Source organism: Triticum urartu, chromosome 5A (assembly GCF_056163025.1).
Source record: "Triticum urartu cultivar PI428250 chromosome 5A, HENAU_Tu73, whole genome shotgun sequence".
Classification (NCBI taxonomy): Eukaryota; Viridiplantae; Streptophyta; class Magnoliopsida; order Poales; family Poaceae; genus Triticum; species Triticum urartu.
Window position 1 is genome coordinate 142734376 of NC_141877.1, and position 72089 is coordinate 142806464.

At 43.3% G+C, this 72089-nt stretch overlaps 1 long non-coding RNA gene across 1 annotated transcript; it reads right to left on the reverse strand.

Annotated features, from left to right (window-relative positions):
- Positions 1-19862: 19862 nt before the first annotated feature.
- Positions 19863-20745, reverse strand: LOC125509278 (uncharacterized). The gene is made up of 3 exons (XR_015603248.1): positions 20502-20745; positions 20282-20409; positions 19863-20183 (listed from the first exon to the last, which is right to left on the reverse strand). It is a non-coding gene; the product is annotated as an uncharacterized LOC125509278 (long non-coding RNA).
- Between the last annotated feature and the right edge of the window lie 51344 nt (positions 20746-72089).

Sequence of the window (72089 nt, forward strand, 5' to 3'; positions counted from 1 at the left end):
ATATTTTTTTAACAGAGATTCTGTCGATTGTCATCACTGACCACACGTAGCTGAGTGCCTGAGTCAAAGAATAAAAGCGTCTGAAACCATGCAATATCAAAATGTCCGTTCATGCCCATGTAGCCACATCACACAACAACAAAAGTTCATCCGAATAAAGCTCAGCAAGAAAGGGGAAAATATGGAAACATGAAACAGAAGTACATGACTATAGAATCTATCAAAGAAAAGAAAAGAAAATACAACCCTGATGGGGAAACCAGTTCATACTGTTGCACTCCAAAAAACTATTGAAGAAAACACAGAAGGTCATCTATAGCCTCTAGCAAACTTTTGAAGATAAATCAGACTAAAGACTTATCGCTTAGACTCTATCCAAACGGGAGATAAAAAGATGTAGTGAACAGTAAGGAAATTATGTGGTGTGTGAGATTAGACATGCCTAACTTTAAGCTTAAATTAGAATTCATGCATGCGAAATAACATCTCTGTGCAACATGCACGTACTATTTCTGATACCGTGCTCTAACGTGTACATTATTAAATTAGCAATGGACAATGCCTACACATGTATTGGTTAGGGGGCATCACGGATTGGATGGAAGTCTACAATAGTACCTTGCTCTGAAGTGTATTTGCTAGGATTTGAATTTGGATAGCTACAAGATCAAGGAGGTCCTTACAGGGGCAGTGGAAAGGTGGGTGAATACCTGCGCAGGGCCGCAAGGCCGAGCTGGGTAGCCAGCATGGTGAGTGGAGTGGGGCCAGAGCAGCGCGCCCTCCGGGATCCGGGTCCTCTCCTCCGACTTAACCTCTTCATGAAAAAAAGAAAGAAAGAAAATACCTTGGAACCAAAGAAGTTGAGTATGCACGGCAAGATAGCAACCCCTGAGAAGATGCAAAACCTCACCCAATCTCCTGCCAATCAGACGTACAAACAGAGTACACGGGACCAGCATAGACATACACTCTTCATAGCATAATAAATCGGAAGTACCAAACCATTCCAAGAAAATCTTGTAGTACAGTCTATCAGGACACAACATATACACGCATGTACACCATGATCCATGGTCGTCACTGAAAACAGGCCAATCCTGCTGGCAAAGAAGTGGCAGCAAAGCGCACACTTGTCCACGTCAGGTTTCTATACTTAACATGTAGACCTCATAGTCATTCACTTATCCTCAAGATACGGTCTCTTGCGATCGTCATCTGCGCCTCCAGAGTAGCTATTTTGCTGATAGGGGATCCCCTATCATTTAGGGTAGGACGCAAGAAGACATCTACCTCTATCATGATATCTTTTTCTTCGTCGTCATTCACCAGAGCTTGGCCGAAAGACTGCAGTGCAGCGATGAGGACAGAGGAAGCTTCTTCTGTGTCCAAGGGATCATCATCTTCAGTTTCTGACTCATCCTGTGACAAAGAGGGATTTCAGTGCAAGCAAGAAATTGAAGTGTATGTATAGACAAAAAAACTGTGTAGGGCTACAGATTCTGATGATACAACATCAATTTACTTAAGCTCTTACACGGGCAGTGAAGGTCATGGTGAACCTGAGGAAATATCATAGTCAGCAAAAAAAAGTTGAAAGGAGACGATCAAATTAAAACCATGTAACTAAATACATAGAAGAATCTTCTTATAAATAAATCAAGCAACCAATATTTTGTCTGATATTCAAAGAGCTATGTTTGATTGACTCTTCTATATTATACAATGCTCTATGGCAACAGATAAATGAGAGCCAAAAGAGTATTATTAAAATTGAATGCATGCCTTATATATACCAAGGGTCATTCTTGAGAAAATTTGTGGCTCATGCCTCTTGACATTTAGAAGAAAATGTTGGATAATATGTAGGTGCTAGCACTTTGCAGAAGGTACAAACCTTACAGGTTCACTCAAGAAAATACCACAAATCATATTTTCGCACAGTAATGGTTCACAGAATTACAGAGAAATTGAGAGGGAGAGAGAGTGGTTAACAGAATTACAGAAAAATTGAGAGAGAGAGAGAGAGAGGCAACAAGTTGGAGTTCAGAGGAGAACTGCAGCAACGGGTTTGAGAAGAGCTTCAGAAGAAGTGCAGCAGCAACATCGCTAAGAGAGATGGGACAACCACGGGCAACAAGGAGCAGAGAGGAGAGGCAGCGGCAAGGCAAGACTACTACAAAACCTATGACTAAGTCGAACTATATATTTTTACGATTGATGGGCATACTCGTGACTTCACCCATAATATTTCAAAAAAAGTTGAATCCTTCATTTTTCAAATTTGAGCATTGGCACATATCCACTGTATGGATTAGTCATATTATCAGGCTTGGTCAGTATATTTGTAAATTTGTCACATAAATAGTTTGTGGAATCAATTCCAGTAATAATCAATAGACATGCATATCTCTGGAAAAAAAGGAACACACATGCATACAGTGGAAGTGTCTCAAGGGCCAAACTATTCTGGAAACTATCATAGCAGAAATCATATTTTTCTAAATCTGGACTAAAAGGGGATGTACGCACACTTATCTTGGCCCGTGCACTTCCTCGAGTCCACTCGCAACATCATGGTATTCTTTCCACTCGCAATGCACGGCCAAAGTGTTCTTTCCACTCGCAATCCCACCTTGAGTCCTCGACCTGCACTTCCAAACACGTGACTATTGCAATTTGGTTATATTTCAAACCTATCTTCCGTTTGCACCATTGCTAGTGTTTTGTCCTGCAATTAACATTGTAGAGCAGAACACCAAATTAATTTAGGTGAACAGATGCAACACATTCAATATTATTCGAATGTGATGTGTTATTTGCTCACGCACTCCTATAGGCTTCTCCCAAAATATATGTGCAGATATTATATCAGTGTGCTCTATATAAGTGCAACAGTCAGTAATTGGATTTTTTGTCCAAAAAAACCACCTGCCCAATAAAATTGCCAGAGAAGACCGCATTCGAATAAAATTGACAAAAAAGACCCCCTGGACTGTGGCGGCAGGCGCGCCAGGCGACACGTGGCTCCTGCCGTGTAACACCCCGGATGTAAATTTCCCAATTTGTACTCCAACTCTTGCCGTTTCGGTGTTAAGTTATTTTATTTTTTCGGGTTTGGGTCTTTGTCTTCGTGTGTTGTTATCGTTGTCATGCATTTCATATCATGTCATCATGTGCATTGCATTTGCATACGTCTTCATCTCATGCATCCGAGCATTTTCCCCATTGTCCGTTTTGCATTCCGGCGCTTCGTTCTCCTCCGGTGGTCACTAGCTTTCTTTCGTATGTGGGGATTAAACATTTCCGGATTGGACCGAGACTTGCCAAGCGGCCTTGGTTTACTACCGGTAGACCGCCTGTCAAGTTTCGTACCATTTGGACTTCGTTTGATACTCCAACGGTTAACCGAGGGACCGAAAAGGCCTCGTGTGTGTTGCAGCCCAACACCCCTCCAATTTGGCCCAAAACCCACCTAAACCTTCTCCATCATCTAGAGCGTTCGATCACGATCGCGTGGCCGAAAACCGCACCTCATTTGGACTCTCCTAGATCCCTCTATGCATATATATATCTCCCCCCATTCAAATCACGGACGAAACCCTAGTTCCCCTCCCCCTCCAGCCGCCGGACAAAATCCGGACGGCCGGACATGTCCGGATTCGCCGTCGCCGCCACGTGTCATGCCTCCATTGGATCCGCGCCGCCGCCCTACTTCGTCGCGCGCCGCCGGCCCGGGATGCCCAGGTCGGGCCCCCGAGGCCCACGACCATCCGCCGCCGCGCAGCCCGCTCGCGCGCCGCCCATCGCGCAGCCGCCCGCTCACCGTCCCCGCCGCCTTTTGCCCGCGCCGCCGTTCGCCGCCATCGCCGGCCGCCACACCGCCGCTAGTGCCCCGCCACGCCGCCGCAAGCGCCTCGTCGCACCGCCGCCTCCCGCGGGCACCCACTCCCGCGCGTGCTCCGGCCGCCACCCGGCGCCTCCGTGCCGCCCTCCCCGCCGACGTCGCCGCCGGCCACCGGCGTCGCCTCCCCTCTGGTGAGATTCGGGCCGAAGCTGGATCAGATCCACCAAGACGGTGAACCAAACGCCCTTGCCCCGCTCGGATCCCTCCGTCCCGGGTCGAGCCCGTCCCGTGTTGACTTTTCGCGGAGGTTGTTTTTCTTCTAAGTCCTCGAAATCCCAGATCCAAGTGCCCATGTTCATAGCATCGTATCTTTGCATCTGTAACTCCGATTTAGGCATATAGCATATCAAAATTTTTCATCTCAGAGAGTACATCATTTCATTCCATTGCATCATTTTCATTTGAGTTCATCTTGATGCTCGAAATGCTGTTAGAAGAGGGATACTTGGATAATTGTCAGATCTGCTCCTCCATTTAGCTTTTTGTCATTTTTGCCATGATTATTGTGCGCATGCTATGCCCTGATGCTCTACATATGTTTTGTTAAGGGTTTTGTCATCTTTCCAGAGGTGCAACCCATGTATTTTTGTGATGTGTGTGGTGACTTGCACAAGCTTGCAAAGTGGTGCACTTGTTAATTCTGATTTCAGGGACTTAGCAATTCCACTAAGTCCTTAATCTGTTTATCTCATATGGCCATATGTTCATGCTGTTTCCTAGTGATCCGTGCCTCTTTTGAGGATGATCAGTAAGGATGTTTTGTTAATCTTGTAGTGCTCTATCCATCCATGTCTTTGTTTGCAATTACGGAGCACACTAGCTTGAGTCAATCGAGCTCTACTTTTGCTACTTTGTGAATCTAGGCAGATTGTCAACTTGTTTGCAATTTTGCCGATGATGTTGTAGTTGATCCGTGCATGCTATGCTATTGTTCTTGTCATGTCTAGCTTGCATTTGTGTATTCTTGATGGGTGTATGCTTAGATTGCCATGACTTGCACCGTAGTGAGTGCATCGAGCTCGTAAACATGCCTACTTGATATCTGTTTTTCAGCATGCTCCAATTTTCACTAAGTCTGAAAAACTGATTATGTTTTTGCTATGTTCACATGCTTGCAATTGTATTTTCTGATCCCTTTTGGCTCAAGGTCACTAAGGGACTTTTGTTAAGCTCTTTGAGTAGCTCCATGCCATGCTTTACTTTGACATGTTCAGGTCCTGTAGCATATAGTTTTGTTGCTCCGAAGAGTGCTACCTGATCTGAAATTCCAGACAAGTGTTAATTTCACTAAGTCTGAAACCTGTTTGCCATATGCATTTTTGCCAGGCTTGTTTGAACCTGTTAATGGATGAATTGGCCGTAGCTCAATGCTATACTTTTGTTAAGCATCTTGTATGCATCCCTGCCATGTATTTTGTTGTCATGTTTGGGTGCTGTAGCTTGTTCATTTCGTTGCATTTAGATGGCTACTTGCTGTAAATCACAGACCAGTGTCATATTTGATTTGCTATTGTCATATCAAGTGTTGTCGAAACCGTTGGCTATTGTCTCTCCGTCCCGTCAAATGACATCTCGAGTATGCGTTCCGGATGTTACAATCACTTTGGGTGACTATAAGTTCTTGTCCTCTCCAAATGTTCTTGGTGACTTGGATATTGATCTTATTCTCGGAATGGATTGGCTTACTAAGCACAAGGCTCAGCTTGATTGTGTAGCCAAGCAGATTCAATTGACTCATTCGTCTGAGGATGTAATTGTCTTTGCCGCACGTGATGATACTATCTGTCTGTTTTCTCTCAATGAGAAGGGTGAATTGGATGCTATCTCGCAAATTCCAGTCGTTTGCGAATATCAAGACATCTTTCCAGAAGAGCTTTCAGGAATGCCTCCGCACCGGCCAGCTGAATTCGTTATTGATCTTGAGCCCGGCCCGGAACCTGTGTGCAAACGTCCTTACAAGCTCGGACCTGAAGAGTTGAAGGAGCTGAAGAAGCAACTCGATATTCAAGAGAAAATGGGTCTCATCCGGCCTAGTTCTTCTCCGTGGGGTTGTGGTGTTCTTTTTGTGAAGAAGAAGGATGGAACGGACCGACTTCGTGTTGATTACCGCCATTGAACAAGAAGACCATCAAGAACAAATACCCACTTCCCAATATCAACGAGATGTTCGAACAACTCAAAGGTGCCCAAGTATTCTCCAAGCTTGATCTCCGTATGGGTTATCATCAGATTTGAATCCGTGAGCAAGATATTCCCAAGACGGCTTTCAGGAAAAGCTATGGTTCATATGAATACACCGTCATGTCTTTTGGCCTCGTCAACGCTCCTCCGACGTTCTCTCGCATGATGAACTTCATCTTCAACGCCTACACCAATGACTTCGTTTTGGTCTATCTCGACGACATTCTGGTTTTCTCCAAGAACAACGAAGATCATGCCAAGCACTTGCGTTTGGTTCTTGATAAGCTCAGAGAACACAAGTTCTACGCCAAGTTCTCCAAGTGTGAATTTTGGCTCGATGAGGTTCTTTATCTTGTTCATATCATCTCTGCCAAGGGCATTGCCGTGAATCCTGAGAAGGTGTCTGCAATGGTGAATTGGGAACCTCCTCAGAACGTGAAGCAACTCCGTAGCTTCCTCGGTCTCGCAAGCTATTGCCGAAGATTTGTTGAAAACTTTTCTAAGATCGCGAAGCCTCTCTCAAATCTTCTCCAGAAGCACGTCAAGTACGTTTGGTCTCCGGAGTGTGACATTGCTTTCAACACTTTGAAAGAGAAATTGATCACTGCTCCAGTTCTGACTCCGACTGATGAATCCAAGCCGTACGAGGTCTTTTGTGATGCCTCTCTCCAAGGTCTTGGCGCAGTGTTGATGCAAGAGAATAAAGCTGTTGCTTATACCTCTCGCCAGTTGAAGCCTAATGAGAAGAACTACCCCACTCATGATCTTGAGTTGGCGGCAGTTGTGCATGCTCTTTTGACTTTGAGACATCTTCTACTGGGAAGAAAAGTGGACATTTTCACCGATCACAAGAGTCTCAAGTACATCATCACTCAGCCTAATCTCAACCTCAGGCAAACTCGATGGGTCGAAATGATTCAAGAGTATAATCCAAGTATCGAGTATACTCCAGGCAAGGCCAATGTGATTGCTGACGCATTGAGCAGAAAGGCTTACTGCAATAGTCTCATTCTTAAGCCTTATAAACCCGAGCTTTGTGAAGCTTTTCGCAAACTTAATCTGCAAGTTGTTCCTCAAGGTTTCCTCGCCAACCTTCTAGTCTCTCCTACCTTGGAAGACCAGATTCGCCAAGCCCAGCTTCTTGATGCTATGGTGAAAAAGGTGAAGATTGGGATTGCCAAGAGTCAACCCAAGTACAAGTGCTACCGCCTTGATGAGAAGGACACTCTCTTCTTCGAGGATCGTATTGTTGTGCCCAAAGGTGACCTCCGTAAAGTGATCATGAACGAGGCTCACAATTCTCTCCTCTCCATCCACCCTGGGAGCACGAAGATGTATCAGGACCTTAAGCAGGCTTATTGGTGGACTCGAATGAAGCGCGAGATTGCTCAATTCGTGAATGAATGTGATGTCTGCAGAAGAGTGAAGGCAGAACATCAAAGGCCAGCGGGTCTCCTCCAACCTCTTGCCATTCCAGAATGGAAGTTTGACCACATTGAGATGGACTTCGTGACTGGGTTTCCAAAGTCCAAGCGTGGCAATGATGCTATATTCGTTGTCATCGACAAACTCACCAAAGTGGCTCACTTTCTGCCTATCAAAGAGTCAATCACTGCAGCTCAATTGGCGGAACTCTATACCTCTCGGATTGTCACTCTGCACGGTATTCCACAAGTGATCTCTTCAGACCGTGGCAGCATCTTTACATCCAAGTTTTAGGATTCTTTTCAGAAGGCCATGGGCACCAACATCCGCTTCAGCACAGCTATCCATCCTCAAACTAGCGGTCAAGTCGAGCGTGTCAACCAGATTCTTGAAGATATGCTCAGGGCTTGTGTGATCTCCTTCGGCATGAAGTGGGAGGATTGTCTTCCTTATGCTGAGTTCTCCTACAACAACAGTTTCCAAGCAAGTTCGGGCAAGGCCCCATTTGAAATTCTGTATGGCAGGAAGTGCCGTATCCCTCTCAACTGGTCTGAAACCGGTGAACATCAGCTTTTGGGTAATGACTTAATCACAGAGGCAGAAGAAATGTGCAAAGTCATTCGAGATAACCTCAAAGCAGCCCAATCCCGTCAGAAGAGCTACTATGATAGTAAGCACCGTGATTTGGCTTTCGAGATCGGAGATCATGTTTACCTCCGCGTCTCTCCTATGAAAGGTACTTGTCGCTTCGGTATCAAAGGGAAGCTTGCCCCCAGATACGTGGGACCTTTCAAGATTGTCAGCAAGAGAGGCGACCTCGCCTATCAACTCGAGCTTCCTGCAAACTTTGCAAATGTTCATGACGTGTTCCATGTCTCTCAGCTCCGAAAGTGCTTCAAGACGCCTGACCGCACCGTCAACTTCGAGGACATTGAGCTCCAAGAAGATCTCTCTTATCGTGAGCACCCAGTTGCTATTCTTGAAGAGACTGAACGCAAGACTCGCAACAAGTCAATCAAATTTCTCAAAGTCAAGTGGTCACACCATTCCGACCATGAAGCTACCTGGGAACGCGAGGATCACCTCCGTTCTGAGTACCCGGCGTTCTTTCAGTCCTAGATCTCAGGACGAGATCCTTTCGTAGTGGTGGAGTGTTGTAACACCCCGGATGTAACTTTCCCAATTTGTACTCCAACTCTTGTCGTTTCGATGCTAAGTTATTTTATTTTTTCGGGTTCGGGTCTTTGTCTCCGTGTGTTGTTATCGTTGTCATGCATTTCATATCATGTCATCATGTGCATTGCATTTGCATACGCGTTCATCTCATGCATCCGAGCATTTTCCCCGTTGTCTGTTTTGCATTCCGGCGCTTTGTTCTCCTCCGGTGGTCATTTCTAGCTTTCTTTCGTGTGTGGGGATTAAACATTTCCGGATTGGACCGAGACTTGCCAAGCGGCCTTGGTTTACTACCGGTAGACCGCCTGTCAAGTTTCGTACCATTTGGACTTCGTTTGATACTCCAACAGTTAACCGAGGGACCGAAAAGGCCTCGTGTGTGTTGCAGACCAACACCCCTCCAATTTGGCCCAAAACCCACCTAAACCTTCTCCATCATCTAGAGCGTTCGATCACGATCACGTGGCCGAAAACCGCACCTCATTTGGACTCTCCTAGCTCCCTCTATGCCTATATATATCTCCCCCCATTCGAATCACGGACGAAACCCTAGTTCCCCTCCTCCTCGAGCCGCCGGACAAAATCCGGACGGCCGGACGTGTCCAGATCCGCCGCCGCCGCCACGTGTCACGCCTCCATTGGATCCGCGCCGCCGCCCCACTTCGTCGCGCGCCGCCGGCCTGGGAGGCCCAGGTCGGGCCCCCGAGGCCCACGACCATCCGCCGCCGCGCAGCCCGCTCGCGCGCCGCCCATCGCGCTGCCGCCCGCTCACCGTCCCGCCGCCTTTTGCCCGCGCCGCCGTTCGCCGCCATCGCCCGCGCCGCACCGCCGCTAGTGCCTCGCCACGCCGCCGCAAGCGCCTCGTCGCACCACTGCCTCCCGCGGGCTCCCGCTCCCGCGCGTGCTCCGGCCACCGCCCGGCGCCTCCGTGCCGCCCTCCCCGCCGACGTCGCCGCCGGCCACCGGCGTCGCCTCCCCTCCGGTGAGATTCGGGCCGAAGCTGGATCAGATCCACCAAGACGGTGAACCAAACGCCCTTGCCCCGCTCGGAACCCTCCGTCCCGGGTCGAGCCCGTCCCGTGTTGACTTTTCGCGGAGGTTGTTTTTCTTCTAAGTCCTCGAAATCCCAGATCCAAGTGCCCATGTTCATAGCATCGTATCTTTGCATCAGTGACTCCAATTTAGGCATATAGCATATCAAAATTTTTCATCTCAGAGAGTACATCATTTCATTCCATTGCATCATTTTCATTTGAGTTCAGCTTGATGCCCGAAATGCTGTTAGAAGAGGGCTACTTGAGATAATTGTCAGATCTGCTGCTCTATTTAGCTTTTTGTCATTTTTGCCATGATTATTGTGCGCATGCTATGCCCTGATGCTCTACATATGTTTTGTTAAGTGTTTTGTCATCTTTCTAGAGGTGCAACCCATGTATTTTTGTGATGTGTGTGGTGACTTGCACAAGCTTGCAAAGTGGTGCACTTGTTAATTCTGATTTCAAGGACTTAGCAATTCCACCAAGTCCTTGATCTGTTTATCTCATATGGCCATATGTTCATGTTGTTTCCTAGTGATCCGTGCCTCTTTTGAGGATGATCAGTAAGGATGTTTTGTTAATCTTGTAGTGCTCTATCCATCCATGTCTTTGTTTGCAATTATGGAGCACCCTAGCTTGAGTCAATCAAGCTCTACTTTTGCTACTTTGTGAATCTAGGCAGATTGTCAACTTGTTTGCAATTTTGCCGATGATGTTGTAGTTGATCCGTGCATGCTATGCTATTGTTCTTGTCATGTCTAGCTTGCATTTTGTGTATTCTTGATGGGTGTATGCTTAGATTGCCATGACTTGCACCGTAGTGAGTGCATCGAGCTCGTAAACATGCCTACTTGATATCTGTTTACAGCATGCTCCAGTTTTCACTAAGTCCGAAAAACTGATTATGTTTTTGCTATGTTCACATGCTTGCAATTGTATTTTCTGATCCCGTTTGGCTGAAGGTCACTAAGGGACTTTTGTTAAGCTCTTTGAGTAGCTCCATGCCATGCTTTACTTTGACATGTTCAGGTCCTGTAGCATATAGTTTTGTTGCTCCGAAGAGTGCTACCTAATCTGAAATTCCAGACAAGTGTTAATTTCACTAAGTCTGAAACCTGTTTGCCATATGCATTTTTGCCAGGCTTGTTTGAACCTGTTAAGGGATGAATTGGCCGTAGCTCAGTGCTAGACTTTTGTTAAGCATCTTCTATGCATCCCTGCCATGTATTTTGTTGTCATGTTTGGGTGCTGTAGCTTGTTCATTTCGTTGCATTTAGATGGCTACTTGCTGTAAATCGCAGACCGGTGTCATATTTGATTTGCTATTGTCATATCAAGTGTTGTCGAAACCGTTGGCTATTGTCTCTCCGGCCCATCAAATGACATCTTGAGTATGCGTTCCGGATGTTACAATCACTTTGGGTGACTATAAGTTCTTGTCCTCTCCAAATGTTCTTGGTGACTTGGATATTGATCTTATTCTCGGAATGGATTGGCTTACTAAGCACAAGGCTCATCTTGATTGTGTAGCCAGGCAGATTCAATTGACTCATTCGTCTGAGGATGTAATTGTCTTTGCCGCACATGATGATACTATCCGTCTGTTTTCTCTCAATGAGAAGGGTGAATTGGATGCTATCTCGCAAATTCCAGTCGTTTGCGAATATCAAGACATCTTTCCAGAAGAGCTTCCAGGAATGCCTCCGCACCGGCCAGTTGAATTCGTTATTGATCTTGAGCCCGGCACGGAACCTGTGTGCAAACGTCCTTACAAGCTCGGACCTGAAGAGTTGAAGGAGCTGAAGAAGCAACTCGATATTCAAGGGAAAATGGGTCTCATCCGGCCTAGTTCTTCTCCGTGGGGTTGTGGTGTTCTTTTTGTGAAGAAGAAGGATGGAACGGACCGACTTTGTGTTGATTACCTTCCATTGAACAAGAAGACCATCAAGAACAAATACCCACTTCCCAATATCAACGAGCTGTTCGAACAACTCAAAGGTGCCCAAGTATTCTCCAAGCTTGATCTCCGTATGGGTTATCATCAGATTCGAATCCGTGAGCAAGATATTCCCAAGACGGCTTTCAGGACAAGCTATGGTTCATATGAATACACTGTCATGTCTTTTGGCCTCGTCAACGCTCCTCCGACGTTCTCTCGCATGATGAACTTCATCTTCAACGCCTACACCAATGACTTTGTTTTGGTCTATCTCGACGACATTCTGGTTTTCTCCAAGAACAAGGAAGATCATGCCAAGCACTTGTGTTTGGTTCTTGATAAGCTCAGAGAACACAAGTTCTACGCCATGTTCTCCAAGTGTGAATTTTGGCTCGATGAGGTTCTTTATCTTGGTCATATCATCTCTGCCAAGGGCATTGCCGTGACTCCTGAGAAGGTGTCTGGAATTGTGAATTGGGAACCTACTCAGAATGTGAAGCAACTCCGTAGCTTCCTCGGTCTCGCAAGCTATTGCCGAAGATTTGTTGAAAACTTTTCTAAGATCGCGAAGCCTCTCTCAAATCTTCTCCAGAAGCACGTCAAGTACGTTTGGTCTCCGGAGTGTGACATTGCTTTCAACACTTTGAAAGAGAAATTGATCACTGCTCCAGTTCTGACTCCGCCTGATGAATCCAAGCCGTACGAGGTCTTTTGTGATGCCTCTCTCCAAGGTCTTGGCGCAGTGTTGATGCAAGAGAATAAAGTTGTTGCTTATACCTCTCGCCAGTTGAAGCCTAATGAGAAGAACTACCCCACTCATGATCTCGAGTTGGCGGCAGTTGTGCATGCTCTTTTGACTTGGAGACATCTTCTATTGGGAAGAAAAGTTGACATTTTCACTGATCACAAGAGTCTCAAGTACATCTTCAATCAGCCTAATCTCAACCTCAGGCAAACTCGATGGGTCGAAATGATTCAAGAGTATAATCCGAGTATCGAGTATACTCCAGGCAAGGCCAATGTGATTGCTGAAGCATTGCGCAGAAAGGCTTACTGCAACCATCTCATTCTTAAGCCTTATAAACCCGAGCTTTGTGAAGCTTTTCGCAAACTTAATCTGCAAGATGTTCCTCAAGGTTTCCTCGCCAACCTTCTAGTCTCTCCTACCTTGGAAGACCAGATTCGCCAAGACCAGGTTCTTGATGGTATGGTGAAAAAGGTGAAGATTGGGATTGCCAAGAGTCAACCCAAGTACAAGTGCTACCGCCTTGATGACAAGGACACTCTCTTCTTCGAGGATCGTATTGTTGTGCCCAAAGGTGACCTCCGTAAAGTGATCATGAACGAGGCTCACAATTCTCTCCTCTCCATCCACCCTGGGAGCACGAAGATGTATCAGCACCTTAAGCAGGCTTATTGGTGGACTCGAATGAAGCGCGAGATTGCTCAATTCGTGAATGAATGTGATGTCTGCAGAAGAGTGAAGGCAGAACACCAAAGGCCAGCGGGTCTCCTCCAACCTCTTGCCATTCCAGAATGGAAGTTTGACCACATTGAGATGGACTTCGTGACTGGGTTTCCAAAGTCCAAGCGTGGCAATGATGCTATATTCGTTGTCATCGACAAACTCACCAAAGTGGCTCACTTTCTGCCTATCAAAGAGTCAATCACTGCAGCTCAATTGGCGGAACTCTATACCTCTCGGATTGTCTCTCTGCACGGTATTCCACAAGTGATCTCTTCAGACCGTGGCAGCATCTTTACATCCAAGTTTTGGGATTCTTTTCAGAAGGCCATGGGCACCAACATCCGCTTCAGCATAGCTTTCCATCCTCAAACTAGCGGTCAAGTCGAGCGTGTCAACCAGATTCTTGAAGATATGATCAGGGCTTATGTGGTCTCCTTCGGCATGAAGTGGGAGGATTGTCTTCCTTATGCTGAATTCTCCTACAACAACAGTTTCCAAGCAAGTTCGGGCAAGGCCCCATTTGAAATTCTGTATGGCAGGAAGTGCCATACCCCTCTCAACTGGTCTGAAACCGGTGAATGTCAGCTATTGGGTAATGACTTAATCACAGAGGCAGAAGAAATGTGCAAAGTCATTCGAGATAACCTCAAAGCAGCCCAATCCTGTCAGAAGAACTACTATGATAGTAAGCACCGTGATTTGGCTTTCGATATTGGAGATCGTGTTTACCTCCGCATCTCTCCTATGAAAGGTACACGTCGCTTCGGTATCAAAGGGAAGCTTGCCCCCAGATACGTGGGACCTTTCAAGATTGTCAGCAAGAGAGGCGACCTCGCCTATCAACTCGAGCTTCCTGCAAACTTTGCAAATGTTCATGACGTGTTCCATGTCTCTCAGCTCCGAAAGTGCTTCAAGACGCCTGACCGCACCATCAACTTCGAGGACATTGAGCTCCAAGAAGATCTCTCTTATCGTGAGCACCCAGTTGCTATTCTTGAAGAGACTGAATGCAAGACTCGCAACAAGTCAATCAAATTTCTCAAAGTCAAGTGGTCACACCATTCCGACCGTGAAGCTACTTGGGAATGCGAGGATAACCTCCGTTCTGAGTACCCGGCGTTCTTTCAGTCCTGGATCTCGGGACGAGATCCTTTCGTAGTGGTGGAGTGTTGTAACACCCCGGATGTAACTTTCCCAATTTGTACTCCAACTCTTGCCGTTTCGGTGTTAAGTTATTTTATTTTTTCGGGTACGGGTCTTTGTCTCCGTGTGTTGTTATCGTTGTCATGCATTTCATATCATGTCATCATGTGCATTGCATTTGCATACGCGTTCATCTCATGCATCCGAGCATTTTCCCCGTTGTCTGTTTTGCATTCCGGCGCTTTGTTCTCCTCCGGTGGTCATTTCTAGCTTTCTTTCGTGTGTGGGGATTAAACATTTCCGGATTGGACCGAGACTTGCCAAGCGGCCTTGGTTTACTACCGGTAGACCGCCTGTCAAGTTTCGTACCATTTGGACTTCGTTTGATACTCCAACGGTTAACCGAGGGACCGAAAAGGCCTCGTGTGTGTTGCAGCCCAACACCCCTCCAATTTGGCCCAAAACCCACCTAACTCTGCTCCATCATATAGATCGTTCCATCACGATCGCGTGGCCGAAAACTGCACCTCATTTGGACTCTCCTAGCTCCCTCTATGCCTATATATATCTCCCCCCATTCGAATCACGGACGAAACCCTAGTTCCCCTCCTCCTCCAGCCGCCGGACAAAATCCGGACGGCCGGACGTGTCCGGATCGGCCGCCGCCGCCACGTGTCACGCCTCCATTGGATCCGCGCCGCCGCCCCACTTCATCGCGCGCCGCCAGCCCGGGAGGCCCATGTTGGGCCCCCGAGGCCCACGACCATCCGCCGCCGTGCAGCCCGCTCGCGCGCCGCCCATCGCGCTGACGCCCGCTCACCGTCCCCGCCGCCTTTTGCCCGCGCCGCCGTTCGCCGCCATCGCCGGCGCCGCACTGCCTCTAGTGCCTCGCCACACAGCCGCAAGCGCCTCGTCGCACCATCGCCTCCCGCGGGCTCCCGCTCCTGCGCGTGCTCCGGCCGCCGCCCGGCGCCTCCGTGCTGCCGTCCCCGCCGACGTCGCCGCCGGCCACCGGCGTCGCCTTCCCTCCGGTGAGATTTGGGCCGAAGCTGGATCAGATCCACCAAGACGGTGAACCAAACGCCCTTGCCCCGCTCGGATCCCTTCGTCTCGGGTCGAGCCCGTCCAAGTGCCCATGTTTATAGCATCGTATCTTTGCATCAGTGACTCCGATTTGGGCATATAGCATATCAAAATGTTCATCTCAGAGAGTACATCATTTCATTCCATTGCATAATTTTCATTTGAGTTCATCTTGATGCCCGAAATTCTGTTAGAAGAGGGCTACTTGAGAGAATTGTCAGATCTGCTGCTCCATTTAGCTTTTTGTCATTTTTGCCATGATTATTGTGCGCATGCTATGCCCTGATGCTCTACATATGTTTTGTTAAGGGTTTTGTCATCTTTCCAGAGGTGCAACCCATGTATTTTTGTGATGTGTGTGGTGACTTGCACAAGCTTGCAAAGTGGTGCACTTGTTAATTCTGATTTCAGGGACTTAGCAATTCCACTAAGTCCTTGATCTGTTTATCTCATATGGCCATATGTTCATGTTGTTTCGTAGTGATCCATGCCTATTTTAAGGATGATAAGTAAGGATGTTTTGTTAATCTTGTAGTGCTATATCCATCCATGTCTTTGTTTGCAATTATGGAGCACCCTAGCTTGAGTCAATCGAGCTCTACTTTTGCTACTTTGTGAATCTGGGCAGATTGTCAACTTGTTTGCAATTTTGCCGATGATGTTGTAGTTGATCCGTGCATGCTAGGCTATTGTTCTTGTCATGTCTGGCTTGCATTTTGTGTATTATTGATGGGTGTATTCTTAGATTGCCATGACTTGCACCGTAGTGAGTGAATCGAGCTCGTAAACATGCCTACTTGATATCTGTTTTCAGCATGCTCCAGTTTTCACTAAGTCTGAAAACTGATTATGTTTTTGCTATGTTCACATGCTTGCAATTGTATTTTCTGATCCCTTTTGGCTCAAGGTCACTAAGGGACTTTTGTTAATCTCTTTGAGTAGCTCCATTCCATGCTTTACTTTGACATGTTCAGGTCCTGTAGCATATAGTTTTGTTGCTCCGAAGAGTGCTACCTGATCTGAAATTCCAGACAAGTGTTAATTTCACTAAGTCTGAAACCTGTTTGCCATATGCATTTTTGCCAGGCTTGTTTGAACCTGTTAATGGATGAATTGGCCATAGCTCAGTGCTAGACTTTTGTTAAGCATCTTGTATGCATCCCTGCAATGTATTTTCTTGTCATGTTTGGGTGCTGTAGCTTGTTCATTTCGTTGCATTTAGATGGCTACATGTTGTACATCGCAAACCGGTGTCATATTTGATTTGCTTGCCTTTTCCAAACCTTAACTCCGATTCTGGCGTTCTTTATATTGTTTTCAAGCGATTTAATCTCATCTTTCCAGTGGAACACTTGGATTCCCATGTTGAGGCATGGTTCATGCATTTCTTGTCACATCTTGCATATGCATCCCGCATCGCATCCCGCATAGCACATCATCTTTGCATCATATTGTTTGATCCTTGCACGTGGTTGATTGTGTCCTTGTTGCTTGTTTGTCTTGTTTGGGTAGAGCCGGGAGACGAGTTCGCTAACGAGGAGCCCATTGAGTTTGCTTTCGAGGATCCAGTCAACTCTGACAACTGTGCAGGCAAGATGATCATACCCTCGAAATCACTACTATCTTTGCTATGCTAGTTTGCACGCTCTTTTGCCATGCCAATGCTACGATGCCTACCACTTGCTTTCAAGCCTCACAAATTGCCATGTCAAACCTCTAACCCACCATGTCCTAGAAAACCGTTGATTGGCTATGTTACCGCTTTGCTCAGCCCCTCTTATAGCGTTGCTAGCTGCAGGTGAAGATCAAAGGCCGTTCCTTGTTGGAACATTTATTTACTTGTTGGGATATCATCATATTATCTTGTTATCTTAATGCATCTATATACTTGGTAAAGGGTGGAAGGATCGGCCTCTCGCCTAGTGTTTTGTTCCACTCTTGCCGCCCTAGTTTCCGTCATATCGGTGTTATGTTCCCGGATTTTGCCTTCTTTACGCGGTTGGGTTATAATGGGAACCCCTTGATAGTTCGCCTTGATTAAAGCTTTTCCAGCAATGCCCAACCTTGCTTTTGCCATTTTCCACCTAGCCTCTTTTCCCTTGGGTTTCCGGGGCCCGAGGGTCATCTTATTTTAAACACCCCCGGGCCAGTGCTCCTCTGAGTGTTGGTCCAACCTAGAGCCCCTTGCAGCGCCACCTTGGGGAAACTTGAGGGCTGGTTTTAGTTGTACGGATTACTTATTTGATTGTGCCCTGAGAAAGAGATATGTGCAGCTCCTATCGGGATTTGTCAGCACATTCGGGCAGTGTTGCTGGTCTTGTTTTAACCTGTCGAAGTGTCTTGAAGAACCGAGATACCGAGTCTGATCGGAACGTCTTGGGAGGAGGTCTATTCCTTCGTTGACCGTGAGAGCTTGTCATGGGCTAAGTTGGGACTCCCCTGCAGGGATTTGAACTTTCGAAAGCCGTGCCCGCAGTTATGGGCAGATGGGAATTTGTTAGTGTCCGGTTGTAGATAACTTTAACCTTAACTTAATTAAAATGAGTCAACTGAGTGTGTTACTGCGATGGCCTCTTCTCGGCGGAGTCCGAGGAGTGGACACGGTGTTGGAGTAATGTTTGCGCAGGTTGCTCTCTAGTTTCTCGCTCACGCTTTGCCTCCTCTTCTCGCTCTCTTTTGCGAATAAGATAGCCACCATATTTGCTACTCGCTTGCTGCAGCTCCACTTATATTTACCTTACCTTACCTATAAGCTTAAATAGTATTGATCGCGAGGGTGCAAGATTGCTGAGTCCCTGTGGCTCACAGATTACTATCACACCAGATGCAGGGCCTGATGATTCCGCTCCAGGAGACGCGCTCGAGCTCAAGTGGGAGTTCGACGAAGACTCTCAACGTTACTATGTTTCCTTTCCTGATGATCAGTAGTGGTGCCCAGTTGGGGGTGATCGGGACCATTGTCGCTTGTTGGGTTATCTTTTATTTTGGCGCCGTAGTCGGGCCATGATTGTTTGGATGATGTAATGTTATTTATGTACTTGATTGACGTGGTGAGTGTAAGCCAACTATGTTCTCTCCCCTTTTATTATCATATTACATGGGATGTTGTGAAGATTGCCTAACTTGCGACATATGCCTTCAATGCGATTATGCCTCTAAGTCGTGCCTCGACACGTGGGAGATATAGTCGCATCGAGGGTGTGACATGCCGCCACGATGTGAGGCGGCAGCCCCTGCCGTCACCGGGCCAGGCGGCAGGCTACCCATAACTAAAATCAGCAACCGCGACGGAACGGAGCTGCCGTGGTGGGCCCTGCCGCCTCAGTGGCTGGCAGCAACACTGTAGCTGCTGGGGCTCGCCGCCTCATGGGCTGGCGGCTACACTCAATTTTCAGTCTCGCTGTACGTTTTAAATTTGAAATATATTGTATTATAATCAGTACGTTTAAGCTAGCTAGCAACTGGCACAGCAGAACGTGCGTGCATGCATGTAACAACTGGTCTTGCACTGCATCTCACATGCATGAGATTGCACGAGGAGGAAGGCGGCAGTTTGTTTATGGGTGGAAACTAGAAAGTAGTAAAACCAAGGCAAAAAAGGTGATATTGCACTACATCTCACAGTGCTGCCGCCTGCTCCTGAGGCGGCAGGGCCCATCATGTCAGCCCCGTTCTGTTGTTACGTTCGATTCTGGTTACGAGCAGCCTGCCGCCTCGCACCGTGGCGGCAGGTGCCAGGTGTCGCCTGGCGCGCCCGCCGCCACGGTTAGGGGGTCTTTTTTGCTAAAAAAATTCAGAGAGATTCTTTTCTGTCAATTCCATTGGATAGATGGTCTCTTTCAACAAAAAATCCAGTAATTGACCATCGACATGAGCTTTGACTCCATGGTCACTACGTAATACAGGAAAAAGAAAAGGCCAATATTGCATTATTGCTTGACTATTACTGAAATTTGATAGGAAATCAAGTAGCGCTACCTCATCTTCTTTTAGACTCCTAGAGCATATACAACAGAAATAGAACAAAAACTAACCAAGAATATACATATCCATGTGCACCACTTTCAAAATATGACATATTGACTCTGAGATATCTAACTTTTTTTGTTCCATGCATTCAAGAAGCACTCTATTACTTTCAGGATCTTATTCCAAGTTTAACTTGTTTACAAAGATTAAAAACTATGTTGTAGCATGATTTTTCTATGACATCCAAAAAAATATGGTTGTTCATATCAAAGAGGCAATGCAAGTAATTCGTGGTCCAATTCTAAAATGGACAGGTTTGGATCTGCTAAAGAACACTTTGTTTCTCCTGTTCCATAACCTAATGACCACACTTAAGCATAGATATGTTTGTATATATTGTAAAAGAACAGCAGGCTCGAAGTAATAAATCACAGGCAGGGAGGAAGCAATGTAGATGATGGGGGCTTAGCTTACTTGTCAGCGTAGTGAAGGAGGTAGAGGTAGGTGATGGAGCTTATGCACCTCGGGTGACTGCACCTCCATGTTCATACAACCTACGGCGCACGCAAATAAGTCTGAATATACATGGCGCGAGAGGACATGAGGATTCGACTATGACCACATGGATGTTGTCGGAGTCGACAAGCGCTGGCCGTGATGGCAGGTCGTCCTACAGGTGCTCGTCCATAGCCTCCCTTCTCTAGGCTCTCTCAGGCCGTGGTGGCGGAGATCCATCGGGGACGAACGGCCACGTCTCCAATCACTGAACCCAATGATGCCCAAGCCCGACCGCCATTGCGTTCATGCTCCCGAGACGTCCTGAGCAGCCCTTGGATTCTCCTGGAAATCAATCAACACCTGCAAACAACAAACACCTCAATGTTATTGCACCGTTCGCCAAACCAACCTCTGGCTCAAGAAAGAGGAGTAAACAAAACATCTGATGATGAACTTACCTGCCGCATCACATGGTCTGTCAGGATGTTCTGGATTTCAGGGTCCTGCATAGATTTGCCCTGTCTCTCTTTCAGTTCCTCTGGTGTAAAGTTTGCCTCTGTTCGCCTTGTTGATCTGCTGAATATATCTGAGAACGGACGGCAATGGTTAGGAGCTGCTTGGTGGAATCTAAGATGAGAAACCAGTGACTGATTGACGATCTCTTTCAGTGCTATTTACCTCTTTACACCATCAAGCAGCTCCTGGTTACTTAGGTCATGCTTTAGGCCTTCCTGATAAGTTTCCATTGCTTTCTCATACTCTTTCATGAAAAACTGGTTTGTGCCTTTCCTGATGTATCCCTTGGAGAATGTAGGATCTAGCTCGATGCACTTCTCGGCATCCCTTCAGGCTTTGGCACCCAGCTTGTGCATATACTCAAATGCCTTGTCTGCGTCCCTGGCCTTCGCGCTGACCACAAGGAGCGGCGTGAGCTCGGGATCTTACGGTGATGCAGCGGAGGCCGCCATGTGGGCCTCGACCGCGTATGCCTTGCCAGCCTCCCTGGCGCACTGGAATGTGGCAAGCACGGGGTTGTAGGACAGGAGGCACAGCGCGAGGCCGTACTTCTGCCGCATGGAGGAGAGGAGCCTGAAGGCAACGTAGGCGCCCTCGGCGTCTGCAGCGACGCTGCAGGCGAGCGAGGTGATGGTGGCCTCGGATGGGGGCGCCCTGGCCTCTAGCATGCCGGCGAACACGCAGCGCGCAGCGGCGGCCGGGTGGATGGGGAAGACGGCGCCGTCCGCGGAGGCGAGCAGGTGGAGGAGCTGGTTGTACTGGTGCGTGGCGAGGCAGAGGTCGGGCGCCGCGTCCGGGCCAGAGACGGCCGAGTCGAAGGTTCCCATGGCGGTCGCGGCGTCCCCGCGGCGGCTGTAGTCGGTGAGCGTGCGCCCCTTCCAGCCGGTCGATAAGATGAAGAACACAGCGCAAAATACAGGGGTTAATTTGCAAAATCGAAACATTTTTGCTGATCCACTTACATAGGGACTACGGGTTGAATACAGAAAACATTAGGGGCTTTTTTGAAAAACTACCATGACGGTGAACCCGGAGACTCAATCCGTGCTTTATTATTAGGGAGAGATTAATTCAGGGCATATAAGTACGTTAACTACCAGCTACTACAATTGGAATACGGTCCTTTTGGCATATCAGTGCAATATGGCATGATTTCTCACTTGGGTAGACAATTTCTTACTTGCTCTGCCTAGACTTTTGTTTATACCCTAGGCGAGGCGTTTGGCCATTGCCTAGCGCCTAGGCGTGCCTAAGCACCTCCTAGGCACTACCTTTTCCAACAGAGAGGTTATGAGAAGACAAAAAGGTAGAAAGTCTCACATTGACGCGGCTAATCAATAGGCTATGGAGATGCTCATCAATTGATGTCAATGAGAGGAGTAGGGATTGCCATGCAACGGATGCACTAGAGCTATAAATATATGAAAGATCAACAAAATAAACTAAGTGGGTGTGCATCCAACTTGCTTTCTCACGAAGACCTAGGGAATTTTGAGGAAGCCCATCATTGGAATATACAAGCCAAGTTCTGTAATGAAAAATTCCCACTAGTATATGGAAGTGACAACATAGGAGACTCTCTATCATGAAGATCACAGTGCTACTTTGAAGCACAAGTGTGGAAAAAGGATAGTAACATTGTCCCTTCTCTCTTTTTCTCTCATTTTTTTCTTGGGCCTTCTCTTTTTTCGGCCTCTTTTATTTATTTATTTAGTCCAGAGTCTCATCCCGACTCGTGGGGGAATTATAGTCTCCATCATCCTTTCCTCACATGGGACAATCCTCTAATAATGATGATCATCACACTTTTATTACTTACAACTCAAGAATTACGACTCAATACTTAGAACAAAATATGAATCTATGTGAATGCCTCCGGCGGTGTACCGGGGTATGCAATGAATCAAGAGTGATATGTATGAAAAATTATGAATGGTGGCTTTTCCACAAATACGATGTCAACTACATGATTATGCAAAGCAATATGACAATGATGGAGCGTGTCATAATAAACGGAATGGTGGAAAGTTGCATGGCAATATATCTCAGAATGGCTATGGAAATGCCATGATAGGTAGGTATGGTGGTTGTTTTGAGGAAGATATAAGGAGTTTTATGTGTGATAGAGCGTATAATATCACGGGGTTTGGATGCACCAGCGAAGTTTGCACCAACTCTCAAGGCGAGAAAGGGCAATGCACGGTACCGTAGAGGCTACAAAATTGTGGAAGGTTGAGAGTGCGTATAATCCATGGACTCACATTAGTCATAAAGAACTCATATACTTATTGCAAAAGCTTATTAGCCCACAAAGCAAAGTACTACTACGCATGCCCCTAGAGGGATAAATTGGTATGAAAAGACCATCGCTCGTTCCCGACCGCCACTCATTAGGAAAGCAACAAAAGAACACCTTATGTGTCAAAATTGTCACACAACTTTTACCATACGTGCATGCTATGGGACTTGCCAATCTTAACACAAGTATTTCTCAATTTCACAATTACTCAACTATCACACTCTAATATTACCACATTTATATCTCAAAACACTTATCAAGTATCAAACTTCTCATGATATTCAATGAACTCAATACGGAAGTTTTTATTATGCTCATCTTAGATACCTATCACATTCGGATTAATTTCTCAATTAAAGCAAATTACCATGCCGTTTAAGACTCTAAAACCAATATGAGTGAAGCATGAGAGATCAATAATTTCTATAAAATAAAACCACCATCGTGCTCTAAAAGATATAAGTGAAGCACTAGAGCAAAAACTATATAGCTCAAAAGATATAAGTGAAGCACATAGAGCATTCTAACAAATTCCGAATCATGTGTCTCTCTCTCAAAAGGTGTTACAACGAGGATGATAGTGAAAAACTAAAAATCAAAGACTCAAATCATACAAGACGCTCCAAGCAAAACACATATCATGTGGTGAATAAAAATATAGCCCCAAGTAAAGTTACCGATAGACAAAGACGAAAGAGGGGATGCCTTCCGGGGCATCCCCAAGCTTAAGCTTTTGGTTGCCCTTGGATTTTACCTTGGGGTGCCTTGGGAATCCCCAAGCTTAGGATCTTGCCAATCCTTGTTCCATTATCCATCAAATCTTTACCCAAAACTTGAAAACTTCACAACACAAAACTTAAAAGAAAATCTCGTGAGCTCCGTTAGTAAAAGGAAACAAACCACCACTTCAAGGTACTGTAATGAACTCATTATTTATTTATATTGGTGTTAAACCTACTTTATTACAACTTCTATATGGCTCATAAACTCTATTACTAGCCATAGATTCATCAAAATAAGCAAACAACACACGAAAAACAGAATCTGTCAAAAACAGAACAGTCTATAGTAATCTGTAGGTTTCGAATACTTCTGGAACCCCAAAAATTCTAAAATATATTTCTGGACGTGAGGAATTTATCTATTAATCATATGCAAAAATAATTAAATAAATAACACTCTCCAATAAAACATGGCAGCAATTATCGCTAGCGCTAAAGTTTCTGCTTTTTACAGCAAGATCGCAAAGACTTTCCCCAAGTCTCCCCAAAGGTTTTACTTGGCACAAACACTAATTAAAAGAAAAAAACCACATCTAAACAGAGGCTAGATGAATTATTTATTACTAAACAGAATCAAAAAGCAAGAAACAAAAGTAAAATTGGGTTGCCTCCCAACAAGCGCTCTCGTTTAACGCCCCTAGCTAGGCATAAAAGCGAAGAAAGATCTAGGTGTTGCCATAATAATGGTAAGGTAAATATTGAAAACTCCTTTTGTATTCTCTACGTTCAGCAGCAAGTTTCCTTTGTGGCAAGCAAAAGTAATCAAAGGGGTTAAATTTAATAGGACAAAAGTCCCCAAGATCAAGCTCGGGAGGTATGGGTTCCTCCCTTGGCCCCTTATATTGCACAACCAATTCATCATTACAAGCATTCTTTTGAAAAAAAGTCATGAGTCTTTTCTCAAGAGAAAAACCTAACCCATTATTCTGAATAGCAAAATCATCATTAACTTCAGAAATTCTATCAACTAGAACATCGGTAGGAACCTTTTTCCTAAGGTTTTCATGATAAGCAACATGATCCAAAGATTGTAAACGCATTAAGTCTTCTTGATTAAAAAGGATAACTTCTATGGGAGGATGACCAGCATCCACCCTATAATGCGCAAAAATTTATTTAGCTTCTTTCATTATAAATCTGAACTCATGAGCCAAAAAGATAGTAGTGGCACGCTTAACAGAAGAGTACTCAATATTAGAAAATTCTAGGGAAGTTCTTTGTATGCAAGGATGCATATGAAGAAATTGCCTTTCAAGTTTAACTATGAGCAAGGATATTGCATCCACAAGACTACTAGTTATATGAAGAATAGAACCACCCATAATGGGCAAAGTACTGGCACAAGTAAAGAAATCTTGAATAACTTCATTCCCAATAATATTACCACTACCGACTCGAAACTTTTTTGTATGCAAGATAGTAGGTTCCTCAGGAGGATCATTGAAAGCATCAAAATTTTCCATGTTATTATTATCGCTCTTATCAACGATAACCTCCTCAAATTCAGACATAACTACAACAAACTCAAGAAACACGAGAAAAGAGGGAAAGGAAAGAGGGCGAATAAAACGGCAAGGGTGAAGTGGGGGAGAGGAAAACGAGAGGCAAATGGAAAATAATGTAATGCGAGGGATAATAGTTTGTGATGGGTACTTGGTATGTCTTGACTTGTGCGTAGACTCCCCGGCAACGACGCGAGAAATCCTTCTTGCTACCTCTTGAGCATTGCATTGGTTTCCCTTGAAGAGGAAAGGGTGATGCAGCAAAGTAGCGTAAGTATTTCCCTCAGTTTTGGAGAACCAATATATCAATCCAGTAGGAGGCCACGCTCAAGTCCCTTGCACCTACACAAACAAATAAGAACCTTGCAACCAACGCGATAAAGGGGTTGTCAATCCCTTCACGGCCACTTGCAAAAGTGAGATCTGATAGAGAAGATAAGATAATATTTTTATTATTTTTATGATAATGACTAAAAGTAAAGAAAGCAAAATAAACGACTCAAGAAATAGCTTTTTGACGGGAGATTAATATGATGGAAAATAGACCCGGGGGCCATAGGTTTCACTAGTGGCTTCTCTCAAGAGAGCATAAGTATTACGGTGGGTAAACAAATTACTGTCGAGCAATTGATAGAATTGAGCATAGTTATGAGAATATCTAGGTATGATCATGTATATAGGCACCACGTCCGTGACAAGTAGACCGACTCCTGCCTACATCTACTACTATTACTCCACACATTGACAGCTATCCAGCATGCATCTAGAGTATTAAGTTCATAAGAACGGAGTAACGCTTTGAGCAAGATGACATGATCTAGAGGGATAAACTCATGCAATATGATATAAACCCCATCTTCTTATCCTCGATGGCAATGATACAATACGTGTCGTTTGCCCTACTGTCACTGGGATCAAGCACCGCAAGATTGAACCCAAAGCTAAGCACTTCTCCCATTGCAAGAAAGATCAACCTAGTAGGCCAAACCAAACTGATAATTCGAAGAGACTAGCAAAGATAACCAATCATACATAAAATAATTCAGAGAAGATTCAAATATTGTTTATAGATAATCTTGATCATAAACCCACAATTCATCGGATCACGACAAACACACTGCAAAAGAAGATTACATCGAATAGATCTCCAAGATAATCGAGGAGAACTTTGTATTGAGATCCAAAGAGAGAAGAAGCCATCTAGCTAATAACTATGGACCCGAAGGTCTCAGGTAAACTACTCACACATCATCGAAGAGGCTATGGTGTTAATGTAGAAGCCCTCCGTGATCAATGCCCTTCCGGTGGAGCACCGAAAAAGGCCCCAAGATGGGATCTCACGGGTACAGAAGGTTGCAGTGGTGGAATTAGGTTTTCGTGGTGCTCCTCGATGGTTTGGGGGTACGTAGGTATATATAGGAGGAATAAGTAGGTCGGTGGAGCCACGAGGGGCCCACGAGGGTGGAGGGAGCACCCAGGGGGGTAGGCGCGCCCCCTGCCTCGTGTCCTCCTCGTTGATTGCTTGACTTCCACTCCAAGTCCTCTGGATCATGTTTGTTCCAAAAATCACGCTCCCAAAGGTTTCATTCCGTTTGGACTCCGTTTGGTATTCTTTTTCTGCGAAACACAAAAAAACAGCAATTTGGGCTGGGTCTCCGGTTAATAGGTTAGTCCCAAAAAAATATAGAAGTGTATAAATAAGCCCATTAAACATCCAAAACAGAATATATAATAGCATGGAACAATCAAAAATTATAGATACATTGGAGATGATACACAATACTCAGTGCTTGCTGCACCAACATTTTTAAGATGGTGCTTAAACATGCTTAGGAAAAGTCCATGCTTGTTGTTCTTCCATCCGTCCTCGAGGAGAAGGTTATTCTATGGGACAATCCTTCGAACAGTCCACCGCTCCCTGGCCATGGTTGCACCTTGACTGCGCTAGAGTTGCCGACATTGAGAGGTAGTCGGATTTTATCCGATGAGCATGTCAGACATGGAGTTTGATCATGTAGTACTTAGTTATTCCATCCTTTAATTTCTCCGCTGACCACTGATACGTCTCCAACGTATCTATAATTTTTGATTGTTCCATAATATTATATTATCGATCTTGGACGTTTTATATGCTATTTTATATGATTTTTGGGACTAACCTATTAACCTAGAGCCAAGTGCCAGTTTCTGTGTTTTCCTTGTGTTGAGTTTTACAGAAAAGGAATACTAAACGTAGTCCAATTGACGTGCCAATTTTTGATGTTTTTATGGACCAAAAGAAGCCCCCAAAGTAAAAGAGTTGGGCCAGAAGAGTCCCGAGCCATCCACGAGGGTGGAGGGCATGCCCTACCCCATGGGCTCGCCCCCCTATCTCGTGGATGACTTGGAGACCCCCCTGACGTGAGGCCGACGCAAAAAATTCCTATAAATACAAAAACCCCGAAAAGAAACCTAGATCGAGATTTCCGCCGCCGCAAGCCTCTGTAGCCACCAAAAACCAATCGGGGCCCTGTTCCGGCACCCTGCCGGAGGGGGGATCCATCACCGGTGGCCATTTTCATCATCCCGGCGCTCTCCATGAAGAGAAGGGAGTAGTTCACCCTCAGGGCTGAGGGTATGTACAAGTAGCTATGTGTTTGATCTCTCTCTCTCTCTTGTTCTTGATATGGCATGATCTTGATGTACCGCGAGCTTTGCTATTATAGTTGGATCTTATGATGTTTCTCCCCCTCTATCTCCTTGTGATGAATTGAGTTTTCCCTTTGAAGTTATCTTATCGGATTGAGTCTTTAGGGATTTGAGAACACTTGATGTATGTGTTGCATGTGCTTATCTGTGGTGACAATGGGATATTCACGTGATCCACTTGATGTATCTTTTGGTGATCATCTTGCGAGTTATGTGACCTTGTGAACTTATGCATAGGGGTTGGCACACGTTTTCGTCTTGACTCCGCAGTGGAAACTTTGGGGCCCTCTTTGAAGTTCTTTGTGTTGGTTGAATAGATGAATCTGAGATTGTCTAATGCATATCATATAATCATACTCACAGATACTTGAGGTGACATTGGAGCATCTAGGTGACATTAGGGTTTTGGTTGATTTGTGTCTTAAGGTGTTATTTTACTACGAACACTAGGGCTGTTTGTGACACTTATAGGAATAGCCCAACGGATTGATCGGAAAGAATAACTTTGAGGTGGTTTCGTACCCTACACTAATCTCTTTGTTTGTTCTCCGCTATTAGTGACTTTGGAGTGACTCTTGGTTGCATGTTGAGGGATTGTTATATGATCTAATTATGTTGTTATTGTTGAGAGAACTCGCACTAGTGAAAGTGTGAACCCTAGGCCTTGTTTCGAAGCATTGCAATACCGTTTGTGCTCATTTTTATAATTAGTTACCTTGCTATTTTTTTTATTTTTCAGATTACAAAAACCTATATCTACCATCCATATTGCACTTGTATCACCATCTCTTCACCGAACTAGTGCACCTATACAATTTACCATTGTATTGGGTGTGTTGGGGACACAAGAGACTCTTTGTTATTTGGTTGCAGGGTTGTTTGAGAGAGACCATCTTCATCCTACGCCTCCCACGGATTGATACACCTTTGGTCATCCACTTGAGGGAAATTTGCTACTGTCCTACAAACCTCTGCATTTGGAGGCCCAACAACGTCTACAAGAAGAAGGTTGTGTAGTAGACATCAAGCTCTTTTCTGGCGCCGTTGCCGGGGAGGTGAGTGCTTGAAGGTATATCTTTAGATCTTGCAATCGAATCTTTTTGTTTCTTGTTTTATCACTAGTTTAGTCTATAAAAGAAGACTACAAAAAATGGAATTGAGGTAGCCTCATATGCTTCATCTTTTTAATATCTTTCGTGAAAATAAGGATTCTGATAATTGTGCCAAAGTGTTAGAAGAAGAATGCATTAAAATGTTTGGCACTAAATCTTTGAATGATGAGCATGATTGCAATGTTGTTAGTATGAACTCTTTGAATATCCGTAGTATTAATGATGATTACACTAGTCATGATGAAAATGGCTCTTATAAGCATGTCAATTTTTGTGGAGTGCATAGAGTTTGCAAGTACACACCAAATAGGGAAGATAGATTTTGCAAGAGGCATAAGTATTTAGAAACTAAATGGTTGCAAGAAAGGCTAGATGTTTGTGCTGAAAATTTTCAGTTTCTTTTCCATCCTTGTGAACTTTGCAATGAACGTGATCATTTAAATCTCCAATGCAAATTGTTTCATGATAGAATCATGTCCAAAAATTGTGACGACTTGATTTCCCTTACACATCATAATAAATTTAGTTTGCTTTTGGGTTATGAATAAATGAAACATATAACTAACAATCTTCCATAATTTGTCCTTGATAAAGTTCTTGATTTTGATCTAGAGGCAGTTATATGTATTGTGCCGTGAATTGCATTGAAAATCCTTATATTGCCAATTACATAAAGACAAGAAAACAAATAGAAGATGAAGGGAATACTAATGAAAGGGAAGAGGTTTCCCCGTATCCTCCTATTCTTTCTTGTGATGAATCAGGTAACGAGGAGGAGCTTTCTATTCAACCAATCTAATTAATAAGGTGCTCCAAAAAGAGGATTAAACCCACACATAATGTGAAGAAGAAAAAGAAAATACGGAGAAGCAAAGGTAAAATGGTGTCCCTCCCAAATGATGTTGCTCCAATTACTGATTGTGATGATGATAATTTCTAAACTATTGGTGCTATCCATACTATTAATGATGAGAGTGATTATGCTTATGATATGAAAAGGCCCAAGCTTGGGGGTGCTATGTTTGATGAGAATGACATGTTTGAGAATTTGTTTGCTGCAATTAATGTTTGTCCCAAGCTTGGGGATGCTATGTTTAATGAAGATGATATTTTTAGTCTCCCAAGTTTTGATGAGCAAATTTATTATGATGATAGCATGCCTCCTATTTATCATGATTATATTGATGAAAGTGGGTTTGGAAGAATATCAACTTTAGGAAATAATGATCCCACTATTTTGGAGGATGTTGAATCTTATTGTGATAATTATAAAAGTTGATTTGGAGAGGTCATGACTTTATTTAGTAATGATTCCACTATCTTGGAAGAGGTTTCAATTGATTATGATGAGACCAGAGTAGCTACTTATGAGATTATTGTGATGATAAATAATGCTTTATGTGATGGTTATATTGTTGAATTCATTCATGATGCTACTGAAATTTTTTAGGAGGGAGGAATATATGCTTGTAGGAATTGCAATAATATCAAGTTTCCTCTCTATGTGTTGAAAATCTTGAAGCTATGCTTGTTTTGCTTTCCTATGCTAGTTGATTCTTGTTCCCATAAGTTGTTTGCTCACAAAATCCCTATGCATAGGAAGTGGGTTAGACTTAACTGTGCTAGTCATATTCTTCATGATGCTCTCTTTATGTTTCAATTCTTATCTTTTATGTGAGCATCATTGAAATTGTCATGCCTAGCTAAAAAGGCATTAAAGAAAAGCGCTTGTTGGGAGATAACCCAATATTTACCTCTACTGTTTTTGTGTGTTCACATGATTAATCTACTGTAGTAATCATGTTTTATAGCTTTTGTTTGAATAAAGTGCCAAGTAAGACCTTTGGGAGGGCTTACGATGATAGTTGATTTGATATTGCTGAAAAACAGAAATGTTTGTGCTCAGGTAAACAATTCTCATTTTTAAACGAAGCGTGATAAAATACTGATTCTTTTTGCATAAGATTAATAAAAAAATTAGGACTTCCTAATTTCTCAGGATTTTTGGAGTTATAGAAGTATTCGAGAGTTACAGATTACTAGAGACTGTTCTGTTTTTGATAGATTCTGTTTTTGATGCATAGTTTGCTTGTTTTCTAGTTTCTATGGCTTATATTGCTTAATATAAATTGTAGAAATGGTATGGTACAGTAGGCATCATATGAGAAAAATTATGAATCTTGTCTTGACAGTACCTAAGTGGTGATTTTCTTTCTTATACTAACGGAGCTTACGAGTTTTCTGTTAAGTTTTGTGTTGTGAACTTTTCAAGTTTTGGGTAAAGATTCGATGGACTACGGAATAAGGAGTGGAAAGAGCCTAAGATTGGGGATGCCCAAGGCACCCCAAGGTAAAATTCAAGGACAACCAAGCATCTAAGCTTGGGGATGCCCTAGATGGCATCCCCTCTTTTGTCTTTGTTTATTGGTAACCTTATTTGAGGCTATATATTTATTCACCACATGATACGAGTTTTTCTTGGAGCGTCATTTTGTTTTATTAGGATTTTCTTGCTGTTATTTATAGTAATGTTTTGCATCTATTATTTCAATAAAAAAGGTCAAGTATAGCCTTTACGATGCTTATTTTTCAAGTCTATATGTTGTTGTTTTAAAAACAGAAAGTTTGCTATTATGTTTTAAATATTTGTGAATAGTCAGAACATGATAAATCTTGACTTTTTTACAGAATGAGTAAAATAAATTATATATTGTGTGGTAATTTTTCATAATTTTTGGATATAAAGAAGTATGATTCCTCTTTCGTTCTTTATAGACTATCATGTTTAGACAGATTGCTGTTATGTTTGCATATGTTTGCTTGTTTAATGATTCTATTTGAGGATAGGACTATTAAATATGAAGAGGCATTTAGTATGCAATGTCAAATTATAATCTTAGTGATTTTCTACAATAGATAATGATAAGGTTTATCATGGATTTATACTAATTTATCTCACGAGTTCTTCTTGAGTTTTGTGTGCATGAAGTTTTTAAGATTCCAGGAAACTATGATATGAGAGGTATTAAGGAGACACAAAAGATCAATCTTGGGGATTCCCAAGGCATCCCTAATTAATATTTCAAGAAGTCTCAAGCATCTAATCTTGGGGATGCCCCGGTAGGCATCCCACCTTTCTTCATCAACAATTATCGGTTAGCCTTGGTTGAGCCTAAGTTTTGCTTCTTCACATGATATGTGCTATCCTTGCAATGTCATTTTATTTTATTTTTTTTGCTTGCTGTTTGAATAATATCCCAAGATCTGAAATTCTTAAATGTTAAGGAGTCTTCACATAGTTACATAATTATTCAACTACTCATTGTGCTTCGCTTATATCTTTTGGAGTAGTTTGTCGTTTGCTCTAGTGCTTCACTTATATCTTTTTAGAGCATGGCGGTAGTTTTATTTTGAAGAAATTGATGAACTCTCATGCTTCACTTATATTATTTTGAGAGTCTTAAACAACATGGTAGTTTGCTTTGGTTATGAATTTAGTCCTAATATGATGGGCATCCAAGAGGGATATAATAAAAAAATTCATATAAAGTGCATTGAATACTATGGGAAGTTTGATTCTTTATGATTGTTTTGAGATATGAAGATGGTGATATTAGAGTCATGATAGTGGAGTAATTGTGAATTTGAGAGATACTTGTGTTAAGGTTTGTGAGTCTCGTAGCATGCACGTATGGTGAACCGTTATGTAACGAAGTTGGAGCATGAGATTTTTTTTGATTGTCTTCCTTATGAGTGGCGGTTGGGGACGAGCGATGGTCTTTTCCTACCAATCTATCCCCCTAGGAGCATGCACATAGTACTTTGTTTCGATAGCTAATAGACTTTTGCAATAAGTATGTGAGTTCTTTATGACTAATGTTGAGTCCATGGATTATACGCACTCTCATCCTTCCACCATTGCTAGCCTGTACCGTGCAACTTTCGCTGGTACCATAAACCCACCATATACCTTCCTCAAAACAGCCACCATACCTACCTATTATGGCATTTCCATAGCCATTATGAGATATATTGCCATGCAACTTTCCACCGTTCCGTTTATTATGACACGCTTCATCATTGTCATATTGCTTTGCATGATCATGTAGTTGACATCGTATTTGTGGTAAAGCCACCGATCATAATTCTTTCATACATGTCACTCTTGATCACTACAAGAAATATGTCAACTTGTGACCACCACTATTGGTCACTAAATGGTCAGAAATTTCCATTTGTGACCTTTTTGTGACCAAAAACATAAGGTCAGAAGCTGGCCGTCATAAACTGACTATAGCGACCTTTCTTCTGGAATGGTCGAAGACGTTTACGACCAAAATAAGCCTATTGTTCTCTTTTGGTCACTAGCAACCTCCCCAGGCCACGTAGGCATCCAGCGTGGCAAGCTGATGTGGCACAAGATTCAGCCCGGTCCGATTCGGCGTTTTACATGGGTCGAGCCCATTAATTCAGCCCATTTATTATTTGGCCAAACCCAATAAATCAGCCTATTTTTTATTTGCTTTCCTGGTAATTTTTGTCAGCCACATGGGCCAAGCCCAACAATTCAGTCTTTTATTTTGCTATGACGTGGGCTTTTGGGCTCTAGAGTTTTAGAATTTATCTTTTTCAAGAGAAGGTCCACTAGTCTAATGGGTCCCAATTGTCAGGTTCTAATAAGTAGGTCCCGGTTGTCAGGATTATATTCCTCATATTTCAGTGCTCCGATAAATAAATAACCAATATTTACACAATGCTTCAAATAGAGCACAACAAAATATCATGAAAACATAGTTCACGTCATGAATATAATCAAACAGAGCCAAACTTGGCACATTACAGTCAAACATGGTTCACATCAGAACTAGTTCACATCAGGTAACACAGCTAAAAAATCAGAAAAAAAACTAGCTATCTAAGTATAACTAGCTCCAATAAGCTAGAACTCTATGTTTCTCCCAACTTCTTCATTCTGGAGCTCACGACGAAACATGAATGAAGGACAGCATCTGCAAGTTATCAAACAAAATTGTTAGGAACAAAATAAAGGCAAATCTAATAGCACATTAACTTGTAGGCAGTCTGTGTGCATAAATAAGAGTAAAACAAGAAAAATGAGGCAAAATCAGTGAATACTAGTAACTAATAGCAGCGAGTAAAAACTACTCCAATCACATCAGGTTTACAATCCTATTAAATGCGACATTTTTATCATTTAAGCATGGAATGATTTGATTCAAGAGTACAGACTTTCTACACTATACAGGGGTAATTCAAGACAAGTTAACATAAGAAGTTGACAAAATAAACATAAACAGGTGCAAATCAGTTAATTGAACATTCTGAACATCCAGTAAAAGAAGTAATTCAAGACAAGTTAATTTGTTGTCACAGTAGAATTCTCCTACACGCTCTGCATCCGCAAGGAAAGTTCAATATCCTTCCCTTGGTAGTACTCAAATCAGCCCAAGACCAAGATAATTTTTAACAAAACTATAGAAGTTACTCCATGCTTTAACAAAAATACATAAGCTGCACATTCAGGTTGTGATACTCCCAACTTATGCAATTTGACTCACAGAACAAGAAACCACAACATAACTGATATTGAACATTCCATGCAAGCATAGTTGCACATGCAAATTCAACTGTCTAGTTAAATGCTCTACAGGTCTTCTAAATGCAATTTACAGACATCATCCATTATCTTGAATTACTATTCCATTACCAACATATTTTTCATGATAAGGTGGCAACGACAACCACAGGTGGCATCACAAAGCATGTGTAACAAGAAATTTCCAGTTAATAGGTGGTATTAACGCTCACAAGTAGCTTGTTTCAGGTATATGCATTGGATCTAGATAGCGACGAAACTATCCATGTCAAATATAACAAGTTTATGAGTCAATAGTATAACTAGAGACAGATGCGATAAAAATGTCATATATATTGCAGAAATATCATTTGGCATGCTCAATCAGCTGACTTTAAGTAACTTGGTCAACTACAACAGCTAGTTCTGAGCAATCAATAGTAACCAGGTGCAAGGGACAAATGAATATGAGCTTGGTTAGGACTGAACAAATAACACAGGGGCATAATACCAATCCTACACACTTCACTTCTATGCTGGTAGGAATAGGATAGCAGTACAAGGTAACCCTGCAAACTTTGCTTCACAGAAGCAGCTACTCACTTTGGACTGACAGAAACAATGCGTCAAACCCACTAAACAAATGCTGAGATGCAATGTCCCAAGCAGCAGCTCCATTCACCTGCAGCAAAACATAACAAAAAGAAGTTCAGAATATCATCTACCAGAACCGTACATCATGCAAGGACGGGCGATCTCCTATGAGCAACAGTTTATTTTCTGAGATCGTAACTAGAAGCTTCAACTTACAGCAAAACAGAGACATGGGATGGATACACGCTCACAAAGCTACTATACTCTTGGGTTCATGGGGCATCATGAAATTACATAGAATAAAGTGAGTCCTAGGCATTCAGGTTGCACTAACAAAATCTGATGGGCTATCAACACCCAGATACATCTACCAGTGGCAGTTGATCCCCAGGCATACATCTACATGTGAACATCTTGCACAAACTATCACCATTCTACTAGTGGCAGTTGATCCCTAGGCATACATCTACATGGAGTATTTGATGGTCAATCACTATACCAGAGTGAAGTAAACAGTAACAGAAATCAACTTTGCTGCCTGGTGCGAGAGGTGAGGAGTACAAATGGAAGTGGGGAGTGAATCTGAGCGTATGCATGCAGACTCAAAAGTCTGGATCTGAAAATGGGTATGCAGATTAACCAAGCCTAGATTTTAACGTATGCATACTCATCAAATTCCTAACCAAAGTAGCATAGCACAACATGGACATGGACATGGCCATGGCAAGAAGGCCGGCACCCGGAGCAAAGGGGAGGAAGAAGAGAAGATGGGGATCTCACCTCACCTGTGTTGGTTGCCGACGAGTCCGAAGCACACCGTCGCCGCCACGCGGTGAGGGAAGACCAGCAGTCAAGGCCGGGAGCGCCGGTGGTCGAGCCGCGTGCGGCCGCGACGACGTCGGCCGACGAGATCCGCGGAGAGGCAATTCTCCCGGCGCGTGACGGTGGGGAAGGAGTGGACCTCGAGTGCCTCCATCGTGGCCCAGATCGAAGCCCTTGACGACGGCGGATCTGGCAGCACTGCGGCCGTGACGGATCTGGGAGCACCATGGCCGCCGCTCGGTCCGGGACCTAGGTTAGGGGGAGAAGGTGAGGGGATGGGGTGGGGTGGGTGGAAGGGGCGGCGGCGGTGCGGGAGAGGGTGGAGCACGTCGACGAGGTGGAAGGGGAACAAGGTCGCGGGTGGGTGGGTGGGTGCGGGCGACGGTGATGGGAGAATGAATCGAGAGAGAGAGAGAGCGGAAGGGGGCGGGTTGAGCGCTAGGGTTACACAACCCCAACCCACGGGTTTGGGCAAGAAAGCCGACCGCGACGCCATGGCTGTGCCTGGACTGGTGGATCTGGACTAGATCGGGATAGGTTTGGTGGTGGGATCGGGAGGGGAGGGGAGGGGATGGGAGAGGGGATCGCGCGCCGCAGGAGGAGGCCGGGGACAGGGAGGAAAGGAGGCCGGGGACAGGGAGGAGGTGGCGGCGGCGACGAGACGAGGACGAGGATGAGGGAGGAGGAGTACGATGGGAGGAGACAGGCGGCGGCGGGGGAAAAGGGAGCGGGAGCGGCAGCGGCGATGGGGATAAGTGAGCTAGGGTTTTCGTTGGTGAATGAGGATGAGAGGGAGGGGGAGAGTGACGAGGGGGGGTGTGGGCTGCCGTTGGATCCGGGCGCATCCGACAGTGCTAATCCATGATCCGCGTGAGATGGTTTTGGACCAATCAAAACGCAGTACCCCTTTGATGATTTTAAGACCATTTAAATTGGTCATAATCGATTGAAAATAAGATGTTAAAACATGTCTGCTATTTGACGGCCTAGAAAATTTATAAAAACAAATAGAAATCAAAAAACTTTGCATTGTGTCACCAAGTGTGACCTACTTTTCAGTAAGAATAACAAACTTTGAATAATGCAAATATCATAAAAAAGTGTTCTCAGAAATAAGTTTTCTATAAGAGAATTATTTTTCGAGTGCCCAAAATAATTTTTTATGAAGAACCTAGCAAATATTTGTTGCAAATTTGGGCTACATCAATTTTATAAAATCTTAGGTCATATTTAATATTTAGTTGACCAAATGTTGCCTAAGGAAGTTTTCATTTTCTTTGGACGAAAAATTTATTTTCCATTTTTCGAGTGCCCAAAATGAGTTTTTTTGTGAAGGACCTACCATATATTTGTTACAAAATTGTACCTAATCAATTTTCTAAAATACTAGGACATATTTAATGCACAATTGACCAAATGGTTGGGTGTAAAAAGTTTTGATCCACCTCTCGTGAAAAACACAAATTTCCACCAATTCAGCTAGAAGCGGGTCAAATTTGAACTATAGCTACCTCGTAGTTTGCTCTTTATTTTTTCCATAAATCATTTCTAGGTACATAAGTATCTATTTAATCATAGAAACACCAAAAAAAATCCAGGATTCAACCACTAGCTAGGAACGGTCAAGCCCGCCGTTTTTACCGCATTTTGAAATGGGCATAGAAAATTCAAAAAAAAAACGAAAAATTGGAAAGCATTCACATTGCGTCATCATATGTGACCAAGTTATCAGGAAAAATAATAAACTTGTAATACGGCAATTATTTTAAAAAATGTTCTCGGAAACGAGCTATCAAGTGTGAAGATTCATGGCTTTCAAGCCAAATGATCAATCTTATGGCCACATTCATGACATAGTTTGTTCAAATGATCTCATATTGTGCACAAGGGTGCATATTGGAATGGAAAACAATGTTGCCTAAGGAAGTTTTCATTTTCTTTGGACGAAAAAACCATTTTCCATTTTTCGAGTGCCCAAAAGGAGGTTTTTTAGTGAAGGACCTCCCAAATAATTGTTGCAAAATTAGACCAAATCATTTTTCTAAAATACTAGGCCATACTTAATGCACAATTGAAAAAATGGTTGGGGTGTAAAAATTTTTGATCCACCTCTCATGAAAAAGACAAATTTCCGCCGATTCAGTTGGAAGGGGGTCAAATTTGAACTGCAGGTGCCTCATAGTTTGCTATTTATTTTTTCCAAAAATCATTTCTAGGTACATAAGTATCTATTTAATCAGAGAAACACCAAAAAAATTCCAATATTCAACCACTAGCTAGGAACGGTCATTTCCCGCCGTTTTGACCGCATTTTGAAATGGGCATAAAAAATTCAAAAAAATCAAAAAATTGGGAAACCTTCGCATTGTGTCATTATATGGGGCCAAGTTCCCAGGAAAAATAACAAAATTGTAATATGGCAATTATTTTAAAAAAGTGTTCTGAGAAACGAGCTATCACGTGTGGAGATCAATGGCTTTCAAGCCAAATGATCAATCTTATGGCCACATTCATGTCATAGTTTGTTCAAATGATCTCATATTGTGCACAAGGGTGCATATTGGAATGGCAAACAATGTTGCCTAAGGAAGTTTTCATTTTCGTTGGACGAAAAAACCATTTTCCATTTTTCGAGTGCCCGAAAGGAGGTTTTTTTGTGAAGGAACTACCAAATAATTGTTGCAAAATTGGACCAAATCATTTTTATAAAATACTAGGCATATTTAATGCATAATTGACAAAATGGTTGGGTGTAAATTTTTTTGATCCACCTCTCGTGAAAAAGACAAATTTCCACTGATTCAGTTGGAAGCGGGTCAAATTTGAACTGCAGCTGCCTCCTAGTTTGCTATTTATATTTTCCAAAAATCATTTCTAGTTACATAAGGACCTATTTAATCAGAGAAACGCCAACAAAATTCCAAGATTCAACCACTAGCTAGGAACGGTCATTCCTATCGTTTTGACCGCATTTTGAAACGGGCATAAAAAATTCAAAAAAATAAAAAAATTGGGAAACCTTCGCATTGTGTCATCATATGTGGCCAAGTTCCTAGGAAAAATAACAAACTTGTAATACGACAATTATTATAAAAAAGTGTTCTCAGAAACGAGCTATCACGTGTGGAGATCAATGGCTTTCAAGCCAAATGATCAATCTTATGGCCACATTCATGGCATAGTTTGTTCAAATGATCTCATATTGTGCACAAGAGTGCATATTGGAATGGCAAACAATGTTTTCTAAGGAAGTTTTCATTTTCGTTGGACGAAAAAACCATTTTCCATTTTTCGAGTGCCCGAAAGGAGGTTTTTTTGTGAAGGAACTACCAAATAATTGTTGCAAAATTGGACCAAATCATTTTTATAAAATACTAGGCCATATTTAATGCATAATTGACAAAATGGTTGGGTGTAAATTTTTTTGATCCACCTCTCGTGAAAAGGACAAATTTCCGCCGATTCAGTTGGAAGCGGGTCAAATTTGAACTGCATCTGCCTCATAGTTTGCTATTTATTTTTTCCAAAAATCATTTCTAGTTACATAAGGACCTATTTAATCATAAATACATGGTTTGGTGGCGATACGTCGAGGTTTGGGCGGCGGCCGAGGGCCCCAACTCTAGAGCACGTAAACTCGCATGCCGGCACGTGGTCACCGCGCGACCGTGACGTTGCCATGTGTTCTGCGCAGCCTAGGCATGTCTAGTGGGTTGGGCACTCCCCAGGTTGGTGCTAGGAAGAAAATTACAACATAAGATTCTCACCAGGAGACCGATCGATGCCCAAACATGAATTAACAGCCAAGTGTTTGATTAGCGCTACAGGAAATGTACATGGCTAATGGGCATGAGTTTTGGCTGAGGATGATCAGTTACTAAGAAGACCGTCTTCACAAATTTTCAGCTCAAAAGGAGGACCCTAGGTGGTACTTGCTTTGCGAACTACCACACTGGACATAACTACGAATGTTGAAGCTCGACTCAAAATAATGAACGGATTGAGCCGGCATTAGGTGGAGGATGGTTATTTGGGCATAGGAAACCACTGTAGAAAATGGATACTATTTGGAAATGCCAAAGTGGTACTTCCTTCACAATTCTCTTCTATGGACAGAAACTTGGGAAAACTAGTGAGAGAGATTGGATGAATGAAATGAGCTAAAAATTGGTGTAGGTAAGTTACATAGGTATGGTCATGCGCTGGTAAATTTTCAGATCATTTGGGTAGGCCTAGCTAGTACTTACTTCACAAAGCTTCTCTCGACGTAGAAACTTTGAAAATTTCCTGAGAAAAATTTACTAGGAAAATTCAGCTGAATATTATCATGTGGCAATGATTTGGGTATGGAAGAGTGCCCGGAAAGTTTGAGGGTAATAGGAGGGGTCTAGATAACACTTGCTTTGCAACGTGCCAATTTGGCCATAAAATATAAATTGAACCTGGGCTCACATAGATGATTTGACTGAGCTGCAATTTGGAGGAGGGTGATAATTTGGGCATATGAAGGAACTGTATAAATATCATGTCATTTTGATATATAAAAAAGGTACTTCCTTCACAATGCTTCTAGGTGGACAAAAACTTTGGAAATTTGCCGAGGAAGATTTGCTAGGCAAGTGGAGCTGAATTTTGTCATGCGGTAATTATTTGGATAGGAAAGAGTGCCCAAAAATTCCGAGGGCAATCAAGAATATATAAATAGCACTTCCTTCATAAAGTGCTGTCGTGAACAGAATAGGAAAATGAATATTGTTGAATTAGTTTTGAACTACGCAAGGAAGGATTTTTACATATTTGATGAAGATATGACCCAAAGAATTTATGAGATTTTTTTGGGAATTTTGGGAATGACAGAAATATAGGTTGCTTCACAACCTAGGGCAAAAACTGCCACATGGACATGATACATAGGCAAAACTGATGAGGTGGCGCCTAGTCATAGCAACCCACCACAATTTACAAGGTTATGACCATCTATATTGGTCATGATCAGCTAGCAATAAGGCAGCAGACCAGTGCTATCTGCTTTATGACCATTTCGTGTAAGGAAATTACGACCTTTCTGACCAAAATGGTCGTTATAGTCTAGGTTTTGGAGCCCCCGAACAACTTTTGACCAATTGTTCTGAAATGGTCATAGATCTATGACCAATTCTTCCAGGGTCACTAACAGAAGGTCACAAGTTGACATATTTCTTGTAGTGGATTCATTGCACATCCCGGTACACCGCCAGAGGCATTCATATAGAGTCATATTTTGTTCTAAGTATCAAGTTGTAATTCTTGAGTTGTAAGTAAATAAAAGTGTGATGATCTTCATTATTAGAGCATTGTCCCATGTGAGCAAAAAAAAGAGAAAGGCCAAAAAAAGAGAAGGCCCTAAAAAACAAAAAAATTGAGAGAAAAAGGGAGAAGGGGAAATGCTACTATCCTTTTACCACATGTGTGCTTCAAAGTAGCACCATGATCTTCATGATAGAGAGAGTCTCCTATGTTGTTTCTTTCATATACTAGTGGGAATTTTTCATTATAGAACTTGGCTTGTATACTCCAACGATGGGATTCCTCAAATTCCCTAGGTCTTCATGAGCAAGAAAGTTGGATGCACACCCATTTAGTGTTTTTGTGAGCTTTCATACACTTATAGCTCTAGTGCATCTGTTGCATGGCAATCCCTACTCACTCACATTGATATCTATTGATGGGCATCTCCATAGCCCATTAATACGCCTAGTTGATGTGATACCATATTCCTCCTTTTTGTTTTCTCCACAACCACCACTCTACTCCACCTATAGTGCTTTGTCCATGGCTCACGCTCATGTATTACGTGAAAGTTGAAAATGTTTGAGAACATTAAAATTATGACACAATTGCTTGCCTTGCCATCGGGGTTGTGCATGATTTGAGTATTTTGTGTGATGAAGATGGAGCATAGCCAGACTATATGATTTTGTAGGGATGAACTTTCTTTGGCCATGTTATTTTGAGAAGACATGATTAGTTTGTTAGTATGTTTGAAGTATTATTATTTTTATGTCAATATTAAACTTTTGTTTTGAATCTTATGGATCTGAATATTCTTGCCACAATAGAGAAGATTACATTGATAAATATGTTAGGTAGCATTCCACATCAAAAATTATGTTTTTATCATTTACCTCCTCGAGGACGAGTAGGAATTAAGCTTGGGGACGCTTGGTACGTCTCCAGTGTATCTACAATTTTTGATTGTTCCATGATGTTATATTATCCATCTTGGATGTTTTATATGCATTTATATGCTATTTTATATGATTTTCGGGACTAACCTATTAACCTAGAGCCCAGTGCCAGTTTCTGTTTTTTCCTTGTTTTTTGAGTTTTACAGAAAAGGAATACCAAATGGAGTCCAATTGACGTGCCAATTTTTGATGTTTTTTTATGGACCAAAAGAAGACCCCGAAGTAAAAGAGTTGGGCCAGAAGAGTCGCGAGCCATCCACGAGGGTGGAGGGCGCGCCCTACCCCCTAGGCTCGCCCCCTTATCTCGTGGATGACTCGGAGACCCCACCCTGACGTGAGACCGATGCCAAAAATTCCTATAAATACAAAAAACCCTGAAAAGAAATCTAGATCGGGAGTTCCACTGCCACAAGCCTCTGTAGCCACCAAAAACCAGTCGGGACCCTGTTCTGGCACCCTGGCGGAGGGGGGATCCATCATCGGTGGACATCTTCATCATCCCGGCGCTCTCCATGACGAGGAGGGATTAGTTCACCCTCGGGGCTGAGGGTATGCACCAATAGCTATCTGTTTGATCTCTCTCTCTCTTTCTCTCTCTCTCTCTCTCTCGTGTTCTTGATATGGCACGATCTTGATGTACCACGAGCTTTCCTATTATAGTTGGATCTTATGATGTTTCTCCACCTCTATCTCCTTGTGATGAATTGAGTTTTCCCTTTGAAGTTATCTTATTGGATTGAGTCTTTAAGGATTTGAGAACACTTGATGTATGTCTTGCATGTGCTTATCTGTGGTGACAATGGGATATTCACGTGATCCACTTGATGTATGTTTTGGTGATCAACTTGCGAGTTTTGTGACCTTGTGAACTTATGCATAGGGGTTGGCACATGTTTTCATCTTGACTCTCTGGTAGAAACGTTGGGGCACTCTTTGAAGTTATTTGTGTTGGTTGAATAGATGAATCCGAGATTGTGTGATGCATATCGTATAATCATACCCATGGATACTTGAGGTGACATTGGAGTATCTAGGTGACATTAGTGTTTTGGTTGATTTGTGTCTTAAGGTGTTATTTTACTACGAACTCTAGGGCTGTTAGTGACACTTATAGGAATAGCCCAACGGATTGATCAGAAAGAATAACTTTGAGGTGGTTTCGTACCCTACAATAATCTCTTCGTTTGTTCTCCGTTATTAGTGACTTTGGAGTGACTCTTTGTTGCATGTTCAGGGATTTTTATACGATCTAATTATGTTATTATTGTTGAGGGAACTTGCACTAGTGAAAGTATGAACCCTAGGCCTTGTTTCGAAGCATTGCAATACCATTTGTGCTCATTCTTATCATTAGTGACCTTGCTGTTTTTTTATTTTCAGATTACAAAAACCTATATCTACCATCCATATTGCACTTGTATCACCATCTCTTCGCCGAACTAGTGCACCTATACAATTTACCATTGTATTGGGTGTGTTGGGGACACAAGAGACTCTTTGTTATTTGGTTACAGGGTTGTTTGAGAGAGACCATCTTCATCCTACGCCTCCCATGGATTTATAAACCTTAGGTCATCCACTTGAGGGAAATTTGCTACTGTCCTACAAACCTCTGCAACCACCGTCTTATATATAGGTGTGGGTTGGTACCAACGAAGATTGGCTTGCATACCTCCAGCCGGATACCACCACCATTTTGCACAACACCCACAGCAATGCGGCCGTTCCCGTAGACCCCTTCTCCACCATTGGGATCGGCCTTCCGGACTGGCTGGGCTTGAAGACGTATGATGATGCCTACATGAGATTGAAGAACATTGCAATTGCGGACCCACCGACAAAGTGACGCGGCTAAGACGATTACTATCTCATCGCGGTGTCCGACATAAGGATTGCCATCAACACAAGAGGCAGTAACGGAAGAGGCTGGCACATGTTGGCCGCGGCAGATTTGTACCCCTATACATTCAAAGACACCGTGCGCCATGTAGGCCGCATCTTTGTGGTGACAATCCAGGGGAGTTGTTTCATCTGGTTGCCATCATACTGTACGGGACATTACAAATGGAATGCACAAACCATCATTTGCATCCCTAACGGTACTCCTTTATTTTGCAGGGACCATTCATCCCCTGATCAAAATAAGATCACCAATCCTGGATGTGCATTTGCTTCCGCGATTCGTTCTAACCTGGAACCTTGTAGATGACTTTGTCATATTGGGATCAACTATCTTAGCAGTCGTTACTCATGGTACCACTGATGTGCAACATGGTCACACAATCTACCATGATCGGACCTTCACCATCTACCCAGGTATTCCATTTTCTCATTGCTATGTGTTAGAGTAGTAGAGTAGTACTTGTTAGTTATTTTCCTTTCTTGATTGGGACATGTTTACTGTGCTAGTAGTACAATTTAGTATTATAGTTTTTAACCCTCTCGCCTTCTCTTTCATTGTTGCACTACTTACTAGTACTAGTAGGAGTACTTTTTGCCTTGGAGGAAGCGTATAGCTAGCTTGGCCCTTGAAGACTTGAACCCACTAACTCCCACCATTTTTGTTTTTCCATGTCTTACTATCTCATCCATGTAACCAAGAGTGTCTATATATATAAGCTGGTTATTTTACTTCCTCTATACCAGAGTAGTACTATTTGCTGCACAGTATTACTGACCGCCATATTTGAGCACAACATTATTATGCATGGACCTTGACTATGTACGCCACCATGTGTCCAGATCTAAGATGTCGTGTGTACCAGATGAACGACGCCGAGTTCGACCCCAGTGGTGCTACGTGGGTGCCGAGGAACACTCTTGGAGAGTACTCACTTTTTATTGGGGACAGCTACCCCATTGTGAAGCCGATGCCACCTTCCGTGCACGACACCGAAGGCCTACCGTTCATGAAGCATGGTTGTGTCTTTAGTGCGCACCGCCGAATGAACGACATGTTGGGACACGCTATCCCTGATTTATGCCGCTTTAGCTTGGATGAGTCTCCATCATGTGGAACCAGACTAGAAAGCTGCGACAATGGTTCCCATTGCCCACCGCTACGGATCGTGCCATCCACGAAGAACACCTGGTACTGGAACCCAGAGGAGGACGTGGAGCCCCATCTATAATATGTAAGTGGAGTATGATAAATTGTCAATGGTAGCGTTGTGAATATATGTAGACTAGTCGTGTAGAAATTTATCACATGAAGTGGAGATGAACTTGTGTGGCATACTGACATTTGTCCTTTAGAATTTAATTACTAGTAAATGTGTTATGTGTAACGTGCAACTTGTCTGGTCGTTGCACGGGCTCCAACATGCTCTTTGAGAAAAAAAGATGGCACAACTTTGGATATGGGTGACGTGGCGCCATCATACAGTAGCATCGTTCGCTATAGTTGTAGTACACCTACTAGGACGACAACTCCTATAAAACCATGCGCTTCACTCTTTGCCTCTTCGGGAGGTTCAACAGTTCATACTTCTGTGAACCTTGCACTTGGCTCTTTGCCTCTTCGGAAGGTCCAACAATGATGATGTTGGGGAACGTAGTAATTACAAAAAAATTCCTACGCACACGCAAGATCATGGTGATGTATAGCAACGAGAGGCGAGAGTGTTGTCGACGTACCCTCGTAGACCGAAAGCGGAAGCGTTAACACAACGCAGTTGATTTAGTCGTACGTCTTCACGATCCGACCGATCAAGTACCGAACGCACGACACCTCCGAGTTTTGAACACGTTCAACTCGATGACGTCCCTCGAACTCCAATCCAGCCGAGTGTTGAGGGAGAGTTTCGTCAGCACAACGGCATGGTGACGATGATGATGTTCTACCGACGCAGGGCTTCGCCTAAGCAACGCTACGATATGATCGAGGTGGATTATGGTGGAGAGGGGCACCGCACACGGCTAAGAGATCAATGATCAATTGTTGTGTCTTTGGGGTGCCCCCCTGCACCCGTATATAAAGGAGCAAGGGAAGAGGAGGTCAGCCTAGGAGGAGGGTGCGCCAAGGGGGGAGTCCTACTCCCACCGGGAGTAGGACTCCTCCTTCCCTTGTTGGAGTAGGAGATAAAGAAAGAGGAGGAGAGGAACAAGGAAAAGGGGCTGTGTTGGGGAACGTAGTAATTTCAAAAAAATTCCTACGCACACGCAAGATCATGGTGATGCATAGCAACGAGAGGGGAGAGTGTTGTCTACGTACCCTCGTAGACCGAAGCGGAAGTGTTGACGCAACGTAGAGGAAGTAGTCGTACGTCTTCCCGGTTCAACCGATCCAAGCACCGTTACTCTGGCACCTCCGAGTTCTTGGCACACGTTCAGCTCGATGACGCTCCCCGGGCTCCGATCCAGCAAAGCTTTGGGGAAGAGTTCCGTCAGCACGACGGCGTGGTGACGATCTTGATGTTCAACCGTCGCAGGGCTTCGCCTAAGCACCGCTACAATATGACCGAGGTGTAATATCGTGGAGGGGGGCACCGCACACGGCTAAGGAACGATGACGAAGATCAACTTGTGTATTCTAGGGTGCCCCCCTGCCCCCATATATAAAGGAGCCAAGGGGAGGGGCGGCCGGCCAAGGAGGGCGCGCCAAGGGGGAGTCCTACTCCCACCGGGAGTAGGACTCCCTTCTTTCCTAGTTGGAGAAGGAGAAGGGTGAAAGAGGAGGAAGAGGGAAAGGAAAGGGGGGGGCGCCGCCCCCCTTCCCTTGTCCTATTCGGACTAGGAAGGGGAGGGGCGCGCGGCCACCTCTTGCCTCCTTTCCTCTTCTCCCTTAAGGCCCATGTAGGCCCAATAACCCCCCGGGGGGTTCCGATAACTCCCCGGTACTCCGGTAAAATCCCGATTTCACCCGGAACGATTCCGATATCCAAATATAGGCTTCCAATATATCGATCTTTATGTCTCGACCATTTCGAGACTCCTCGTCAAGTCGATGATCACATCCGGGACTCCGAACAACCTTCGGTACATCAAAATACATAAACTCATAATGAAACTGTCATCGTAACGTTAAGCGTGCGGACCCTACGGTTCGAGAACAATGTAGACATGACCGAGACACGTCTCCGGCCAATAACCAATAGCGGAACCTGGATGCTCATATTGGTTCCTACATATTCTACGAAGATCTTTATTGGTCAGACCGCATAACAACATACGTTGTTCCCTTTGTCATTGGTATGTTACTTGCCCGAGATTCGATCGTCGGTATCCAATACCTAGTTCAATCTTGTTACCGGCAAGTCTCTTTACTTCTTCCGTAATACATCATCCCGCTTAAGTGATGTGTATTACCGAGGGGGCCCAGAGATACCTCTCCGACAATCGGAGTGACAAATCCTAATCTCGAAATACGCCAACCCAACATGTACCTTTGGAGACACCTGTAGAGCACCTTTATAATCACCCAGTTACGTTGGGATGTTTGGTAGCACACAAAGTGTTCCTCCGGTAAACGGGAGCTGCATAATCTCATAGTCATAGGAACATGTATAAGTCATGAAGAAAGCATTAGCAACATACTAAACGATCGGGTGCTAAGCTAATGGAATGGGTCATGTCAATCAGATCATTCAACTAATGATGTGATCCCGTTAATCAAATAACAACTCTTTGTTCATGGTTAGGAAACATAACCATCTTTGATTAACAAGCTAGTCAAGTAGAGGCATACTAGTGACACTTTGTTTGTCTATGTATTCACACATGTATTATGTTTCCGGTTAATACAATTCTAGCATGAATAATAAACATTTATCATGATATAAGGAAATAAATAATAACTTTATTATTGCCTCTAGGGCATATTTCCTTCAGTCTCCCACTTGCACTAGAGTCAATAATCTAGATTACACAGTAATGATTCTAACACCCATGGAGCCTTGGTGCTGATCATGTTTTGCTCGTGGAAGAGGCTTAGTCAACGGGTCTGCTACATTCAGATCCATATGTATCTTGCAAATCTCTATGTCTCCCACCTGGACTAGAACCCGAATGGAATTGAAGTGTCTCTTGATGTGCTTGGTTCTCTTGTGAAATCTGGATTCCTTTGCCAGGGCAATTGCACCAGTATTGCCACAAAAGATTTTCATTGGACCCGATGCACTAGGTATGACACCTAGATCGGATATGAACTCCTTCATCCAGACTCCTTCATTTGCTGCTTCCGAAGCAGCTATGTATTCCGCTTCACATGTAGATCCCGCCATGACGCTTTGTTTACAACTGCACCAACTGACAGCTCCACCGTTTAATGTAAACACGTATCCGGTTTGCGATTTAAAATCGTCCGGATCAGTGTCAAAGCTCGCATCAACGTAACCATTTACAATGAGCTCTTTGTCACCTCCATAAACGAGAAACATATCCTTAGTCCTCTTCAGGTATTTCAGGATGTTCTTGACCGCTGTCCAGTGATCCAGTCCTGGATTACTTTGGTACCTCCCTGCTAGACTTATAGCAAGGCACACATCAGGTCTGGTACACAGCATTGCATACATGATAGAGCCTATGGCCGAAGCATAGGGAACATCTTTCATTTTCTCTCTATCTTCTGAAGTGGTCGGGCATTGAGTCTTTCTTTGCTTGATCCATTTTGAACTTCTTCAAAACTTTGTCAAGGTATGTGCTTTGTGAAAGTCCAATTAAGCGTCTTGATCTATCTCTATAGATCTTAATGCCTAATATGTAAGCAGCTTCACCGAGGTCTTTCATTGAAAAACTCTTATTCAAGTATCCCTTTATGCTATCTGGAAATTCTATATCATTTCCAATTAGTAATATGTCATCCACATATAATATCAGAAATGCCACAAAGCTCCCACTCACTTTCTTGTAAATACAGGCTTCTCCAAAAGTCTATATAAAACCAAATGCTTTGATCACACTATCAAAGCGTTTATTCCAACTCCGAGAGGCTTGCACCAGTCCATAAATGGATCGCTGGAGCTTGCACACTTTGTTAGCTCCCTTTGGATAGACAAAACCTTCTGGTTGCATCATATACAACTCTTCTTCTAGAAATCCATTCAGGAATGCTGTTTTGACATCCATCTGCCAAATTTCATAATCATAAAATGCGGCAATTGCTAACATGATTCGGATAGACTTAAGCATCGCTACGGGTGAGAAGGTCTCATCATAGTCAACCCCTTGAACTTGCCGAAAACCTTTTGCGACAAGTCGAGCTTTGTAGACAGTAACATTACCGTCAGCGTCAGTCTTCTTCTTGAAGATCCATTTATTCTCAATTGCTTGCCGATCAACGGGCAAGTCAACCAAAGTCCACACTTTGTTCTCATACATGGATCCCATCTCAGATTTCATGGCTTCAAGCCATTTCGCGGAATCTAGGCTCACCATCGCTTCTTCATAGTTCGTAGGTTCATCATGATCTAGTAGCATGACTTCCAGAACAGGATTGCCGTACCACTCTGGTGCGGATCTTACTCTGGTTGATCTACGAGGCTCAGTAGCAACTTGATCTGAAGTTTCATCATCATCATCATCATCATCAACTTCTTCACTAATTGGTGTAGGTATCGCAGAAACCGGTTTCTGTGATGAACTACTCTCCAATAAGGGAGCAGGTACAATTACCTCATCAAGTTCTACTTTCCTCCCACTCACTTCTTTCGAGAGAAACTCCTTCTCTAGAAAGGATCCATTCTTAGCAACGAATGTCTTGCCTTCGGATCTGTGATAGAAGGTGTACCCAACAGTCTCCTTTGGGTATCCTATGAAGACACGTTTCTCCGATTTGGGTTCGAGCTTATCAGGTTGAAGCTTTTTCACATAAGCATCGCAGCCCCAAACTTTAAGAAACGACAACTTTGGTTTCTTGCCAAACCATAGTTCATAAGGTGTCGTCTCAACGGATTTTGATGGTGCCCTATTTAATGTGAATGCGGCCGTCTCTAAAGCATAACCCCAAAACGATAGCGGTAAATCTGTAAGAGTCATCATAGATCGCACCATATCAAGTAAAGTACGATTACGACGTTCGGACACACCATTACGCTGTGGTGTTCCGGGTGGCGTGAGTTGCGAAGCTATTCCGCATTGTTTCAAATGTAGACCAAACTCGTAACTCAAATATTCTCCTCCACGATCAGATCGTAGAAACTTTATTTTCTTGTTATGATGATTTTCAACTTCACTCTGAAATTCTTTGAACTTTTCAAATGTTTCAGACTTATGCTTCATTAAGTAGATATACCCATATATGCTTAAATCATCTGTGAAGGTGAGAAAATAACGATATCCGCCACGAGCCTCAACATTCATCGGACCACATACATCTGTATGTATGATTTCCAACAAATCTGTTGCTCTCTCCATAGTACCGGAGAACGGTGTTTTAGTCATCTTGCACATGAGGCACGGTTCGCAAGTACCAAGTGATTCATAATCAAGTGGTTCCAAAAGTCCATCGGTATGGAGTTTCTTCATGCGCTTTACACCGATATGACCTAAACGGCAGTGCCACAAATAAGTTGCACTATCATTATCAACTATGCATCTTTTGGCTTCAACATTATGAATATGTGTATCACTACTATCGAGATTCATCAAAAATAGACCACTCTTCAAGGGTGCATGACCATAAAAGATATTACTCATATAAATAGAACAACCATTATTCTCTGATTTAAATGAATAACCGTCTCGCATTAAACAAGATCCAGATATAATGTTCATGCTCAACGCTGGCACTAAATAACAATTATTTAGGTCTAATACTAATCCCGAAGGTAGATGTAGATGTAGCGTGCCGACCATGATCACATCGACTTTGGAACCATTTCCCACGCGCATCGTCACCTCGTCCTTTGCCAGTGTTCGCTTAATCCATAGTCCCTGTTTTGAGTTGCAAATATTAGCAACAGAACCAGTATCAAATACCTAGGTGCTACTGTGAGCTCTAGTAAGGTACACATCAATAACATGTATATCACATATACCTTTGTTCACCTTGCCATCCTTTTTATCCGCCAAATACTTGGGGCAGTTCCACTTCCAGTGACCAGTCTGCTTGCAGTAGAAGCACTCAGTTTCAGGCTTAGGTCCAGACTTGGGTTTCTTCTCCTGAGCAGCAACTTGCTTGCTGTTCTTCTTGAAGTTCCCCTTTCTCTTCCCTTTGCCCTTTTTCTTGAAACTAGTGGTCTTGTTGACCATCAACACTTGATGCTCCTTCTTGATTTCTACCTTCGCAGCTTTCAGCATTGCGAAGAGCTCGGGAATAGTCTTATTCATCCCTTGCATATTATAGTTCATCACGAAGATCTTGTAGCTTGGTGGCAGTGATTGGAGAATTCTTTCAATGACGCAATCATCTAGAAGATTAACTCCCATTTGAATCAAGTGATTATTATACCCAGACATTTTGAGTATATGCTCACTGACAGAACTGTTCTCCTCCATCTTGCAGCTATAGAACTTATTGGAGACTTCATATCTCTCAATCCGGGCATTTGCTTGAAATATTAACTTCAACTCCTGGAACATCTCATATGCTCCATGACGTTCAAAACGTCGTTGAAGTCCCGATTCTAAGCCGTAAAGCATGGCACACTGAACTATCGAGTAGTCATCAGCTTTGCTCTTCCAGATGTTCATAACATCTGGTGTTGCTCCAGCAGCAGGCCTGGCACCCAGCGGTGCTTCCAGGACGTAATTCTTCTGTGCAGCAATGAGGATAATCCTCAAGTTACGGACCCAGTCCATGTAATTGCTACCATCATCTTTCAACTTTGCTTTCTCAAGGAACGCATTAAAATTCAACGGAACAACAGCACGGGCCATTTATCTACAATTAACATAGACAAGGAAGATACTATCAGGGACTAAGTTCATGATAAATTTAAGTTCAATTAATCATATTACTTAAGAACTCCCACTTAGATAGACATCCCTCTAATCATCTAAGTGATCACGTGATCCAAATCAACTAAACCATAACCGATCATCATGTGAAATGTAGTAGTTTTCAATGGTGAACATCGCTATGTTGATCATATCTACTATATGATTCACGCTCAACCTTTCGATCTCAGTGTTCTGAGGCCATATCTGCATATGCTAGGCTCGTCAAGTTTAACCTGAGTATTCTGCGTGTGCAAAACTGGCTTGCACCCGTTGTAGATGGACGTAGAGCTTATCACACCCGATCATCACGTGGTGTCTGGGCATGACGAACTTTGGCAACGATGCATACTCAGGGAGAAAACTTTTATCTTGAAATTTAGTGAGAGATCATCTTATAATGCTACCGTCAATCAAAGCAAGATAAGATGCATAAAAGATAAACATCACATGCAATCAATATAAGTGATATGATATGGCCATCATCATGTTGTGCTTGTGATCTCCATATCCGAAGCACCGTCATGATCACCATCGTCACCGGCGCGACACCTTGATCTCCATCATAGCATCGTTGTCGTCTCGCCAATCTTATGCTTCTATGACTATCACTACCGCTTAGTGATAAAGTAAAGCATTACAGGGCGATTGCATTGCATACAGTAAAGCGACAACCATATGGCTCCTGCCAGTTGCCGATAACTCGGTTACAAAAACATGATCATCTCATACAATAAAATTTAGCATCATGCCTTGACCATATCACATCACAACATGCCCTGCAAAAACAAGTTAGACGTCCTCTACTTTGTTTGTTGCAAGTTTTACATGGCTGCTACGGGCTTAAGCAAGAACCAATCTTACCTACGCATCAAAACCACAATGATAGTTTGTCAAGTTGGTGCTGTTTTAACCTTCGCAAGGACCGGGCGTAGTCACACCCGGTTCAACTAAAGTTGGAGAAACTGTCACCCGCTAGCCACCTTTGTGAAAAGCACGTCGGGAGAACCGGTCTCGCGTAAGCGTACGCGTAATGTCGGTCCGGGCCGCTTTGTCCAACAATACCGCCGAACCAAATTATGACATGCTGGTAAGCAGTATGACTTATATCGCCCACAACTGACTTGTGTTCTACTCGTGCATATAACATCGACACATAAAACCTAGGCTCAGATGCCACTGTTGGGGAACGTAGTAATTTCAAAAAAATTCCTACACACACGCAAGATCATGGTGATGCATAGCAACGAGAGGGGAGAGTGTTGTCTATGTACCCTCGTAGACCGAAGCGGAAGTGTTGACGCAACGTAGAGGAAGTAGTCGTACGTCTTCCCGGTTCAACCGATCCAAGCACCGTTACTCCGGCACCTCCGAGTTCTTGGCACACGTTCAGCTCGATGACGCTCCCCGGGCTCCGATCCAGCAAAGCTTCGGGGAAGAGTTCCGTCAGCACGATGGCGTGGTGACGATCTTGATGTTCAACCGTCGCAGGGCTTCGCCTAAGCACCGCTACAATATGACCGAGGTGTAATATCGTGGAGGGGGGCACCGCACACGGCTAAGGAACGATGACGAAGATCAACTTGTGTGTTCTAGGGTGCCCCCTGCCCCCGTATATAAAGGAGCCAAGGGGAGGGGGAGGCCGGCCAAGGAGGGCGCGCCAAGGGGGAGTCCTACTCCCACCGGGAGTAGGACTCCCTTCTTTCCTAGTTGGAGAAGGAGAAGGGGGAAAGAGGAGGAAGAGGGAAAGGAAAGGGGGGGCGCCGCCCCCCTTCCCTTGTCCTATTTGTACTAGGAAGGGGAGGGGCGCGTGGCCACCTCTTGCCTCCTTTCCTGTTCTCCCTTAAGGCCCATGTAGGCCCAATAACCCCCCGGGGGGTTCCGGTAACTCCCCGGTACTCCGGTAAAATCCTGATTTCACCCGGAACGATTCCGATATCCCAATATAGGCTTCCAATATATCGATCTTTATGTCTCGACCATTTCGAGACTCCTCGTCAAGTCCACGATCACATGCGGGACTCCGAACAACCTTCGGTACATCAAAATACATAAACTCATAATGAAACTGTCATCATAACGTTAAGCGTGCAGACCCTACGGTTCGAGAACAATGTAGACGTGACCGAGACACGTCTCCGGTCAATAACCAATAGCGGAACCTAGATGCTCATATTGGTTCCTACATATTCTACGAAGATCTTTATCGGTCAGACCGCATAACAAGATACGTTGTTCCCTTTGTCATCGGTATGTTACTTGCCCGAGATTCGATCGTCGGTATCCAATACCTAGTTCAATCTCGTTACCAGCAAGTCTCTTTACTCGTTCTGTAATACATCATCCCGCAACTAACTCATTAGTTGCAATGTTTGTAAGGCTTAAGTGATGTGTATTGCCGAGGGGCCCAGAGATACCTCTCCGACAATTGGAGTGACAAATCCTAATCTCGAAATACGCCAACCCAACATGTACCTTTGGAGACACCTGTAGAGCACCTTTATAATCACCCAGTTACGTTGTGACGTTTGGTAGGACACAAAGTGTTCCTCCGGTAAACGGGAGCTGCATAATCTCATAGTCATAGGAACGTGTATAAGTCATGAAGAAAGCATTAGCAACATACTAAACGATCGGGTGCTAAGCTAATGGAATGGGTCATGTCAATCAGATCATTCAACTAATGATGTGATCCCGTTAATCAAATAACAACTCTTTGTTCATGGTTAGGAAACATAACCATCTTTGATTAATGAGCTAGTCAAGTAGAGGCATACTAGTGACACTTTGTTTGTCTATGTATTGACACATGTATTATGTTTCCGGTTAATACAATTCTAGCATGAATAGTAAACATTTATCATGATATAAGGAAATAAATAATAACTTTATTATTGCCTCTAGGGCATATTTCCTTCAGGCTGCACCCCTTGTCCAATTCAGACCAGAGGGGGCGCGTGCCTCCTTCCTTTTGGCCTCTCTCCTCTATTCCCGTATGGCCCAATAAGGCCCATATACTCCATGGCGAATTCCCGTAACTCCCCGGTACTCCGAAAAATACCCGAATCACTCGGAACCTTTCCGATATCTGAATATAGTCGTCCAATATATCAATTTTTACGTCTCGACCATTTCGAGACTTCTCATCATGTCCCCGATCTCATCCGGGACTGCGAACTCCTTCGATACATAAAAACTCATAAACTCATAATATAACTGTCATTGAAACCTTAAGCGTGCGGACCCTACGGGTTCGAGAACAATGTAGACATGACCGAGAGACGTCTCCGGTCAATAACCAATAGCGGAACCTGGATGCTCATATTGGATCCCACATATTCTATGAAGATCTTTATCGGTCAGACCGCATAACAACATACGTTGTTCCCTTTGTCATCGGTATGTTACTTGCCCGAGATTCGATCGTCGGTATCTCAATACCTAGTTCAATCTATTTACCGACAAGTCTCTTTACTCATTCCGTAATACATCATCCCGCAACTAACTCATTAGTTGCAATGCTTGCAAGGCTTAAGTGATGTGCATTACCGAGAGGGCCCAGAGATACCTCTTCGACAATCGGAGTGACAAATCCTAATCTCGAAATACGCCAACCCAACAAGTACCTTCGGAGACACCTGTAGAGCACCTTTATAATCACCTAGTTACGTTGTGATGTTTGGTGGCACACAAAGTGTTCCTCTGGTAAACGGGAGTTGCATAATCTCATAGTCATAGGAACATGTATAAGTCATCAAGAAAGCAATAGCAACAAACTAAACGATCAAGTGCTATGCTAACGGAATGGGTCAAGTCAATCACATCATTCTCCTAATGATGTGATCTGTTAATCAAATGACAACTCATGTCTATGATTAGGAAACATAACCATCTTTGATCAACGAGCTAGTCAAGTAGAGGCATACTAGTGACACTCTGTTTGTCTATGTATTCACACATGTATTATGTTTCCGGTTAATACAATTCTAGCATGAATAATAAACATTTATCATGATATAAGGAAATAAATAATAACTTTATTATTGCCTCTAGGGCATATTTCCTTCAGTCTCCCACTTGCACTAGAGTCAATAATCTAGTTCACATCGCCATGTGATTTAACATCAATAGTTCACATCACCATGTGATTAACACCCATAGTTCACATTGACATGTGACCAACACCCAAAGGGTTTACTAGAGCCAATAATCTAGTTCATATCGCTATGTGATTAACACCCAAAGAGTACTAAGGTGTGATCATGTTTTGCTTGTGAGAGAAGTTTAGTCAACGGGTTTGCCATAATCAGATCCGTACGTATTTTGCAAATTTCTATGTCAACAATGCTCTGCACGGAGCTACTCTAGCTAATTGCTCCCACTTTCAATATGTATCCAGATTGAGACTTAGAGTCATCTGGATTAGTGTCAAAACTTGCATCGACATAACCCTTTACGATGAACCTTTTGTCACCTCCGTAATCGAGAAACATATCCTTATTCCACTAAGGATAATTTTGACCAATGTCCAGTGATCTACTCCTAGATCACTATTGTACTACCTGGCCAAACTCAGGGCGGGGTATACAATAGGTCTGGTACACATCATGGCATACTTTATAGAACCTATGGCTGAGGCATAGTGATGACTCTCATTCTCTCTCTATCTTCTGCCGTGGTCTGGTTTTGAGTCTTACTCAACTTCACACCTTGTAACACAGGCAAGAACTCCTTCTTTGACTGTTCCATTTTGAACTACTTCAAAATCTTGTCAAGGTATGTACTCATTGAAAAAACTTATCAAGCGTATTGATCTATCTCTATAGATCTTGATGCTCAATATGTAAGCAGCTTCACCGAGGTCTTTCTTTGAAAAACTCCTTTCAAACACTCCTTTATTCTTTGCAAAATAATTCTACATTATTTCTGATCAATCAATATGTCATTCACATATACTTATCAGAAATGTTGTAGTGCTCCCACTCACTTTCTTGTAAATACAGGCTTCACCGCAAGTCTGTATAAAACTATATGCTTTGAACAACTTATCAAAGCGTATATTCCAACTCCGAGATGCTTGCACTAGTCCACAGATGGATCGCTGGAGCTTGCACATTTTGTTAGCACCTTTAGGATTGACAAAACCTTCTGGTTGCATCATATACAACTCTTCTTCAATAAATCCATTAAGGATTGCAGTTTTGTTACCCATTTGCCAGATTTCTTAAAATGCGGCAATTGCTAACATGATTCGGACAGACTTAAGCATAGATACGATTGAGAAACTCTCATCGTAGTCAACACCTTGAACTTGTCGAAAACCTTTTGCGACAATTCTAGCTTTGTAGATAGTAACACTACTATCAGTGTATGTCTTCTTCTTGAAGATCCATTTAATCTCAATGGCTCGCCGATCATTAGGCAAGTCAATCAAAGTCCATACTTTGTTCTCATACATGGATCTCATCTCAGATTTCATGGCCTCAAGCCATTTTGTGGAATTTGGGCTCACCATCGCTTCCTCATAGTTCGTAGGTTCGTCATGGTCAAGTAACATGACCTCCAGAACAGGATTATCGTACCACTTTGGTGCGGATCTCACTCTGGTTTACCCATGAGGTTCGGTAGTAACTTGATCTGAAGTTACATGATCATCATCATTAGCTTCCTCACTAATTGGTGTAGAAGTCATAGGAACAGATTTCTGTGATGAACTACTTTCCAATAAGGGAGCAGGTACAGTTACCTCATCAAGTTCTACTTTCCTCCCACTCACTTCTTTCGAGAGAAACTCCTTCTCTAGAAAGGATCCATTCTTAGCAACGAATGTCTTGCCTTCGGATCTGTGATAGAAGGTGTACCCAATTGTTTCCTTTGGGTATCCTATGAAGACGCACTTCTCCGATTTGGGTTTGAGCTTATCAGGTTGAAACTTTTTCACATAAGTATTGCAACCTCAAACTTTAAGAAACGACAGCTTACATTTCTTGCCAAACCATAGTTCATACGGTGTCATCTCAATAGATTTAGATGGTGCCCTATTTAACGTGAATGCAGCTGTCTCTAATGCATAACCCCAAAACGATAGTGGTAGATCGGTAAGAGACATCATAGATCGCACCATATCTAATAAAGTATGGTTATGACGTTCAGACACACCATTACACTGTGGTGTTCCAGGTGGCATGAGTAATGAAACTATTTCACATTTGTTTTTAACTGAAGGCCAAACTCGTAACTCAAATATTTTACTTCTGCGATCATATCATAGAAACTTTTATTTTTGTTCCGATGATTCTCCACTTCACTCTGAAATTCTTTGAACTTTGCAAATGTTTCAGACTTGTGTTTCTTCAAGTAGATATACTCATATCTGCTCAAATCATCTGTGAAGATCAGAAAATAATGATACCTGCCACGAGCCTCAATATTCATCGGACCACATACATCAGTATGTATGATTTCCAACAAATCTGTTGCTCGCTCCATTGTTCCGGAGAATGGAGTCTTAGTCATCTTGCCCATGAGGCATGGTTCGCAAGCATCAACTGATTCTTAATCAAGTGATTCCAAAAGCCCATCAGCATGGATTTACTTCATGCGCTTTACACCAATATGACCTAAACGATAGTGCCACAAATAAGTTGCACCATCATTATTAACTTTGCATCTTTTGGTTTCAATATTATGAATATGTGTATCACTACGATCGAGATCCAACGAACCATTTTCATTGGGTGTGTAACCATATAAGGTTTTATTCATGTAAACAGAACAACAATTTATTCTCTTACTTAAATGAATAACCGTATTGCAATAAACATGATCAAATCATATTCATGCTCAACGCAAACACCAAATAACACTTATTTAGGTTCAACACTAATCCCAAAAGTATAGGGAGTGTGCGATGATGATCATATCAATCGTGGAACCACTTCCAACACACATCGTCACTTCACCCTTAACTAGTCTATGTTCATTCTGCAACTCCTGTTTCGAGTTACTACTCTTAGCAACTGAAATAGTATCAAATATCGAGGGGTTGCTACGAACACTAGTAAAATAGACATCAATAATCTGTAGATCAAATATACCTTTGTTCACTTTTCCATCCTTCTTATCCGCCAAAACTTGGGGCAGTTCCGCTTCCAGTGACCAATCCCTTTGCAGTAGAAGCACTTAGTCTCAGGCTTAGGACCAGACTTGGGCTTCTTCACTTGAGCAGCAACTTCCTTGCCGTTCTTCTTGAAGTTCCCCTTCTTCCCTTTGCCCTTTTCTTGAAACTAGTGGTCTTGTCTACCATCAACACTTGATGCTCTTTCTTGACTTCTACCTTCATCGATTTCATCATAATGAAAAGCTCGGGAATCATTTTCGTCATCCCTTGCATACTATAGTTCATCATGAAGTTCTACTAACTTGGTGATTGTGACTAGAGAATTCTGTCAATCACTATCTTATCTGGAAGATTAACTCCCACTTGATTCAAGTGATTGTAGTACCCAGACAATCTGAGCACATGCTCACTGCTTGAGCTATTCTCCTCCATCTTTTAGCTATAGAACTTGTTGGAGACTTCATATCTCTCAACTCGGGTATTTGCTTGAAATATTAACTTCAACTCCTGGAACATCTCATATGGTCCATGACGTTCAAAACGTCTTTGAAATCCCGATTCTAAGCTGTTAAGCATGGTGCACTAAACTATCAAGTAGTCATCATATTGAGCTAGCCAAACGTTCATAACATCTACATCTGCTCCTGCAATAGGTCTGTCACCTAGGGGTGCATCAAAGACATAATTCTTCTGTGCAGCAATGAGGATAATCCTCAGATCACGGATCCAATCCGCATCATTGCTACTATCATTTTTCAACATAACTTTTTTCTAGGAACATAAGAAATTGGGAGCAACATCGCGAGCTATTGATCTACAACATAGATATGCTAATACTACCAGGACTAAGTTCATGATAAATTAAAGTTCAATTAATCATATTACTTAAGAACTCCCACTTAGATAGACATCCCTCTAATCTTCTAAGTGATAACGTGATCCAAATCAACTAAACCATGTCCGATCATCACGTGAGATGGAGTAGTTTCAATGGTGAACATCACTATGTTGATCATATCTACTATATGATTCACGCTCGACCTTTCGGTCTTCGTGTTCCGAGGCCATATCTGTTATATGCTAGGCTCGTCAAGTTTAACCTGAGTATTCCATGTGTGCAACTGTTTTGCACCCGTTGTATTTCAACGTAGAGCCTATCACACCCGATCATCACGTGGTGTCTCAGCACGAAGAACTTTCGCAACGGCGCATACTCAGGGAGAACACTTATACTTTGATAACTTAGTGAGGGATCATCTTATAATGCTACCATCAATCAAAGCAAAATAAGATGTATAAAAGATAAACATCACATGCAATCAAAATATGTGACATGATATGGCCATCATCATCTTGTGCCTTTGATCTCCATCTCCAAAGCATCGTCATGATCTCCATCGTCACCGGCATGACACCATGATCTCCATCATCTTGATCTATATCAATGTGTCATCACATGGTCGTCTCGCCAACTATTGCTGTTGCAACTATTACTATTGCATAGCGATAAAGTAAAGCAATTATTTGGCACTTGCATCTTATGCAATAGAGAGACAACCATAAGGCTTTTGCCAGTTGCCGATAACTTCAACAAAACATGATCATCTCATACAACAACTTATATCTCATCACGTCTTGACCATATCACATCACAACATGCCCTGCAAAAACAAGTTAGACGTCCTCTACTTTGTTGTTGCAAGTTTTATGTGGCTGCTACGGGCTTAGCAAGAACCGTTCTTACCTACGCATCGAAAACCACAATGATAGTTTGTCAAGTTAGTGATGTTTTAACCTTCTCAAGGACCGGGCGTAGTCACACTTGGTTCAACTAAAGTTGGAGAAACTGACACCCGCCAGCCACCTGTGTGCAAAGCACATCGGTAGAACCAGTCTTGCATAAGCGTACACGTAATGTCGGTCCGGGCCGCTTCATCCAACAATGCCGCCGAACCAAAGTATGACATGCTGGTAAGCAGTATGACTTATATCGCCCACAACTCACTTGTGTTCTACTCATGCATAACATCAACGCATTAAACCTGGGCTCTGATACCAATGTTGGGGAACGTAGTAATTTCAAAAAAATTCCTACGCACACGCAAGATCATGGTGATGTATAGCAACGAGAGGGGACAGTGTTGTCTACGTACCCTCGTAGACCGAAAGTGGAAGCGTTAGCACAACGCGGTTGATTTAGTCGTACGTCTTCACAATCCGACCGATCAAGTACCGGACGCACGGCACCTTCGAGTTCTGCACACGTTCAACTCGATGACGTCCCTCGAACTCCGATCCAGCCGAGTGTTGAGGGAGAGTTTCGTCAGCACGACGGCGTGGTGACGATGATGATGTTCTACCGGCGCAGGGCTTAGCCTAAGCACCGCTACGATATGATCGAGGTGGATTATGATGGAGAGGGGCACCGCACATGGCTAAGAGATCAATGATCAATTGTTGTGTCTTTGGGGTGCCCCCTGCACCCGTATATAAAGGAGCAAGGGAGGAGGAGGCCGGCCTAGGAGGAGGGTGCGCCAAGGGGGGAGTCCTACTCCCATCAGGAGTAGGACTCCTCCTTCCCTTGTTGGAGTAGGAGAGAAGGAAAGAGGAGGAGAGGAACAAGGAAAAGGGGGCTGCACCCCTTGTCTAATTCGGACCAGAGGGGGGGCACGCGCCTCCTTCCTTTTGGCCTCTCTCCTCTATTCCCGTATGGCCCAATAAGGCCCATATACTCCCCGGCGAATTCCCGTAACTCTCCTGTACTCCGAAAAATATCCGAATCACTCGGAACCTTTCCGATGTCTGAATATAGTCGTCCAATATATCGATTTTTACGTCTTGACCATTTCGAGACTCCTCGTCATGTCCCCGATCTCATCCGGGACTCCGAACTCCTTCGGTACATCAAAACTCATAAACTCATAATATAACTGTCATCGAAACCTTAAGCGTGCGGACCCTACGGGTTTGAGAACAATGTAGACATGACCGAGACACGTCTCCGGTCAATAACCAATAGCGGAACCTGGATTCTCATATTGGCTCCCACATATTCTACGAAGATCTTTATCGATCAGACGGCATAACAACATACGTTGTTCCCTTTGTCATCGGTATGTTACTTGCCCGAGATTCGATCGTCGGTATCTCAATACCTGGTTCAATCTTGTTACCGGCAAGTCTCTTTACTCGTTCTGTAATACATCATCCTGCAACTAACTCATTAGTTGCAATCCTTGTAAGGCTTAAGTGATGTGCATTACCGAGAGGGCCCAGAGATACCTTTCCGACAATCGGAGTGACAAATCCTAATCTAGAAATACGCCAACCCAACAAGTACCTTCGGAGACACCTATAGAGCACCTTTATAATCATCCAGTTACGTTGTGACGTTTGGTGGCACACAAAGTGTTCCTCCAGTAAACGGGAGTTGCATAATCTCATAGTCATAGGAACATGTATAAGTCATGAAGAAAGCAATAGCAACAAACTAAATGATCAAGTGCTATGCTAACGGAATGGGTCAAGTCAATCACATCATTCTCCTAATGATGTGATCCGTTGATCAAATGACAACTCATGTCTATGGTTAGGAAACATAACCATCTTTGATCAATGAGCTAGTCAAGTAGAGGCATACTAGTGACACTCTATTTGTCTATGTATTCACACATGTATTATGTTTCCAGTTAATGCAATTCTAGCATGAATATTAAACATTTATCATGATATAAGGAAATAAATAATAACTTTATTATTGCCTCTAAGGCATATTTCCTTCAGATGATACTACAGTACAATATGCTTCTGACAATCTAACACTGAATGAACCGCTGCACATCCACCGCGAGGGAGAGGGTTAGGGAGAGGGAGAGGGTGCTGTACTCAAAACCCTCTCCTCGTCCGGCGAGCCACCACGCGTGTGGGCAAGGGAGTGGGCGTAGGGTACATAGTAAGCAAGCTTCTCCTCGTCCCGTGAGCCAGCGTGCATGGGCGAGGGAGAGGGCTAAGTAAGCAAGCTTCTCCTGGTTCGATGAGTTGATGGGACACATCAAAGCAGTACTGGTCCATACTGCATCCTTTCCAGTTAATATGGCTTAATTTGAAACGAGAAAATACAATGGCGGTCAACGTATATAACAATACGCTAATTACGGTCACCAAAGAGTTTTGCGGTGACTATACGATCACTAGCTCATCGTAGAGCACCTTATTGCACCCTACTGACGAGCCACATAGTCGATGTGGCACTTTGTTGACTGGTTAAATTGACACCTGGTTTTTGGGTCCCACCTGTCAGTTGACAGAGCAAAGAAATCAGTTAAACAAAACTTTACGCAGGCGCGACATGAGTCCAACCCTTGCACGCGAACCACCCTGGTTGTGTATGTGAGTGCATGCACGTGTACTCCCTTGAGCTTCCAACAAAGAGTGTACATCTACACTTCCAATGCATTTATCCTTTAACCTAATCGATATTGATTGACTAATGCACCAACTTGTGCTCTAGCTATAGGCTACATGTCTATCCTTAATTACAGCATGCAACAACCTTCATTTATTCTTCTTCTCTCAATGGTCGCATGCACACATAAGTCTTCTACTTTTGGGCATTAATTATGCCATGAAGTTCCGGTTCCTCTTGGTCAATGTGTAAATCTCTATATGTACATTCTTTCACGGACGAAGGGAGTAGGTTGATCATTTGAGCGTGAGCGTGTGTGTTGCGTCGTGTGCTATGTGCCACATGGATGCGTGAGTGTTGCGTGCGTGCATGTGTACGTGTGAGTGTTGCATTTTGCATGCATGCATGAGGATTTTAGTCCCTCCCATTGACATGTTCATATTTCAAGCTTCATTAAAACGTTGCATGCAAGAATTAAGAGAAAACTCACCAATGCGTGTAAAAGTCCTGGTCATTTGTTCCTCACGCATGCATTCCAATTAATACGTTCGTAAACACAATTTTCTTGTGGAACACGAGCCCATTATTGAGTACTTTTGAAAAAAAAATCTTCGAGGACTCATCATTTACTACTACATTGGTTGATGATTTTTTATTGACCTGTATATAAACCTCTGTCCTGGTTTAATGGTCCCCTTCGTTACTTAGTGTAAAATTTTGACAGTAAATTTAACTAACAAAGTGTCAATGCATGTCATAAAAGCTATACCATTAAAAACTATGTTCAAATACGAATCTAGTGATATTATTTTTGGTGATATGCATTAACATTTTATTAGTTAAATAGATGGTCAAAGTTTGCACAAAATACTAGTATCCTACATTATTAGCACCGGGTGCCTTGGCCAATGTTTCATCTTGTTGGACAGGATGAGAGTAGAGGCATAGGGATACTGTAGATAGGAAGTCTTGGCGATCCATTATTCCCCATCTCGGTCAAAGAGAACTATTCAACTAGTATTCATAGTTAAGTGACAATACACGCAGCAGCAGATGGGACACTTAATTAGTAAGCTGAACCAGCGTGTTGGTGTTACTAAATCAGCCTTACCCAGTACTGTCATCATGTTTTCAAGTGGAGCACGCTTCTGCAAATACGCCAACGCACCTCTCTCTTCCATTAACTGACATATGAGCCCTCTTGAGGTAGACCCACATGTCATCGGCTTAACTATTTACACTCCGAAGGATAGTATATCCTGGTAGTAGTACTAGTAGAATTGAGATTTAATGCACTTTCTTCCCCGTCTTTCCCTCTTCTTCCTCCTCTCTTCTTCTTACTCCTGTCTTCCCCATCATCGGGCGCACACCATTTCCTGCCACTCACTGCTCGCCCGCCAGCGCCATCTTCATTGGTAGCTCGCGCCTACCATATCCCCTCGCTCACTGCTCGGCCACACACGTCATCTTCTTCGCTCCCCCCCCTCGAATCCACTTCCCCGCTCGCTCGCAGGCACCGAAAACCCCAATCACTCAGCGCCCTAAAAAACCATATGGAAGAATCGACTGACACACAGAGCCGTGATTGGAATGCCCCCCGATGTTCTCTTGGAGCAGATCTGTAATCGTATGGACCTGCTCAACACCGTCCGCCTGGCCGCATGCTCGGTGTCTTTGTACCATCTACTCGTCTACAACCGGCCGACCCTTTTCAAGACACCATGCTTGGTGATGCCCGATCCTCGCAGGTGTCCCAGACACCGACTTGACGATCCTATGGTGGTTGTCGTGGTGCCCCTCGACATGCTACCACTATCCGTCCACCTGTCCTTCATGCGCGACCACTACTGGGCGGGCATGAAGGCCAACTGGATTGTCCTCATCCACCAATCCGGTAGTCCATGGCGTCTCGTGGACATCTATACCCAGTGAGAGATCACCCTTCAATCGTTAGATACCACCACCATTAAGCCTCGCGGCCCGCCGGACACTCCTGCCTACTACGCACAAGACGCGTCGAGCTTTTGGTGTGACCTCCATTTGCTAAAGGTTGTAATCTGTGAAGTCCCACACCATCAGAAGATTACACGGATTACAAGCTCATTGCCTTGTTCGACATGGGATTAGTCTATCTAGAATCCGATCGCCATACATGGTTATGTCTCATCATCAATCCTGTTCAGCCTCCATTTCTATCAGATGCTATAGTGCACGATGGCATCGTTTATGCGGTCGATGCACAGATTGGCTGCCTATACTGGTGGAATCTATCGTCGTGTAATTGTTCTATCTCATCTCATCTTTACCTTATGAATACGACTTCCTATTGATTGTTACAAATTTAGAATAGATAGTATGTCTATAACCACATCATTGCTATATGTTCATCTCATTTCCTAGATTTTTATGACCACACATGTTATTGTTAGAGTTGATATGAGAACAACTGGCATCTAATTATTGTTAGAATAGATATTGTGAGTATAACCTCATGATTGCTATATGTTACTCTCATTTCCAAGATTTTTATAAGTGTTATGGTAGAATATGAGTAGGCCCTGTCATAGCTGTTTTCCTCTCATTGTTACATGATGTTTGAACCATGACATATTGCTAGAATATGAAAGCCATTGGCTTGTTTTTTTTAACTTGGGGTATGATTATGACCACGACATTGCAATTCTCTGTCTATGATATGTGTCACCGTTATAATATGAAAGCCAAGCCACGCGATATCACAAACGGTTCCGGAGACCCTACACACATGTAGTAGCGCTGCAAATCGTTTGCGATCTGCTGTGTATCACTGACGGTCTTGCTATGATTGACGTATGCTTATCGATGTGGATCGCACACACTCATTTAGTTGAACCGTGTGCGGATCAATTGCCAGGTTAAAACAAAAATATCCTATTTTGAATCGGCACGCAAAAAGCAAATTCACCACAATATTTAATTGAACAAATAAACAAAAATATCCCATTTTGAATCGGCACGCAAAAAGCAAATTCGCCACAATATTCAATTGAACAAATAGTGTCCACCGGAAGAACATTCATCAGATTTCGCAACAATTGCAATTGAACATATGGTAGCTAAATTCCAATGATTTGTCCACACATATATGCATTACATAATTAATCATAGTGTATGAAATACGAAGACCTTATCAGATGGAAAACAATGGATCCATGCGTTATATGTTTAGCGGCTAACTCTTACTCAATGTTTCAGGAGAACGCATGCTAAAATCTTCATTATCACCAGTGGGATTGATGTAGTGATCCAGGAAGAAGTTCGTGATAAATCTCCGAACCATCAACAATTCACTAGCCGGGAGCGGTTCAGGGGTCCTCAGTTTTAAGATGAGCTGAAGTATTTTTAAGATCATAATGTGCCATATGAGTGGAGTAGAAGATATTAATTAAGATAGCCTTAATGGTACTAATTCATGAGGATCGTCACAACTATCAGAAGATTTGCAGATGGAGATCATGTGTCTGCAAACATAGTATCCACAAAGGTTGGTCCCTGCTTCTTACTGAGGACACTAAATTTTTTTGTACAAAATTAGTCATGTATTTGTCCTGTTAGGAACAACCTAACTGGTGTTAGATGTATTATTTTTTCTTTGGACAAAATAGAAAGAGGTTTATTTAGAAGCTTGAACATTTGACTAGCGTAAGGAAAGGTATTTCCAGACTGTTGGATAAATTTTCCAAAAATAACAGATTTTGGTGTGTTACCGGAGAAACGATCTCGTGCTGCAGAGGTTGTTCCATCTTGAACAGGTTCCCTAGTTTAGTTTTCCACAATGCAAGCACATTGCAAATGATGATGAATTTTTGCAACATCAATTATTGAACCAGATATGAATGCAAATTAATTTCAACATAATAGAATTCAATACCTATCCAAGAATTGCTGAACATGCGTTAGATCCTGAGCATTTGTTGACTCTCTGAGAGAATCAATGTAGTAAACTGTGTTCTTGTTTGGAACGATGAATACCAATATCCAATGATTGCTACATATTAAGAAAGCCATGAACTTATGAATGATGTCGAAGTCTGAAATACAATCAGTGTATGTGTGGTTGTTTACTTGGCTTACCGTTCATGATATGGCTAGAGAAATAATTGTGCATGGGACATGTTTTCGAAGATACCGACGATAGTGTTAACGGCCCAGTCCTGTCAGTCCTTACCATCTAATGATGTGCCATTTGCTAATGCAAGATCTATGAAATACACACTCTCCCTTTTTCTTCTCTGCACGTTCAATCCCCTGAGAGGAATAAAATGTAGTTAGCTGTTTATCATTTACAACCTTGTATGGAGAAGTTGATCAGAGTTTGTTAAGTACTTACAAAATCAGGCATCTAACAAGAGTGGCATCGAGCTCGTTGAAGTTGAAGAAGAGATGTAAGTCCTCGAAACTCCCATTGATGGAACCAACATCATGTTGGAAATGATCTCTTTTGTAGTGGACTAGCAAACCATGATGACCTTCTGACATTTGATCCATGCAATATTCATGTAACTCGCGGCAACTGGAGCTACACTCATCAAAGTAATCACCAACAAGAAATGGCTAGCCATGGACATACTTGCGTGCTTGAAGTATGGCTACTTTACTTTTAGCAAGCAACAATTCTAGTTCTTCATCATCCATGGCGTCAGACATAATATTACTCCCGGATTCGAACAAGCTGCTGTTAATTTAGTTTTGGGCGATGAGTTCTTTAAATAAGAGGCAATTGTTCTCTTTCCTCTTCACTCTCCCGCTGCACTTCCTTGTGGGTGTAGCCTTTTTGGCCACTTCCTTCTTCATACTTGAAGCACTTCTGATAGAATGTCTAGTTGGCTACAAGGTAGACTGTCGAGCAGACGGTGAAGCTTGGACGGACTGCTTGGCAGATGGTTTATCTAGCCGGACTGCTGGGTTGTAGGAGAAGAGGCATTAGACCGCTGACCAAACGTTGAAGCTATGTCGGGTTTCTGCGCAGGTGGTGCCAACTTGTCGGTGTGCTGAGGAGGCCGTGCCAATGCGTTGGTTTGCTGAGCAGGAAGTGCTGACACATTGGTATGTTGATCCCGCGCCTGTGGACTGACGGACTAATGAGTAGTCGGTTCTGGACCTACAGACTGCTTAGCAGGCAGTTCCGAAGCATCAGACTGCTTAGCAGTCTGTTCCACCAGGTTGTTCTGCTGAGCATGTGCTGCAGCTGGGTCTCCCCCCGCTGCTTTTGTGGCCGGCTTCTGAACTGGTGGTGCATCATCAACAGTTGTAGGCCTAGCCACTGGCTACTTTGGGGCGGAGGATGACATTGCATGTTGACAACCCACAAGTATAGTGGATTGCAACAGCTTTCGAGGGTAGAGTATTCAACCCAAATTTATTGATTCGACACAAGGGGAGCCAAAGAATATTCTCAAGTATTAGCAGCTGAGTTTTCAATTCAACCACACCTGTAAACTTAGTATCTGCAGTAGAGTGTTTAGTAGCAAAGTAATATGATAGTGATGGTAATGGTAACAAAAGAGTAATGAAAGCAAAGTAATGTTTTTGGTATTTTGTAGTGATTGTAACAATAGCAACAGGAAAGTAAATAAGCGTAAACCAGTATATGGAAAGCTCGTAGGCATCGGATCAATGATGGATAATTATGCCGGATGTGGTTCATCATGTAACATAGGGTGACACAGAACTAGCTCCAATTCGTCAATGTAATGTAGGCATGTATTCCAAATATAGTCATACGTGCTTATGGAAAAGAACTTGCATGACATCTTTTGTCCTACCCTCCCGTGGCAGCGGGGTCCTAATGGAAACTAAGGGATATTAAGGCCTCCTTTTAATAGAGAACCGGAACAAAGCATTAGCACATAGTGAATACATGAACTCCTCAAACTACGGTCATCACTGGTAAGTATCCCGATTATTGTCACTTCGGGGTTAACGGATCATAACACATAATAGGTGACTATAGACTTGCAAGATAGGATCTAGAACTCTCATATATTGATGAAAACATAATAGGTTCAGATCTGAAATCATGGCACTCGGGCCCTAGTGAAAAGCATTAAGAATAGCAAAATCATAGCAACATCAATCTCAGAACATAGTGGATACTAGGGATCAAACCCTAACAAAACTAACTCGATTACATGGTGAATCTAATCCAACCCATCACCGTCCAGCAAGCCTACGATGGAATTACTCACGCACAGCGGTGAGCATCATGAAATTGGTGATGGAGGATGGTTGATGATGACGACGGCGACGAATCCCCCTCTCCGGAGCCCCGAACGGACTCCAGATCAGCCCTCCCGAGAGGTTTTAGGGCTTGGCGGCGGCTTCGTATCGTAAAAGGCGATGATTTCTTCTCCCCTATTTTTTTCTCCCTGAAAGCAGTTATATAGAGTTGGAGTTGGAGTCAAGAGGTCTCTAGGGGGCCCATGAGGTAGGGGGCGCGCCCTAGGGGGGGGCACCCTCGTGAGAAGGGTGTGGGCCCCCTGGTCTTCATCTTTGGCGAGGATTATTTATTATTTATTGTAAGATATTTCGTGGAGTTTCAGGTCATTCCGAGAACTTTTGTTTTCTGCACATAAAACAACAGCATGGCAATTCTGCTGAAAATAGCGTCAGTCCAGGTTAGTTCCATTGAAATCATACAAATTAGAGTCCAAAACAAGGGCAAAAGTGTTTGGAAAAGTAGATACGATGGAGACGTATTGTAACATCGCAAATTTACAATTTGGAATGTTATACACTAGATCATCATTGCATAGCATATTTTATTGCATTTTGGTGGATCCTAGAAATTCTACGCAACTCAAGGACCCTCGGAGAGAGTTGGGGATTTCATTATTTTCATTTTTGAGTTTTCTCAAATTTTGAAAATAGGATCATTTGATTTTATTTATTTTATCTTCAATTATTTCTATTATCAAAATATGAGAGAGGAAATAAAATAACTTTCCCAAAATAAAGAAATATTGAGGATTTAATAAAAAAATCAAATAAGATTTTATTTTGGTTTTATTTGCTATTTTATTTGAATTTAGGAAAAAATTGCACGTTTTCAAAAATTGCATTTAGAGCCAAAAAAAGTTCATCCTGTTAAAAATATTTTACTTAGATGAAGAAAATTTGTTTTGGCATTTTAGGTTTTTATTTCTTTTTCTAGAATTTTTTTAGGCGTAGCGAATTTGTTTAAAAAAACCGCGCGAGCGACTGGGCCAAGGGCCCAGCCGAGCCAAGCCAGCCCAAGCCGCCACTTCCTCACCCATGCTGCTGCCGGACTCGGGAGGAGACCGAGCTGGAGCCGCCGCCGACCCCCTCCCCAAGCCAGCCAACCCCCCTCCTTAAATACCACCCCGCCCCCCCTAGAGCCCAGAGCCACCGCCGCCACCACCCCGTGCCGCCTGCCGCTGCCCGCGCCGCCGCAAGCCACCGCGCCGCCGCGAGCCGCTGCCGCCCCGCCGCCTAGCGCCGCCGCCCCGCGCCGCCCAGAGCCGCCACCCGGCCGCCTCGCGCCACCCGTCGCCTTGCCAGAGCCTCGCCGGAGAGCCACCTCCGAGGTAGCCGCCGGCCGGTTTTTGAGAAAAAGCCGTTTTGGTTTTTTTGAAACAAAACCTAGTTTCGTTTTTTAAATAGATCGGTTTTTCTCTGGTTTATTTATTTAGTGAGCACCCGCTTGTCCGTTCGTTTTAACGAACGTGTTTTTTGTTTAGTTCCTATTAACGAACGTTCGTTCTTTAACCTGTTCGTCGTTTTTCTTTTTCTCGGATTAAATCCGCGGTTTTTCTAACCGCGATCTCTGATCCGATGTTCGTTTTAGTTTAACTTTTCGCTTGTTTATCGGAATGAGGCGATTCAAGTGCCTGGAGTTTCGTATCGAAACCCTCTTTCCGTTTAACCAACTCAAACAAGTTTTTGCCACTGTAAAAATTGACCTAGATCCAGAATAGTAAATGAATCTTATTTCTTTTTCCATTTGTCTTTCGTTGCTTCGTTCGATTTGATTCTTTTTGCCAACCAGAGTTCTTAAGTTGAATATTCTGGTTAGATCTTTTATTCGTGTTTTACCTGTGCATTAGTTGAGTACTTATTGTATGCTTTTTTGTTTGCGATAGAGTACCCGGAGTGCGCCGCTTGCTACTTCGAATCGCAAGGTTTCACGGATCATCAGCAAGGCAAGTAACACTTTGATCATACCTCCTACTACCCAGTTTTATTGTATTAGATCAATCCTCACACATTGCATGATTAGGATCTAATTAAATTGTGGGTTTGGGAAGTAGTTGAGGTAGAACCTATTACCTGTTGTTATCAAACCTTTGGGAGTTACTTCTACGTTTCCTTCTTATGCCATGCTATGCTAGTAGACGTGGATTGGGTGAGTGTATCCATGACAGATGTGAGATTGTTAATTAAATTTTTATCTAAGCTGGCAACCTAAACACACATCTCGGTGGATTGAGGCACCCGGGTATTCCAGCGATTGCCTGTTTTCTTTTGGACCGCCACCCAGGCTCAAAGGGATCATGAGATTATTCATGCTAGAAACTTCCGTGTGCAGCCACAAGCTATTATGGGCTCTAGCATAGTTGACTAAGTCGTGCGAACTCTTACAGTGGTAGACTAGCAGATGTAGGGGATGTAGGTTGGTACGGTCTACCCATTCGTAAGGTGCTAGCGCTTCTGAAAGACTATGTCTCC